Raw genomic sequence first — 70,785 nt, forward strand, 5'->3', positions numbered from 1 at the left:
ACTAAAACCTGTTTTTCATGAATGCCGTGTGTAACATTAAAAATGAACATTAACTAATCTTTTAAATTGACTAAGAGATTCAGCTTCTCTCACATGACAGGGTAGGCTGTTCCAGAGAACTGCTCCGCTATAAGAAAAGCTGTTTTTCATGAAATTAGTTCGCGGAAACGGGACAAATAGTTTGTTAACAGAGTCCCTCAGGGAGTAACGCGTTTCATTTCGTTTAACAAATTTAGATGATAAATATTCAGGAACAAGACCATTTAAAGACTTGTATACCATTATGGATTTCTGTATTTGAAATTGAGTGCTCAAGTCTTTCCAATCGAGTTGTCTAATTAAACGGTTAGCATCAGCATCATAGCTAGAGAAGGTTAAAACGCGAGCGGCACGGTTCTGAAGCTTCTGTAGCCTGTCAAATAATATTTGTACAAGAGGAAATACTGAAATATTTGCACAGATTGAAACTGTCGGATAGTGACTTATCCACAGCATAAAGTTATCCAGCCTTTGAACAACTGGAGCCAGGCTTACAACATAACATTGCATTTCTTTCACAAAATAAAAATAATCAAGGGTAGATTATAATGAAAAAGGATAAATGACTACTCAGATAGTTGAAAAATGTGATATTTTAATCCTTACCTTCTGCTTGCCAAATCCAACGACGCCCAAGGCACATTAGAAAATAAAAATAAAGTCAGCTTAACTAAGTTGTCAGCTAACTTTTTCGTACTTTGAATTAGGGAGGAAAAATTGAAGAAGAAAACATCAGATACGAAACTGATTCGACTTAAGACATAAGAAAATTCTCACCGATTTTATATTTACATCCATCCCTGTACTTGTTAATATTTCCGCAATATCTTTTCTTCCTTTTTTCGCGGCCCAGTGCAGTGCTGTCTAAAAATAGATTGAACAAGTACAATGTAACTTTGAATTAGATTCTGTAGTCTGTTTAAAACTCTTAAAAGAGGAACAGCTTCTTCTCGTAAAGACGTTGCTAAACTTACGGAACTATCGTATCTAAATAATCGTGATTCTTTCACTCATTCATTGTATAATCGGTATCATATTATTATTTATCCCATGCTGTAGAGAATACAGCCAAACAGAAAGCTAGAAACCCGTTGCATATTCTGCGGTATGCAACGGGTAGTATTCCACGACAAAATACTGGCGTTCCTCGCTTGAAAGCCTTTTATGCATTTAATGAGCAGAACCTATTTATAATTTTTTTTTTATCAAAGTTATGTACTTTCAAGAAACGTTGCCAATCCGTTGAATATTTTTTCACTGATTGTATTAGAGTGACGTTTTGTGTTAACTCAATGAGTGGCATGGGATAAATTAGTTATGCAAAGCTTTCTCGTGGTATACCGTGAATATCCCACTCGTGACTTGATTTTTCTTTGTATACATACTCGCCTAAAGGCTCGATCGTGTGTATACTAAGAAAAATCAAGTCACTCGTGGTATACTTCACGGTATGCCACTTGAAAGCATTGCATAACTAGTATATAAGGTAAAGAATTCGTTGGTCACGAAAACATTACTTACAAACTGAATCGTCCAGTGAGTCATTGTAGTGATTTATTTATTCATCCAGATAGGAGGAAGAAAGGAATAATAAGCAGTTATTAAACAATAACAAAAGGTAAGAAAGAAAATGTTCACCAAATTTGGTTTTATGTTTATTTATATATATAATCAAGAGATAACCATCATGCCAGCTTGATATAAATTATTTTGGTTCTTCCAACAGTTAATTATATTTGTCAGAAAAACCATCTACAAAAGGGCAAATTAAAGCACAAACTAATTAAAAAATACTGACCCCCTTTGTTGAAACATCAGCCATGAAATTATGAAAACAAAAACAGTTAGAAAGAACAGCAAACAAGCAAATGCCAATTAAACTAGCAAATCAGACAAACAAAGGAATGAACAAATTGCAAGAGTGGGATATCACAATTTCAGAGGTTCTCAAATGACTTACCATTACAAAATCCTTGAGTACAGCAGGTTCAAGTTCACAAACAATTTGAAAAGAAAGAAAGAAAAGAAGATGAACAAAATAAATGAATTTTGATGCACGTGGTCTTGATTGTCAGTTAAGAGTAGTCAAGAGTTGTCAAGAGTGTATATGTTAATGTTTGGGCGCCGATGTGATTTTGTTCCCCCTACTAACAACAACAAACAACAACAAAAGCGTTTATTTGGACACGACAAAATATGATTACAGCAAATTGCTGATGGGGTCGTGTATTTAAGATAAAACCTATATCCTTAATAATTAAAATAATATACACAAACAAATATGTATAATTCAAGTGAATACCAGTTAATCCCCCCCGCTCCCTCCCTCAACGCGCGGATTTCAGAAACTTCCCAAAAGCCCCACTGTCGCTAACCAACCTCGCCGAAATACTAATCTGTATGGTACCACAACAGCCTAGTAACCAGGCCACCCGAAAGCTTCCCTGGACATAGCACATAAGATCCTGTGGACAAGCGGCATTTTGTAACGTTGAAAAGATAAGTGCCAATACAGCAAAGAGGGAAGCAGAAAGATACGCCAGCACATTAAGCTGGCAACAGATATCATGGGTCAAATAGAGCTTATGTTTATTTAAAGGCAAGGAACATTCTCTTCAACCGTGAAAGGAGCTGGGAATCGAGAGAGTTCATTTACTACGCCATACAATACAATACAATACAATACAATACGATACGATACGATACGATACGATACGATACGATACGATACGATACAATACAATACAATACAATGCCTTTCATTTAAACACGATACACGCACAAACATTTTCTGTGTGATAACATTAATCAACATTATATCGCACCTGCGTTGATACAAGATTAGGATCCTGCTCCAATAACGCCAGGATTCCAGGAAGATTTCCTTGAATCGCCATTTGCTGCCATCTTTTCTCAAGGTATGTAACCTAAACAATAAAAATAGGTCTTAATTTTGTCCAATTTTCCCTGACTGCAACGTCAGTTTTCTCGGGCTGTTATCACAGAACTTCATACGACTGTAAATGAAACTATTTGTCCATAGCTCAAAGATCAAGTGTGTTTTTTTCTGGTTTGAATCTGACCGGGTGAAAATAGACTGAGATTCATTTTTACTATTTGGCAGTCTTCAAGGATCTTTGGCGCCGCTTTGGCGACCGTGGCGCTCTTGCAAGAGCGCTTTCCGTTTGTATGGAAAACCAATGACGGATGTTTCCGCCAAATGGAATAGTACAATTCTCGAGCGCTTTTCATTTGTATGGAAAAAACAGTTGTTCCGTTGTGGAAGTAATATATCAAACACGAGAAGGTGTGTTTCATCAGATATCTAAACACTGAGAAGTAGGTTGAAAAAACGAGGCGCATCCGAGTTTTTTTAAACGACTTCGAGGTGTTTGGATATCTGATGAAACACACTTTCGAGTGTTTGATATGGCTTCTCAAATGATCAATAATTCTTGGAGAAATACAAGGCTAAAGTTGGCAAAATTTTATGGTAATTAGGATCACATATCCAAACCACGGTCACGGCAGTGATTTTCTTTGTTTTCCCTTGATGAATTATTAATGAATTTGAGAATCAAATAGAACGACTCCTTCCACTGGTAATCTTGGGAAATAAACCGCGTATCTCACCAAGAAGCATGGTACGTAGGTGTGATGAGACAAATGGTTCAGTGATACTCCGATCATTTCGGTAAAAACGAGAAAGAGGAATACGTCTGAAGTTATTCCTTTTTTCACCGAACTGAAGTTTCCAGTGGGAAGAAGTGCTCCATTTGTTGTTCCACCAGAATGGCCGGTTTTTACATTCAAAAGGAATTAAAGCGCTCCAAATGTAGAACTCATCAAACGTAAAACCAAGCCAATCCAATCGGGCTCGATTCCCGCCGAGGTCAAAGTTTTTTTCTTTGCCTCGCCACGTCTCCCATTTCCTTACTAGCGGCTAACGCTCAGAGTGGGAAATTCATGAGTTCACTTTAGCACTTCGACATACACTTCAGAGTTAATTCTCTGATCCGTCAGATGAAAAAGCTGTCTGTTTAGGTGAAGAATTAAAAAAACAAATTTTAACTCTTGTTTAACCCAAAAACATACCGTCAATGCTGTGCTGTTTCTCCTTTCTTGAAATTCGACGTTACCTGTTGAAACTTAAAATAAGAAAAAGGAGATTAAAAAATAGACACGCAATTGATTTACTCAAGTGTATATTTTCCGTTATTGCACAGTTACCGTTGAAAACAGCTTTCGATAATTTTCTTTTATTGTGACACAGTTTTCGCTTGTTGTTGCTCATTTTGAGTAAAAACATAACATAATCAAAAGCAATATTCAATGCACCTGTGTATTTTGCACACAATTACACAAACCGAAAAGCCGAAAAGTCTTAATGGCGACGAAAATAAAATTCTTTGCTAGGTTTTATGGCACTTTATTGGCTATTCACTAACCCAAGAAATAAAAAAAAAACATGGAGATTAATTGAAAGTAAATTGTTTTCAAAAATGCTAAGGCTTTTAGGCCCTTTTAAACAATAAATTAACAGGAACAATCTAACAGCTGTTCTTCTTACCTTTTGCATTTATGAAAATTTGTTTGGAGATTAGCGATTCGTCACTGCTTTCTAATATGGGAAACAATTTCAACTCTTCTCTTAATGGTTTTTTTCCTTTAATTTCTGCCACGCTTTTACTGCTGAGATTTAAATTCTGTTATGGATGTATGTGATAGCCGTGTAGATCCTTATCGAGTCTGCCGTGATTTCTGTGTTCTGTAGCTTTTTTTATTGGCGCCAGAAATCCGTGAATCTTTTTTTAGCAACGGGGTGGAAAACAAACTTTGCCGCAGGTTACAATTAATTTGATATAGGTTAGCTACCCTACCAACCGGGCCAAAAAAGTTTTTTTTAACTTCCATGCAGTCAGCACCTTATAGTTGGTTAAAAGGTCAGATTTATGCAGTCTTCTGGTCCAGCGATTCAGGTTTTTTTCACTCGGAGGATACAGGATGCCCTCTAGGTTATTTCTTGCTGTCCGCGCGAGAGCTTGGGCACAAACAAGAGTTGTGACTAAACATAAATATATATATATATATATATATATATATATATATATATATATATATATATATATATATATAATTTGTTTAAACTGCAGGTGAAAGATCAAATAGAAAAGATCCTCGTAGTTATTTACGATGCAATTCAAGGACGCAACTGAAGCAGTTGCGAAAAGAAAGCCTGAAAAAAATTCAGGCTTGAACGGTATTCGAACCCATGACCTCTGCGATGCCGGTGCAGTGCTCTACTAACTGAGCTATAGATAGATAAATCGTTTATTGAAAAGAAGACCTCGCAGTTCGAAGACTGAATTTCGTGTATAATGTACAAGAAACAAAATCTATAATTAAATTAATCACAAAGGTCTATAAATTAATCACTAAGGTCTGGTGAATTCGTAACATATCCGTGAAGGATGAATAAATAAATGTAAATATATGAAACATATATTTTGAACTGCGGATGGAAGATCAAAAAGAAGAAAGATCCTCGCAATCACTACGCAACTTAAGCAGTTGCGAAAAGAAAGCCTGAAAAAAATTCAGGCTTGAACAGGATTTGAACCAATGACCTCTGCGATGCGAGCCGATTGCACCGGCATCGCAAAGGTCATTGGTTCGAATCCCGTTCAAGCCTCAAATTTTTCAGGTTTTCTGTTTCTGCTTAGGTTGCCGGTAAATAACTGCAAGGGTCTTTCTTTTAATTGAAGACTTGTGACGCCAGCATTTATCGCATAATGTTTCTTTCGCGTGATGTGTATGCATGTGTGGCGCCCGGATGTAGTAGTATAAAATAAATCGTTGTATTTACCATTAACAGTTGTCTTTAACCCAAGCGCTTCTAACACCTGCAAACAGCAAGGAAAATTGTTAAAACTGGGTCATTGGATAATACAATTCTAGAGTTTTGATTGGCTTATACGCCATGAGATATCAGTCATTATACCATGGTTCTGAAATAAATAAATAAAATAAATAAATCGTCTTCTGGTCGTTCTTACAAAATGAAATCAGCACTGAAGATCTGGCAATTTTTCGTGGTCGTTTTTATGGAAAATAATCCCACTCGCGCTTGCTGGAGGTGAAATGATTATAGCCAACTCGGCGCTAATCGCTTTGTTGGATATCTATCATCTCACATCAAACGGCCGCGCTCGTGGAACAACTGTTAAACACTGCACTATGCGAGCAGCAGTAACCGAAGAAGACATGACTGAAAAGATAGTTGAATATGACTAGGGGCTGACTGTAAACAACTAAAAAAACAAACAAGTAAAAACAAATCTAAAACTCAAAAAACAAAAGCTTTGACCGGTGTTCATCAGTAGAAATAACGCCGGCAATCATTCCAATAAAATGTTGAAATGCCAGTCGACTTGACCTACGGCTTTCTCTCAGTCTATAAACATTTTATTTACTTTTCATCGAAATCCCCTCTTATTACACCCGCTTCTCTCCGCTCCCCGCTACTAGACCGGGGCGTTACGTTCACGAACGCCCCTAACGGCGAGGACCCTCAAATGAAAATGAATTCAGCAATTAAAGGAAATGTTTTATGGCGTTATTAAACATTTTCAAGTTGTTACGTACATAAATGAGGGTCGTACAGGGGGGGTCTCTTGCACGGTTCACGAACAGAAAAAGTAGCAAATCACGGATCACAGAAATGAAAATTTCGTTTTCAAGCTCTTCACGGGTCACGCAAAACATCAGGTCACGGATTACGAAGAATAATTTCTTACATTCACGTTTCACGGGAAATAAAATCAGCTAATCACGCATCACGAAAATACCCCTGTACGACCCTCATAAATGAGTCTCGGTCACAGTCCATGGTATCTGCTCGACAAGCCTCATGATAAGACAGCAGCTGATGGCCAACTTTCACACCCCACAGTGAGAGCACCTTTGCGGTTTTATTGCGCTAATATGGAGACTGTGGTCACCGTGGACAGCAGACAAACGCGAATATGAACGATGATAACAATGGCGATTACGACGACGATGATGAAGGTGGTGTTGATATCGTAGAAGGATTTGTTAATCTTCTAATGATTTTAACTTAGAATCCTAGGTTTAATTTAGACTTAGACGGTCCCTACCACAGCGGAGAATGCAATTATTATCGACGAATTTTATTGGCTTTTAAAATAGGCGATAATTTGTCAATTATGTTGTTATTTTTGAGTAATTGTATTAAACATAATGACACACCACAACCATTTGCAATGAAGTTAAATTAAAACTTTTAAGGGATTATTGAAAATACTGGCGATATTGGCCAGTCCTTTTATCTTGTTGATTGTCCAATAAAGAGTCTAAAGGACTCCCAAAGATTTTTAATTACCTCTGCAGCTAATTATGTGGAGTCATTTGCTATAAACTTCAGAAATCTTGGTAATCACGAATGTTGGAACACAACAGTGGAACAGTTCTAAACTTGCAAAACGTGATATTATACAGGAAACAAACACACCCTTTTAAATTCTACACGTTACTGTCGAATACAGTGTTTCTCGATGAAAGTTGATTGTACAGGGCCACTATTACCCCTATTGTATTCTCAACAACGTTTGTTACTTACAAGATGACTGTTTTTTTCGAATCAGTCAATAACGAAGGATCTCGTCACTAAGCATTTCAACGTCCAAGACTTACCGCTTTTGATGGTCGAGGCATTGGCGTCACACCAGAACTTTAGCAACGAAGAGTGTATTCTTTCTGTTGCGTACTGCTCTGAAAAATGCGACTTGTTGATATGGGAATCAAGCTTTACATGTTTTAAAGCGTCACCAATTCATGCATTTGATTAAAATTTCCTTTTGTTCAGTTTGATGTGTGTTAACATATTTACTAGTGCTTCAACAAACAATGCGGTACCTTATTGTGCAAATTTTTCTGTGTAAATGGTCTACAAAGAATTTCTGAGGACAGGTTATTATAAAAACAGGAAAGAACAATTGATAAAAGAACTTACTGATAATAACGAAGTAAGGTACAATTTTTCTCGTTTTTTTATTTTATGCTGTCGCGAATGTTCCAAACCGCGATGCTGTCAAGTGGAAATGAAGGAATGTAAATACGAAACAAGACAAGTTGAGAGAAGAAGAAACTTTTAAACAACACAAAAACATGCGAGCAAGAATTTTGAAGCCAGATTGGGTATTAGAGGACGGACGAAAAAGTGATGCAGACTGTTCTTGTTTCTAAGTAAGCACAAGCTTTATCTTTTGCGGGCTCCCTGATAAATTTTCTTATGAAAAATGTGACGTGATGTTTTAATCCTGGTGAATAAATGACAGATGAATTTTTCAATCAGTGACACAAACGAAAATTCGAGTTGTCCCAACAGGAGTCGAACCTTTGACCTTCCGATTAATAGTTTGGATGTTCTACCACAGAGCTACAGCTAACCAACAAGTTCATGCCTACAATATACATGATATGCCACTATCGTCCACATTTCCGCACGACAAACAGGTCCAAACATATGGAATCCCTTCCCTGATAAAGTACCTTATTCCCAAAGCATCAAACTAAACTAGCCCATCTATGATATCCTTTATATCTAGTCCATCTACTGAATTGTATGAGGAAGCCTAATGCTTACAAGCTCTATAGTTTCTGTTTGGTTTCCTCGTCACTTTTAACATTAAACCCAATGCACCTTTCTTGTAGACTTTGTTTAATTTATATTTCAGTGTGGCAAACAGATAAAGAAATAAATAAATAAATAAGTAAGTAAATAAATAAATAAATAAATAACCAAACAAATAAATAAATAAACAAATAAATAAATAAATAAATAAATAAATAAATAAATGATTGACTCCTGAAACGAAACAGTTTCAAAGAAAACTTTATTTTCAGTCTGTAGTGTGCATGATTCCTTTGTGTATAAATTGGAAATGTGCAGTTCCAAAAAATATCCATACTCTCACCACGGAAAGTTTTTTGTTTTGCACCCCCCCCCCCCCCCTTCCGGAAATTGCAGCTCAGCTTCAAACTTTGCTTCCAAATTTTGGCTTTTAAGACTCCCATCTCCTTAGGAATTTTCATTGACCTTCCATGGGGTGGGTATGAATTGTTTCTACACAATCAGAGACCCTGTAATACCAGCAGTCTAGTTAGTGAATGGGACATCCTCAGTAAATCAATCTTAAATTCACTTGTTTAAAAGCAATGAATACAAAAGAAGAGTTACACTCCTGACTAAAAGTATGAACGATGGCCAGGGGGTGGGGTGGTTACAGTTTTCCTCTTTCTGTCACCTTTATTAATGCCCCCTCCCCCCATTTTGTAGACCGGCCCCATCGCATCCCATTACCCTTTCTTACAATTTTTTATTCCAAAGATATATTATTTAAAAATAGACAAGTCAATCTGATGAACTGGATTTTTCTTTTTGAATATATTTATGAAAGTTTCTCAGGATCACATAGCCTCCCTAGCATCCCTCGCAGATGCTCTGGAGGAAACATTGCGTGACGAGCCAAAAGTGCTTCTGCTTGGGAGGCTAAGGATCATACAAATTATAAATATATCACAGTCAGTCTTAGGTTACATGTAAAACTGAACATGATTTCACCCACAAAAGAAGTCATTTTTTGCTGCCAAAACATCCAATTTTCTCGGACAAAAAGGGATGCTAGGCCCCCCACTCCTCCCCTACATATGCCAGCTACTAATAATTATTGCTCTCTTAAGGTTTAGCTCCTATTAGCAACATCACGCCAATCATAAACATAACAGACCTTTATCACAGGTGGCCATGTTGAGCCTCAGAAGAATAAAATGCTTTGGTTTTTGCACCGCAAGCCTTGCACTGAATTTGCGTCTGGCCGAGGCTTGCGGTGCCAAAACAAAACTTTTTATTCCCCCAAGACTCAACATGGCCACCAAGTGATAAGAGTCTATCATGAACAGAAGGTTTTATGAATTAGTGGGAACACATGTATTATGAATGACATGAACGTAATCACAAACATAATCATAAGAAAATGATCAACCATTTTCTTATGATTATGATATGTCAATCATAAACGATGTTTGGCTTATGTTTTGAAGCGTCCCCACTAGGACATAAGCAACGTAAATTTATTGGGCTATGATTATGATTGTTATGTCACTAGTGGGACCCAAGCCTTATTGCACCTTTTCACAGCTGATGACTGTCAATTGCACATGTAAGATGAAAAAACAAACAACCTATCATGAGTTATTGAGCATAATTTACTGCATTTATTCGATTAACTGCTCAGGGTGCTTATTTAATTTTGGGCCCATGAGGGTGGGTGCTTATTCGAGGGGGGGGGGGGGGGGCACTTATTAAGATGTCCCAGCATCTTCAGCAAGTGAGGACATGTTTAGAGAATAACACAACAAGGGATAACAGGAGCGCTTACCATTTGAATGGAATTTTCGGTAATTCCAGGGAGAATTCAAATGGAACGGTTCATCCCGGTGGAATGTTTTCGGAAAAAAGGTAATACCTTTCGAGGTATTCCCTTTTCTCGCTTTTACCGGAATTCCCGGAAATTCCTGTACCATTTGTTCAAATTACCAGTGACAGTCTCTTCACGGTCATACTTCCGAGGAAGAATGCTAAAGATCTGAAAGATGGCGGCAGATTTCCAAAACATTTATCGACGCAATGTGTGTCTAAATGTAATGTTAAATCTATCAGCAACAAGTCGTACGCTCTCCTGATTCGCGATACAACAAAGGTGAATTAAAATTTGTTTCTTTGGTCGATAACATGTCTTCCGAATGGGTTTCCAGCAGGTGTATTTCCCGTAGCCGTGACCTCCCTCACCATAATTTCACATGTTGCCCTCTGCATACGACAATGAGCTTTAAATTCATCCAGAGAATATGTTACTATCGTTTGCTCAAAATATCCAAGGATTCGATTTAAATTTTTCCTTGCAAATATGGATGCTGCAGAAGACAAAACGATGAAATCGTCGTCTTCTTCTCCAAAAGAATTATTTTCCAAGTCGTCCGCTAAAACGTCTAACATGACGGGAAGTTCAGCCGCCCTGTTTCTTGTTGATACATACCCAGACCCCGGCCCACTGGCCGGATCCGAAACTTCCCATCAAATGATACGGTTCAATCCGCTCCGTTTCCTTAGTGCGAAAAAGTGCAGTTCCATTTGTCCAGAAAAAACTACCGAAAATTCCATTCAAATGGTAAGCGCTCCAGGTTAACAGTTTATTTCGTTTCAACAAGACAAAACAAAGTGCAAAAGCTAACATGAACAAGCCATAAACAATATGCCTACCACATCTAAAACCAATTTTGGAATACAACTGACGGTCCTCTTACTTCATGCTGGGCTAGTACAGAAACGTTTTGTGTTGGGAGTGGGGAGGAAACGTTTTTTGTTGGGAGTGGAGTGGAGGGTGGGTGCTTATTAAGTTTTTGGGCTTTCAGGGTGGGTGATTATTTGAGGTGGGCGCTTATTCGAAGGTGGGCGGTTAATCGAATAAATACGGTATACCACATTCTGACCAACATGGCTCACAAGCCAAATCACATGCATGTAGGTAACATCAATAGATAGTCTCCACACCTTCCTTTCTGATGGCAATGACAGATTGTCTGTTTTCTCAGGCCCCTTGATCCACTGTTTACTTAAACAGAATTTTATAGACTGCTAAAGATTTGCAATGTTTTCAAGAGTCTTTGCAAGTTCTTCTTGGCTGACATCAACATCTGATGAAATAAGCTTTTTATCAATGACCTGTAAGAAAAATAACAAAATTATTTAAAATTAGAATAATTTTCAGCATATAATGAGAAATACTATCAAATATTATTTTTGTAAAGAAAACATACAGTATGGTTAATAATTATTGTTTGCATTTCTGTGTTTGACCTGCTGTGGAATAATTGAATATTTTTTATTTTAGAAGCTACAGAAAGGTACATGGGGAAATTGCATTCAAAATTCACCTACCAATAAAATCTTGTAAAACATTTACAAGGAACATGCTCCTTGGACGCCAAATTTTCAATTTCTAGCTAAAAGCTGCGAGAAACAAACTTTCCAAAAAAAATTACCATGAGGCCAACTAAAACCCAAAACTATACCAACAAACAAACAAGAAAAACAAAAACATCATTTAATTAAACTAAAACTAAATTAAAAATTACTGTTAGTCACAAACTTACCACCTAATAACCACTGGGCAAAATTTCAACACCCTGGAAAAGTTTTGTACTCTTGTGCCCCCCCCCTCCCCCAGCCATCCCCTAGGCTGAGATTTCACCTTACATGCACACAGAACATAATCTCACCTTTGTGTGTGCTTCTTTTTCTGTCCTCACACATTTGGATTTCACAAGCTGGTTTTCACCCTTAACCAGTGTGTTATGGATGGTTGCAAAATTCTTGTTGACTTCTTCAATTTGTTTCAAAGTTCTTTCTTTTAACTACATGGAAGAATAAAAGATACAATGATATTCAAAATGGCAAGATTTCATGGCGAATATTTAGAATAAATTTAGTGAGACCGTTAGTAAATGAAGTTGCTGGAGAGTTTGAAGTAAAGCTAAAGATGAAGATGTGACTTGCATCTTGAATGCTTTTTTTATAGCAAAAGCGACCAGTTAGCAAGTTTTTAAAGCTAAACTTCAAGTCATTTTTGCACAGGCACACTGTCTGAAAGTTCTACATTAGATATATACACATATTACAACTCAAACTCTATTCACATTCGCCATTCTTGGAAGAGGGTTAGTATGACAGTGGTGCATGTATAATTAATGCATGGGGTTGTGTGGAAATCTTTCCATACACAGTTCAACATTTGCTGAGTTGACCAAAAAGTTGACCCAACTGATCAACATATGGTAACCAGAGTAACACGATGAAAAAAGGTCATTTCAGCATGTTGAAAGCTAAATTAGCGGTCTCTGGTTAAAATGATTTGTAAAAGATTATAAGCTTTCGGTAGCTTGTCTGCCACCTTGCATGCCAGGGTGCATTCTGTGTACATCGCATGCTGAAGATATGCCAAGAATTTCAAAATGCTGTGCCAAGTGCGCGGCCACTGACCGCCACGCCAACCCCCTTCCCCCTTCCCACTCAGGAGAGAAATCCTGGATATTTTTAGATAACAACAGTTCTTTACAAAGGTGGAAGTTTTCAAAAGCTAATGCCATTTCTCTCCACGCCAACGCTTATGAGGCAATCTACCTCTGTCTCGTGCAGCTTTAGGCCAAAGACCATGATCACGCACCAGTACGCTGAACAATTTGGAAACCCATGCCGAAAATTTTCAGCATATCCTAAATAAAATGCAGCCTGGCTAGCCACGGATAAAAATAATGTGTGAAAAGTGAAACATGTTTAATTTTAAATGTAAATATTTGAATTTATTTTAAATATATTCAAATTTAGTTGTGTTTCACTTTTCACGCATCATTTTTATCTGTCACAGACAGGCTACAGAAAGCTCATAATCTTTTATAAATCATTTTAACCAGAAAACACTACTCTCTACTCATCTTTTTAGGAAAGTTTTTCTATAGAATTAAATACCACATTTAGACATTTTGTACATTAGAAATATTAGCCCTAAATATGTAAATGTAATTTTCTCTTTTTTATTCAGTATTGTATGGTGTAATGAAATTTATTTGCTGTAATTGTAAAGCATGATTGGACATCGCCGGAAATTGCGCTATATAAATAAAGTATTATTATTATTATTATTATTATTATTATTATTATTATTATTATTATTATTATTATTATTATTATTATTATTATTATTATTATTATTATTATGACTACTCTACATTTGTTATTATGAATCCTGTTTACGTTTCTTCTTGAAAGCCGTTGAACGTTGTTGAACAGAACAAAGCCTGGTATAATTTTTCCGTCCCCGCCAACATGCGACATGTTGAATGGCAACAGAAACATCAAGCAACATCATGGCACCAACAAGTCTAGAAATCGTGCGGTAATTGGTGAGCAACACAAGTCGATTGCTGTTGAACTGTATAGAATTGCTGATAATTGGCTAGCAAATTGCGTTAGCTGCGATGTATGGATGTATCTGTTAAATTTGTATCTAGCTACTAGGTATACTAGCTATTTGTCTACCTTCTTTTTAGGAAGACTGTTATTCTTCGCCTTTTTTACGCCATTTGTGTCTTTTTTCGTTGTCTGGGACTTTTTTTTCAATTTCGAACCTCTCACGTGCGTTTTTCCAGGCGCCATGTTTTTTTTTCAGGTAGGTACTTCATGTACCAGACATTCATTATAAGCAACACCGCTGATCATAACTACTGCCTTCTCAGCCGGCTTCTGATCATCCGGGACCTTAGCCCGAGTCCCCTCCCACTGCACTTGCGCATTGGTTCTCCGGACATCTTCGACTGTCTTCGTGGAACGTGTAGACTTTCCCAAACTAATTTCCTTCTTCTGAGGGCAGAATTTAATCGGAGTTCTTTCATCAGGTGAGTTACAATCTGCTAGATGGAAGCTGCTTTTACTGGTATATCTTTTGGTTGGTATTTAGTGGTGCCACTCTCTCGCTGGTAGCCGGAACAAGCGAGCTAGCAATGCGATACTTCTCTGTTTCATTTGCCGGATCTTCACGGCGAATTGTACAATTTTGGAGCCGTAACTCTACTTTACAAACACTTTGTCGTTTTTGTTGTAAACAGTTTTAAGCTAGCGCTACGAAAGCCATGTTTGTGATTTACGAATCATAATATTTGAAAATTAACCTCTGGTGGTGCATGAGCAAATATATTCACTGTGCACTTGGTTAGTACACTCTTATCAGCACACATGTAGCTTTTAATGATACCTGACAGTTAAATCAACTGATCGTTCTAATGGATACTTTATTTTACCATTTTTGAGAACTTATCACATTGATCGCGCCTTTTAATTGTGTTGAAATACATGTTGTCTAAGGTTCTCGCTTAACTTTTTGTCCTTACAATGATGTTCGGTTCAATATTTGCGGTTGGGTTTCAGTTAGCTACTAAACAATGCCGAGCGGAAAATCATGCTAAATTTTGTTAAATCCTGCTTTTTATTCCTCCTGTTTTTATGGGAAATTTATTGCTTTTGTCAAGTTTTTTTTTTTCATGGGTTATTTGCTGGGTGTTTCTTTTCTATGCTGAAGATAAAAATCAAAGTTTTAATGTAAAGCTAATAAATAATCATATACTATCAGTTGACTGATTTCCTCAAATTACATTTCCTGCTTTGTGAAAAAATACATCTACTTTGTCATTGATGCAGAGTAAAAATGCAATGAAGAAGTGTGTTTGTACTGTAAGCAACTGAGTGTAAAAAATGGCCAGTTTTTTATTTTCATTTTTTATCAGTGGCATTTCAGATAAATGTCCAACTGTTATTTCTGGTGAAGAGATTTCTTGCAAGATGTTATAGAAATGAGGACTAAATACAGTAAACTAGGTCAAACTCCTAGACGTCCCTGGAAAGGGTTTTTCAGCATCAATATAAAGTAATTACAAAAGAAGAGGAAACCTTTTTACATTACAATAATTTCAACATCACATGCTAATCAATTCCTTTGCTGTATAACGTCTGTTATTTGCTTCAAGTCTATACTTAGGCTTTTCCATAATTTTACACCATGATATGTACCTTATTATCCTCTTTTGGTTGTTTAGAGCTATTTCAGCTGTGAAGGGACGGAGAGACATGATCTGTTGTATTTTGTAGTCAATATGTAAATAAAACATTTATCACTCTTACTATTAGATACCACATTTGTATTCCACTACCTTGATGCTTTAATGTAAATCTGATTCTCAAGGCTGTTATTAGGAACAGGCATATGGCTATTGTGGCTGGCAACTACTGTTGAGAAAAGAGCAGAGAACAGCTTTTTGAGAGCTGACTTGTTCAAGTGATAATGGTGACAGCTCTGGTTCTTCAATCCACATTTTAAAGTCAAGTGGAGTTACACTGCTGTATAAATATAAGCATTAAGAAGCAATAAGTTCTTCAGAAAAAAATACCAAGAAAATTTCAGTTCTGTATACTTAATAAGGCTTCTGACAAAATTAATACGGTTTTACTTGTCAGAAAGAGAATGGTTATAGCATTAATATACTATAACACCATATATTTTATATATAAATAAATTTGAATTTGAATGTTGCGATAGCAAAAAAACCCTTATTTGTACATGACATAAGAGTATGCTACATGCTCAGTTATTGTCCAGCTGCCTTAGTTTTGAAGTAGTCAAATTGATTGTGAAGTCAGGAAATAAGCTTAAAGACAACCTCTTCAATGTAGTGGGTGACCTAGACTTCCCCAGAAGTCACCAGTGTAGTAACAATTTGACAAAACAGACTGGATTTTGTTGATTTTGTTGTCAAAAACAATCTGAGTAATCATACTCAAGGTTGAACGTAATCCCTCTCAGTATTTCTAGATAATCCTTTCCCCTATTGCTGACCGTGGAAATGAAGAATTGATTTGCTTCAACAGGAGCTCCTGATTTAAGGCCCAATCATGCCAGCCCCTGGGAAGCTGAGGGACCTGATACGAACGATAAGAGCTGCGCGGACAGCAGCTGATGAACGATCAGTGATAGCTAAAGAGTGTGCATACATCAGGGATTCATTCAGAGAGGAAGATAACGACTTCAGATGCCGCAATGTTGCCAAGTTACTGTATATTCACATGTTAGGATATCCGGCACATTTTGGTCAGGTACGTGCACAGTGGTTACATGTACTGTAGTGTTAATAAATGAATACATGTAACTATATAATATATTACTTGCTAATCCATCTAAGCATCAACATGTTGCACAAAAACATAACCTTTGAAGGGTATAAAAGATTATTTGTGTGCAAGGTCGTAATGATGCGAGTCTTTTATTTAGTGGATGTGCGTAGAAAGATTTTCACTCCTGAAACTAATCAACCAGAGTCTTGTTTGCAGTCATGTTTTTCTTTTTAAAATGTAACAAAAGCGTTTTGAAATAATTGTTATTATTACTTTTTTATAGAAAGTTAAATTTTAAATAGGGTTAAATGTTATTTAACTTAGTTAACGACTTGGAGCAAGTTTGCTCCTTGGTGGCGTGGCGTAGCGAGGCGTTAGCGTTTATTGGCGTATAGTTTGAGCACGGGTGGCAGATTAGCGTTTGGGCGTTTTTTACATTACTGTTTGGGTCTGGTTTGGGTCTGCAGGCAGTTGCGTGGCCCGCTGTATTCTTTTGTAGTTTAGGCATGCTCCTTTGCACGTGCTCGGAAGTTTACTCTACTCAGCGTTTTTCGTGGCGTGGCTAGTTTATTGCGTTTTGTTGGGCTTTTCTTTCCCTCCCTTCCCTCCCGGTAGTGTTACCTTGTTATTGTTTGCGATTGGTGTGGGGGGTTGGTTAGGGTTAGGGTTAGTTCGTTGTCTTATATACTTATTATTTTCCACTGAGCTTCTAGTCTCAGTGTGACGGGTGCTAGGGTTGGGGCTGGGTTGCAGGCGGGGCTCGTGGCTGGGTTGTGGATAGGGCAGGCTTATGGGGTGTTCTACGTACCTGGGTTTGGGTTGGCAGTACCAGCCCCTGGCTCCTGGGCACCCAACCTCCATTTGCGACATAGGCGTTAACTCTAGTTTTGTGTGTGAAAGTTTGTCAAAACTTGGTAGCGAATTATGTTGTATTTTGTACCATGTATTTGCACTTAAATGCAACTGACAGTATCAAAGTTTACTGGAAGTTGATTTCATTTTGAGGGTGATGGTAGGCAGTTTGTGCATGCATGATCTTTCTCTTTTGTGAGTGACAGGCTTTGAGCAAGAGGCATTTGAATGCATTACTGCACTTGGAAACCAACTTGCTTCAAATCAGCTGTTATGCATACAAACTGAATATCATGCAGGAAAAAAAGTTCAATACTTGGATTTTGACTTAGAGACTTACATTTATGTTCAAAGAATCATTTTTAGATAAAATTTATTGATCTTTTTTCATATGTTTTGACACTTTATTTTTTGGGCAACAAAAAAAAAAAAAAGAAAAGAAAAGAAACAAAAAGTAGTGGGATGAATTAGTGATGTAGTAGTATGGTGGAAAGACAATTAACTGTTGCAGATGTTTTTGTCCATTTGCTGTAAAATTGGTTTAATATGTTATTCTTAGTGCAAATAAATTTTTTTGTCTGATATTTAATGTTCACTTTTGCTTGTACTATGCTGGGGATAATTTTTTCCTTCTGTAATCCCATAGATGTAATTTTCCAATAATTAATAAATAATTGAGTAAAGAGCATTCTGAAGAGATAAAACCAAACAGCACATCTCATTTAGTCAGAGAAGCAGCTTATTACATGTAGTTTTCCTTTAACCTGTTAAGCAATTTACACAAAAGAGGAGTTGATGCTTGGATGATTTTGTTTTTGTTTACGCCAAAACACAAGAATATAGACTATGCTGTCTTACTTACAATGTAGGTAGCTTCAGGTTTTAGAAAAGAGTAATAATCAAATTCTTCTAAAGTAAGCCTGTAGGTCACACACTAAATACAGGACTGTTTCTTATACATGATATTCAGCCTGTTTGCCAAAATAGAACTGATATGAAACAATTTGAATTTCAAGGCTGAAAACACCCCATTTGCCCCAAGCCATTCAAGAAATGTAAATAACACGAGGCTAGAGCTACATATAGCCTTTACTTGTGCTGTTGGAGTTAAAGCTAAAATCCTCCCAAGGTACCAAAGAAAGAAAGAAACATTGTTTTTCCCGCCCCTAGTACAAAGATTATTTTACAAAGACTCAAACTTATACAATGTAGCTTGGGTTATCGTGGAAATTCACGGCATGAAATAGAATTCAAACACTGATCATTTCTAGACTTATGGCCTCAAGGCACAAGTAATGATGTTTATAAAGTACTGCAACATTAATATACCTACCTTCTTCATTGCATTTTGCAGCTAGAGTGTTTAAAACTAATTGCCTCACCCAAGTTTACAGACAAAAGGATAGGTTATCTGGGAGCAATGCTCCTCTTGGATGAACGGCAAGATGTTCATCTTTTGGTCACAAATTCTCTTAAAAAGTAAGTGTGTTGCTTTTGTTTTGATATTCAAGCAAACAAACAAACATAAACATGCACCCGAACACAAAAGCTGACAAGCATTGGTTTTCATAACATCAAGAAACAGCCAACGTATTGCTGTAAAATCCTGAAAAATAATTACTCTGAAAAATTTATGGTACACACTGTTTTGAAGAAATTTGAAGGACTGGAATAAAACTTATTCTTAAGATTGGTGTATTCCATTTGTGAACTGGCTGGTACGATTTTAGGAAGTACACATGTACATACTAACATTACATCTTTTGATCTTTTTTTTTTTTTCAGTGACTTGAATCATTCAAACCAGTTTGTTATTGGTCTAGCACTTTGCTCATTGGGAAAGTAAGCTAAATATTTTGTGTGTAATGCATGTTATGAGTTGTGTACAACATTGGACTTTATTTCTTGAGCAGAGTTTGTTGCTAATGTGGTCTCCACTCTTTCCTTTCATAGCATATGCTCTCAGGAAATGAGTCGTGATTTAGCAGGTGAAGTGGAAAAGCTTCTCAAGTCATCAAACTCCTACCTAAGGAAAAAAGTAAGTTCTCTCCTGTATGTTACACAGCATTCTCCACCTCAGAAGCCTTTTGTGTCTTTGAGGCTTTTCTTCAGTTTGTTTCAGTTTCTTAATTACATGACAGAAACATGCACATTAAGGTGGCATTTTGTGAAGGAGGTTTTATCGTTGGCATCAGAGTCGAGTGCTGGTCTTGATACCATCTTTAATGTTTTTTCGCCTTTCAGGCTGCCCTTTGTGCTGTAAGAATTGTCCGAAAAGTACCTGAGCTTATGGAAGTCTTTGTTCCTACAACAAGATCACTTCTGAATGAGAGAAATCATGGTTAGTTTGAGAATAAAATATATCAACATGTGAGACTGGGGTTTCTTTTCTAGCCTTAGAAAAAAGGTTTTAACATTCAGTAGTGTCAACTACAGGAATATAGCGGTAAAGCAATATATTCAGATGTTGTGTAGCTAATCTAGGTGACTTCTTCTGTGTCAGGTGTTTTAGTCTCCGGAGTGTCCTTGGTTACTGAGATGTGCCGCGTTAACCCAGAAACACTGTCACACTTCCGAAGGGTAAGTCAATGTTTAGTTCCCTGCTCAGAGGATGTACATGTAGAATACCCTTGCACAACATGGTGACTTATGACATGTAAGTCAAATGATTTACACAGGGCACTCCCTACATGTTCTTTAGGCTACTGGAGAAAATTACTCTTTGTAGATTGTGCAGAACGTTATTGATTGTAGGTTGTTTTTCTGCAGCATGTTCCAATTCTAGTGAAGACGCTGAAGAATCTAGTGATGTCAGGTTACTCTCCAGAACATGATGTGTCAGGAATTAGTGATCCATTCATTCAGGTAAGGTTGTGCTCATGGTTGGCAAATTCTTGTTTGCAGGAGATTTTAATGATGGTTTGTTACCTGTCACAGGTTAAAATACTGCGACTGTTGAGAATGCTTGGTAGAGATGAAGAATCAGTCAGTGACCAGATGAATGATGTTTTGGCTCAGGTCAGTTTCACAATTAAAGTGATCAAATTGTAATTTCATCTTAGCTATCTAAACAATGTGTAGTGTGAAAGGTGACAATAGTAAATAAATGAAAATAGCAAATTCTAGTACATGTACCAACTAATTATCAGGTTTTTGATAATAATAATACTAATACTAATAATAATAACTATAATAATAATAATAATAATTATTATTATTATTATTAATGGTTTATTAGCAAATCCACTTGGTGGCTCTTCTTTGCTAAACCTACATTACAAACATAAAATAAAATGTAACATAAAATTGATTGGCAAACCATGGCAAAATTAAAAGAATCAATATTTTCTGGGAACAAGGCAGTAAGATTGAATAATATTTGATTGATTCAGTTCAGTGGACCTTGTCACAATTTTGGACAGACATCATTTCAATGGATATGGAAACAATTCTGAGCTTAGACACATTTGCCAGACAAGAAATGAATAAAATTTAGGTTAAAACATTATTGCCCCTGCAGGGTTTTGGCCTCTGGGCTAAAACCCTAGGGGGCACTCTAGAATTCCCCACGTGTATGTATGCAAGGAACTTTTTAATTAAAAAAGTAAGAAATGTGTTTGTAGTATAATTTATAATTATAATTTAAAAGCTCACAAGGCGCAAATATCTATATAAATATATTCAAATGCGCCATCCTAATAATAATAACAATAATAAGAAGAAAAAAAGAAACTTATGGCTAAAATTAAGAAATAGTCTAAGCTAAAAATGCCTTTTCAAAAAGGTGAGTCTTCAGCTTTCTCTTAAAAGTATCAATAGAAGTGGATTCCCTGATAAGTCTTGGCAGAGCATTCCATAACTTAGGTGCTGCGAACACAAAGGCCCTTTCACCGAGATTAGCCTTAAGCTTAATATTCGGATAACTAAACAAGGTGCTGTATGGTATATAGTATGGGAAGGTTTCCCGATTTGATGAAACTAGGCGCGCACGGTGGTGTTGGGTAATTTTTCAGCAAGTGCGCAAGGTGGTGTTGGAAAGTTGAAATACAACATTACATGGGATTGATTGAAATAGATTTACATTATCTGGTTTACATGTATATATAAATAGATTGTAATTCATGATATTTTCTAGCGATACATTGTGGCAAGTTTTTTTCATGTTTTGCCCAACTATTACAAACAATGTTGAAATACAATATTGTATGATTGTCATAGATTTTATTGTCAGATTTACAAAGCAATACTGTATGTTGACTATTTCCATGAATATTAACTTCAATAAAAGTTAATAGTTGAAACGTCAAATTTACAACAGTCGTATACACAATTTTTTTATTCAATACAAATTGTCAAAAACAACTATTCAAAACCAGGTGCAGCTCTAGTGAACACTACATGTATTTCCAGTTAAAAGAATAATAAATGTTTTCGATCTCAGGTCATCGGCATCAGAGAGTAAAATTTTATTCAATTCAGAGATCATTTTTTGTTGCAAGTTTAATATACAGCTGTACATGTACATGTCCATGGAATAGGGAAACATTTAACTACCAAATTTGAGTGACATGGCTTTGCATCCAGTTCCTTACACTTAGCTGTAACATATTTTTCTCATAGCTTGTCATTCCCTTCCAGTTGATTGTTGTTCAATTTTGTTTCTTAACAGGTTGCAACAAATACAGAAACAAGCAAAAACGTTGGCAATGCCATCCTGTACGAGACGGTTCTTACCATAATGGATACAAAATCTGAGAGTGGACTCAGAGTAAGGTTTACTTTTTGAAGCTTCAAGGACTGAAATATATATTTTTATTTGTCATGTTTTCAGCAATCAATATTTTAAGAAATACATAAATTAAGATACATTGTTGTAAAAGTTAGTTAATTAACTTAATGTACAATGTAATGTTCTTATTTTCAATTTTGTCTTGCAGGTTTTAGCAATCAATATTTTAGGACGCTTTCTTTTAAACAACGACAAAAATATAAGGTTAGAGAGTTGCAAATTATACAGTGACTATCTTTTCTGTCTATTTTTTAACAGTGTACATGTATCTTAATGAATGTTTGTTTTATGAATAAAGTTGATCAGTAAAGGTAAATTGGCCACTGTAAAGAGATTTGAGTGCTGGCATTTGGAGCATTAGCCTTTTGTCAGAGATTCTCTCACTGTAGTGCAGAAAAATAATATTATAATATTTAGCTTGGGTATTCTGATGGGAGTTAAACACTTAAGCTTGTGCATACTGTGTAGTTCAAATTTAACAGTATGGTTTCAACAATCAAAGCATCATGTAAGAGTGAAGCTACTGATACTGTTGTTGTTTTCATAGATATGTTGCATTAAACACCCTTTTAAAGACAGTACAGGCGGATTACAATGCTGTGCAGAGACATAGGACAACAATCCTAGACTGTCTCAAGGACCCAGATATTTCTATTAGAAGGTAATGTCACAAATACAGATATCTGTTGTGCATGATCTTACCTTGCCCCTGTTCACTGTGGTGACAAAGTGTTAGTACAACTCAGCAAATAAAATGCCAAAATATTGTCCTCTGATTGTTTATAACATGAAAGTAATGAGATGAAGGCAATTTACAATCAGAAATTCTTAGATTTAGTTGTCACTTTAATCACACAAGGACGATTTTCTGTCCCATTCAGCCATCCTGTTGCATAAGATCACTGTTATAATTCTGTGTGCAAGGGTCTCATTAAGTTTTTAGTCACACATTGCTTTGATCTACACATGCAGTCATTCGCAACAGACTGGTTACTGATGGCCCTGTCATGTACTAATAGTTGTTGTGTAAACCTATGTGTACAACCTTTGTTATCCTTGCCTCTTTACAAAAGGTTTGCTTGATTCAGTTTACACTGAGAGTGGTTCATTAATTGATGAAAATTAATATGTTTTACATCTTGTAAACTGCCGCATGTATGCTTAAGATACGCATTTAAAAATGTACTTGTCTTTCACTCTAATTTGCAAGTCACATCATCTGCTTTTTCCCTTTTGATTAGGCGAGCTATGGAGTTGTCTTTTGCTCTGATCAACTCCAGTAACATTCGTGGTATGATGAAGGAACTTCTCACCTTCCTTGTCAAAGCTGATTTGGAGTTCAAATCTTACGTCACCTCAGAAATTTTTTTAGCAGCAGAGAAGTGAGTTTTTCTTGTTGTCCTATGCATGAAATGTTTTTGGCCTGTTGTTGTATCTTGGGTTGTGTTGCATGCTAAGAAGTCCAACCTAAATCAGTAAGAAGGAATCAAGCAACTGTAGATGGGCAAGTTGCTTGCGTCTGATACATTTTGAAGCTATTTATATAGCAAGAGACTGAGAACAAAATCACTACTAGTTATTGAAGCAAACATCTTAATGTAACCAATAAAGACTCAATGGTGTAACCAAACTTACAATGAAGGGATGCAGAATGACAAAAGCTGACCAATAATTGTTTCTTCAAGTCTTCATGTTTAACTCTATAGTCAGGTCTTTGCAACATCATTGACCACCACTTCCAGGCTTTCTTAGGTCTTTTGAATGTACATGTACATGTACTGTGACACAAAAATTGATCTACATTTAGCTATTGACATTTCTGTTTTAAACCCACGCTATTTATTAGTAAGGAAAGTAATACTCTGTATGTAGTTTACATGGGATGAAGGTGTAAGTCTTAAAGTTGTGTCTATCAAGAAGACATTGACTGTTCTGTTTTATGACTTCTGACTCCTGCATTTGTGTTATTTTAGGCATGCTCCAAACAAGAGATGGCACATTGACACAATGATGAAAGTCCTCACAACTGTAAGATCATCCAGTGTTTTCCTTGTCCGTCTACTTGTTCATGTATAGTAGGGGGTTATTTCTAAAGAAACTATGGTGTTACATCAGTGGGAAGTAGAAACAAAAGTTTGGTTTATCAGCAGAGTTGATAACTAAAGATACAATGGGTATCATAAAGAGATTCAACTGCTGACATTTTGATTGTTAGCCCTTTGTCAGGGTGAATCCAAAAGGGCTAATGCTTGAACTTCAGCAATTAAATCTCTTTACTGTAGCCAATGTATCTTTAGTTATCAACTGTGCTGATAAACCAAACATTCACACTTGTTCATGTATTTGGGGAAGAAAGAAGCACAGTCTTTTCATGTCTTTTGAGAAAAATGCTTTTTCAGTGATGTTGTATTATAAGGAAATGACAACAAGGGAGTGTGTGTGTACCCAGTGATTATTCAGTTCATACACATGCACTATAACTGCTACTTTATTGTTCTGAGATGTGAATGATCTTTACATCAGAACTGCAATGTGAGGGTACAAGAATTGAACACAAATTTTTCATACTGTTTTGTGTAAATAGCATTACAGGCATGCACATGTATTGTGGTTCACATACAGATATCTCTGACCTGTATTTTACATGCAAATATGAGTTATGTTGTAATGTTACTATTAATTCACCAAATCTTACTTCACGCACGCAAGTGTTTTTTGGCTTGGACCTTTTATCCCTCTGGAAAATCCAATTGACTCCATAGTTTGGTTTTGATACCCCCGCCCTCCCTCCCCTCCCCGAATCTCCAATGATCTTGTGTAGGAAGGGTGTGGATTTTTTTGGAAACATATAATGCTTAAATTGTAACTTTGTTTGCTATTGTGTTCTAGGCTGGAAGTTATGTTCGTGATGATGCAGTGCCTAGCCTTATCCACTTGGTGTCAACATCAAGTGATCTGCAAGCTTATGCTGTCCAACGTTTGTACAAAGCCATGCTGAATGACATCAGTCAGGTATTTCATTGACTACTGCATATGCAGCGTTTAAGATGAAAATTACGTACTGTAAAGTAGCTGGCTTATACCGCTCAATCTCCAACTTGATGCTACTGAGTCTTGAACATACTGACAACTTAGTTTTTGTTAATTTTTATAAATATTTCAAAGAAATGACAGTAAGAAAGAAACCGTGGACACAATAATGTTTAAAAGAAGTAGCTTGTTTTCTGGTCTTTTAATTGATGGCACACCTGGTCAATCTTAAATGATATAAACTTAGAAAATGAACTTATTTTATTTCTTGATAAGTGTTTAGCTGTAGCTGGAATAATTATGATTTACACATGTAAGATGTTCCGTGTGATAATCACGTTTTGAAGTTAAGAGGATACAGCTATTTCAGTTAACGTTGTCGGTTCAAAGCATAAAGCTAAAGGACAAGACCGAAAGTTTACGTGGGATTTTTATGAATAAATTAATCAAAATCAGTCATGCCTGGAGAAAACAATAGGTTGTAATTAGCAGTACAATGACCTGCACGTGCAGGAATGATTTTGATGAAATTATTCATAAAAAATAATCCTACAAAACATTGCGGTCTTGTCTTTTAGCTTGATTTTAATCCGATAACGTTGATTGAAATAGCTGTATATAGAAAGTACACTTTACACCTAGACTGTATTGAGCACTCAGACTTCTCTTCAAGGTCAAGGACATTCTGATAAGCATAATTCTTGAGCTATGGAATTGTAATTGTAATTACTGTGTTTGAATCTCTTTATAGCAACCTTTGGTGCAAGTAGGATCCTGGTGTTGTGGAGAATATGGCGATCAACTCTTTGTTGAAACTGAAGAGGATGAAGCCCTCAATGTAAGCTCTACAAATGTTCCCTTTGAACAAGTAGTGAAGCCTGTGATAACAGTAGGGTGCTCACAGTACTGATCAAAACTATTGGTCCATTAACATGCGGTAAAACCTTTTCTTTGCCGATCTTGATTCCCATGAATTTGCCATGGTGGGACAAAAACTACACCCACAGCAAAGACAAAAGCAACTGAAAGCTGCAGTAAATTAGATATGGCAATGCCTTTGTAAAAGTATAATAGTGACCAATTACTATTGTTAAATTTTATCTCACCTTTCATCCTTAAGAAGCCCTCACACAAAAGAATGTATTAGGACAAAAAGCTTTTGACTCACTGAATCGGAAGCCAAACGACCGATACTAATTTGTTAAGTAGACTGAGGGGAGTTTCAGTGTCTCCATTTGGAAGCACAAGCTTGAAACATTTAATGACCACCGCAATGCCTTGTTGAGTAAAACTGGTATTATTTTTTGCTGTTAAGTTGGTAATAATGTAGATTTTGTCTTTTTTTTTTTTTTGTAGCTCACAGAGAATGATGTTCTTGATGTGCTGGAGAGCTTACTTTACAGTTCACATTCAACTCCCACAACAAGAGATTATGCATTAACAGCTGTCATGAAACTCAGTACACGCTTCACTTCATCTCTGGAGTAAGTGCACTGAAGTGTTTTTATGCATGTACTCAGTGCTGGCCATTCACAGCCAGCTGGTGCAATGGTTTTTAAAACCACTTTTGAGTGCCTTCTGAGGAAATACATTTCTTTGAAGTGAATTGAAGTTCAAGTTCATTGAGGTTTTCCCTCAGTTCTTGCCTCTGTACACTTCTGTTCTACTGCTGAAATGATAGATACCAATTCTTAGTGATATTCTCTGTTTTTAGACTTTCTATTTCTGGTGACTTGTTATAAAGCTCTTTTCCCCAATAACTGTCAAAATTCTATTAGCTATTGTCTGTAAGAGTGCAGATGATAAAAATGACATCTGATGTAACGCATGCTCTCTCAGTGAAAAGTAAAGACAATTCTGCTCATACTTTTTCCGCTTGGCAATGAAACCACTTAGAACTTGTGGTTCCACTTGAGTTTTGAACATTTTATGACTTCATTTTATGGCCTGTAAGAGTATAGACCATAGAAAATTGCCATTGATTTTGTTGATGATGATGATGATGATGATGATGATGATGATGATTATTATTATTATTATTATTATTATTATTATTGTAAATCATTATTATTATTGTTGTTGTTGTTGAATGTACTTTGCAAACACATGTATTTAGTTTAAATCTTGAAATTTGCGTTCCGTTCTTTTACTTTAGGCGGATTACAAACATTATCAACAAATTTGAAGTTAACATGGATGTGGAATTACAACAGAGGGGTGTTGAATTTGGTTCACTCTTTAGCAAGCATGACAGTATGAGGTAAAGTGCTTTACATTGTTTCTTAAAAACTCTGTGCATGCGTTTGTTGTTTGAAAAGGGCAATGTCATGGGGAGTACCACGTTTTTTTGGGCAAAAATTTGAATCCATCGTACTGAAAAAAATGGCGCTGTGCATTTTACCTCAATACCTTGAAAACCTAACACAGCTAATAGGTGCAAATGAAGCCATATTTTTTTTTTTTTGGGGGGGGGGGAATCCGTCCCAGTACCACAACATTGTGTACGCCAGGTTTGAAGGTTTTAGGACTTTCCTGTGCATTTTTATGAATGTTTTGGGGGTTTTCGTTCATGTGCGATAAGAATTACATGTATGGTAAATGTACCAGTTGCCATCTTATTCGGTACGGTGCATTGCCTCTATATCACTGAGCAGTAAAATCAAGTGGAATTTCAAAGAAGGAACGAGCCATAAAGGTCGGCACACACAAAGGGACAAGTCCCTGCAACTAGTCCCGGGGACCAAATTCGTTTTTTGGGAACTAACCATTTTCATCTAAACATTTAGTTGCAGGGACCAAAATTTGGTCCCTGCGACTTGTCCCACGAATTCAAACATGGTTAGAATTCGTGGGACAACTTCTGAGGACTTGTCCCATCAAATTATGCTGGTCCCTGTGTGTGAACTGTAGGTGGGACAAGTCCCTGCGACCAAATGAAAATAAATCAATCGTTGATCAGTATTTTAGGTCCCATAACCCCTTACGAACTCCGTCAAGATGGCAGCTAACAGTGAGGTTAAGTATTGCTTGTATTAAAGGCCTTGTTTGAAAAGCTGCTGTTTTTCTGTTCTGAATCAGTAGTATACCGTACTCTAAGGAAAAAAAAACCTTTTCGAAATTGTAAATTACTGACTAATTTTATAGATCGACAATGTGCTGTTTTATTGACGGGGACGTGTATTTCAATGTTTAGCGGTTTTAAAATTTACTAACTTCGGTTTCACTGTTCAGGACCGCTCCTTTTTCGTCTCTACGCTTCCCTGAATTTCAGTGAAAGCGCCCTAAATTTGCTATTTCGGGGTGTAACAGGTCCCCGCGTGTAAGCCCTTGAAGGGACTTGTCCCCGCTACTCGTCCCATCGTGTAAACCCTACAGCGGAGTAGTCCCTGAAACAAGTCCCTGCGACTAGTCCCCTCGTGTGTGCCAACCTTAATAGGTTAAGGTCATTTTTATCCGAGAGCCATTTATGAACGGTTTCATACGCGAAGAGTAGCCGTTTTAAAGAAAATCTGACCATTAATTATTTTTTTTGATGCTGTTACCAAAGGATTTTCAAAGTGTTACCAAAAATAGACAGACACTCGTTAAACAGTTGTTTGATATACTTATGAGTAGCAAGGTTTGCACATTGTAATTTCTTTTGATTTGCAGATCTGCCTTGTTAGAGAGGATGCCTGTGTTTGAACCTAAAACCTCTGAACCAATTACAAATGGAGAAGTGCCATCACAACCAGAACCTGAACCTGTAACTAAAGAAGGTGAAACTTATGGCCACTACTTTGAAATACAGGAAAGGGCTGTCATTGAGTCCTTTTAGCCACATATTACATTACTTTGGTTCGACTCCCAAGAGGAGCGCTCGCATTTTGTTTTTCCGAGTATGTCTGTGTCACGTTGAGTTTCAGACGCGTAACAATCTTGTTGCTTTCTGAGTAAAATGACCCTACAACCGTCAAGATTGCCTCTAACATCAAGGTGGCACGGGTCATGGCAAACCCTGTAAATACGAAACTTTTTTGATGTTCCTGCTGCGAGTGTTGCGGTCATGTTAGTCCTGTGTCTTTAGAGCGGTTTTCAATTGCGTGTCGTAAAACCAAAACCAAAGTAATTTCTCCGATCAATCACAACAGATGTAAACAGCACAATCAGCCAATCAGAACTAGATTTAAATACATGAAACCGGCGCCAAGCGCGGGAAAACGCGTGCGGCCAAGCATGATTGGGTTTGGTTTGGCTTCCCATTGGTTGAGAAAATGGCGTAAATTTTGTCAACCAGTCATAGAGTCTAGTAAAGCAAAACTCAAAGCAAACGCGAAACTACTTTCGACAGTCAATTGAAAACCGCTCTAGTATGAATATCATTGCTAATCCGGCAATAGGAGGTCACTAGTTGGAAAGAAATGAAGAAAACTGATGGACACACGCATACTCGGAAAAACAAAATCCGGGTTCTCACAACAGGAGTCGAACCTAAGACCCTCCGGTTACTAGTTCGCATGTTCTACCGCTTTCTTGTTGCCAGATTAACTTACTGGGCAAAGCAGAACTTTACAGACAGGAATACACCTTGAAGAACAAACAAACAAACAGACAAAACAAAACACGAAAACGTGTGTACACTGATACCAGATAGGAGCATTTCAATCTGGCAGTCATAGGAAGCGTTAGGTCTAGTTTGCTATCCAAAAATGCATTAACACCAGGAATTTTCAGTGAACATCACAACTCAATAAAGGGGTCATTTGTGTGTTGAATCCAAACAGAGTATTTGGCTTAATGATGTTGACTAGATGTCAAGGCACCTCCGTTAGTTTTAGCGTTTTTTTGAGACCAATCGAGGCATTTAAGCTTTCCACACTGATAATTTTATTACGCATGGGAATGTGATGATGTTACGCTGACTTGCCCCTTTTTTTATTGCAGCAGTTGTGATTGAGCAAAAACCTCCAAAACAAGCGGTAAGATTTGTGGTTTCCATTAACCTCTGCATGTGACATCTGTGTACCTTGTTAAATGTACGTATTGAATTGTTTTTCTGTTTTATTTTTGTCCTGCAGTCAGAAACACTTTTGGATTTACTTGGTGGAAGTGCTGAGCCTGAACCAACACCTGCCCCAGTCCAGCCACCAGCTCCCGCGGCCTCATCAGGCGGGGAGCTCTTAGATTTATTGGGGGATCTGGATCTGGGTTCAACAAATGCAGGTTTGTGCTTTTGTCAGCCTCATGAAACTAAGATTTTATGATATATTTTCTATGGTCCAGGTCAGTAAACAAGAACAGCCATAAACCAAAAGGTGCAAATAAAATGCGCGGTGTTTGAAGAGAGTCACGCGGCTGTCGCGCGAGAATCCATGCTTTTACGTGCCTCACGAATTCGCGCATTCTATGACGTGTCTCCATCTGTGAATATGAAGAGAGAAAAATGACTGTTTTACAGTATAACAAAATAATTGCAGTAAATTACAGTTCCACAAAGTGGTTTTCAATTGACTGTTAGTGTAGTAAATGAAAACCAAAGTAATCACTCTGACCAATCACAGCAGAGGTAAACAACAATGGACCAATCAGAACTCGAAGCAAAAACATGTAAATCGTGCCAGGCGCGGGAAAACCCGTGTGAACAAGTCACGATTTGTTTCAGTTTTCCTTCTTATTGGTTGAAAAAGTGGCGCGAGTTTTGTCAGCCAATCACCAAGCTTAATAAAGCAAAACCAAAGCAAACACGAAATGACTTTCGACACTTGATTGAAAATCACCGCAATAGCAATGATCCTTTTCATTCATTCTTGATGCCCAGGCCCTCCTCCTATGAACATGATGGCGCCATCACCGGCGGCAGTTCCAAACTTGTTAGATGGTGGAGGACTACTGAATCCAACTCCTACAGGACAGCCAGCTCTACTTCAGATGAATCATGAACCGCCCGCCCCTCTGAACCAGAACTTTTCTGCTGGTTTGTATCTCTCTTATTGCTGTGATTCACAGTTTTATTATCAGTGAATTACGCATAGTTACGAGCAACGATGATTAAAAATAATAAACTGGAACAATGTCGAGTAGAAAATTAGGAACTTATACTGTAAAACAAGTAGAGTGGAGAGCGATACGTTTATTTGTTTTATTTTATTTTATTAGCTTTGCAACAGATAATACGTTACAATAATGATCAACAACTTACAGAATACAATAAGAACATAATATGGCAGGAACCCGCCACAGCGCAAGCCGATTACTGCGGACCCAGTCTCAAGCCAACTATCATTTAAATAGTAACTCTGGGGTTATTCTAGAAATTGGCCAATGAGAGTGTCTAGTGGGCCCCTTCTGTAATTTTAGGTGGCCTTTTCAAGAAAGCGGCCCCCCAAAACATATTTGAACTTCTCCGAAGCAACTCAGGAAAGTGCAGAATGCGAACACAGAATCAAACGAAGAAGAGAAAGGCAATTGAGACAGTAAGAGGCTGTAGATTTCGACGTATAGAGCGGCGGTCATATCAATCTTATCGTCAGTGATGTTTTCGAAACTAAGGCAGGGTACATTACCACTTTAGTTTAAAATTAGATCCGTTGCAAGTGCAAATGTAAGCTAACCCAACAGAATGGAAAAGGACCACAAAATGTCGTTGTGCGAAATCGCTTATCATTTCTTCATTTTGACAGTCTTCTGTTTCATCGCCAACTATGGTTGTTTAAACACGAACTCAAAGAGGTAACGGCAATTTATAAACTAGAGATTGCTTCAAAATATGTTAGGAATTAGCTGTCACTCTTGTTCCTCCAAGACATTTCCCTTCCTCTATTCCTTGTTGTCCTGTTGTGTGAACTTACCTGAAATGGCCCAAATCTCGACTGCAGCGTTTCTCTTTTTGTTGTTGTTGTTACATATAAAATATTCGTCTTGCCACTGATAAACTGTTCTGACCCAACGCTTCATTCTGGTAGGTTTCCCGTCCATAACAGCCTTTGAGAACAATGGTTTAAAAATCGACTTTGCGTTTGAAAAGGTTCCAGGCAATCCGTCTAATGTGGTGTCGATAATGGTGACTGCCACAAACTCGCTTTCAATACCCATGACTGACTTCGTCTTTCAAGCTGCTGTACCCAAGGTATGCGCGAGGTTTACTGCTCATTTACGTAGGAAACCCTTACCCATCCTTCTATTTCGCACTTTCCCGCCGTCCTACAAATGCCATTGGAGACCTTAAAGTCTATTTTTTGTTCTGTTGTAACAGCGAGGAAACGAGAGATAGATACACCCTTTAGGTTCTAGTCCCAGTTCGACTACAAAAACGAGATTTGACTTCAAGTTTTTAGCGAAGTACTGGGAAGAGGCTTCAATTTATTCTTTGTGAGCGATGAACTGACGCAGTTGTTTTGAATAATTATAGCTAAGCTCTTTCGTGATTCCAAACAGACAAAAAAACCTACTTTTCGAATACTTGTTTTCGCTATTGCGCCGTTCTCATAAAAATTCCTAGTAAAATGGCAATGGCTTTCTCGTTTTCCCGCCAAAATGACACTGGTTGGATCGCGCGTGCTGTTTGTCTACTGGAAAAATTCGCAGTCTTTCTTGTACTAGAATCTAAAGGTATCTAAAAATCAACTTCTTTCATAGTAAAAAAACCAATAGCTTTAATGTCCTCTGATGAATTTATTCATTTGGTCGATCGTACTTCATACCTGATTTGGTTTGGGTTTAGTTTCTAGCCAGAGGCACTCGCTTTGGTTGACACGACAAATACAAACAAGGAAAACCGCGTAAGAAAGTGGTGCCAATATTTTAAACCAATCACAGCCCAGTAAGGCAAAACCAAAGTAAAAGCGAAAGAACTTGGGGCAGCGCTTTAATAACAGCCACGCTGTTTTGTTTCATGGGTTAATTTGTTATTTCTACATTGTACCTGAGGCCAGGTTTTTTTTTTTCGTCCGCAGACGTTTCAGCTGCAGCTTCAAAGCCCGTCCGGTAACATCATACCGCCAAACAACTCAGGAGCTGTGAATCAAGGAGTCAAAGTCGCTAATCCGCAACAGGTAGGTACATGCTTTCATGAAATGTAAGAAAAAAATGAATACCTCGGATTGGGATGTGGCCTGTTCCTTGAATATGAAGCTGTTCATGCAAGCGATATATTAAACGGCTCGGCGGAAGTGTAGCAATGGTCTACCAGATAGATTTTCTACAATACCCGACCCTGGAGCCAAACGCCATTCGAAAACATACGCGCGTTAAGGAAAATCTGTCTTCGGGTACGTTGGGGGTCATTCGAAGCGTGATGATTGAAAAGATGGGCACGGAACCACCAATTTTGTCCATTCCGGAGTCACAGAAGATCGGCCCTGAACGGTGGGGATAAAACTAGGGGTACAAGGAAAATGTATCACAACTGTTTCAATATTTATCGGGAAAATAGTAAAAATATATTTATCGGAACTGTGCTGCTTATTCCTGTCGTGCAAACAGTCCTTTTATAAATAAATAAATAAATAAATAAATAAATAAATAAATAAATAAATAAATAAGTAAATAAGTAAATAAATAAATAAATTTATCAGATAAAAATACATCAGATGTTACGATCATATGTCAAAAAAGGAAAGAATGTGCGCACAGAAGAAAATAACACAAGAATGTAGTATAAAAAGTGTAATATACGATAATATCTAAATTTTTTATATAGCTAAGTTATGTGCCCAAAATGCCCTTGTATTGTCGAACTTAGCCAGGTCGATGCTTTCGTTTTTAGCATTCGCAACTTTAGCAGTTTGTCGGTCTGCGACAATTATCTTAGACCAAATTCTTGCGGACAGTACATCACAACAATGCATTTAGATCTGGAAGCAAGATCACGTGAATGGCTTCGAAGTCAGGTTAAGTTTCACAGCTTGTTGGTGGAGAAGGCAGTGTCTTCATTTTGATTGGATACAGCACCCTCGCAAGCTGTGTCAGGCTTTCAGCCAATCGTGAACCTCACTTGTAGTTGTTTCGTAATTGAAAATATGAGAGTAAGTGAGTTCCTGTTGAGCCCAAAGGTAGTGTCCGTGAAATACTAAATCTCGACGTTTGGACTATCTCAGCCATTAAATTATGCGACGTATGTTTACAATTTTTCATGCGAGACTTGATAATTCAATGTCTTTGTGACCCTCGGAATTTGTTCCGTTTAGACTTGATTCAATCTCTGCAAAGGCAAGTACCATGTTTCCTTTACAGGGTGTAGTGCCATTAGCCTGCTCTTGACTTCTAATAAAACCTCTGTCTTTGTATTTTGCAATGGAATTTGACTGAGTTTAATAGGCATTATACTGCCGATCTGGCAACAGACTAACGAAAGTTAGTTCTTAAGAAAGTTCTTAATTGCTTTTATCCCTTATTCAGTGTCACCTATTTTTAGTGGCACATTGAATGGCCAAAAAACATTTGTATGGAATGAAACTTCAAAATAATCGTTCGGTTTTGTTAACAATAACCCTACTAGTGCACAGAAACTGGTATTATTCATCTTTGGCTGTAGATGGCTAGGATGGGAGTGGATTGCAACTTGAAAAAATTCGTATGTATCTTTGAAAAATGGCTGAAAACTGATTCTAGTTTATACTTGCTCGGAGAAGTCCCTTCATGTTTTCCTCCCGGTGCGCTGAGAGCTCTAAGAGCTGAATTCTTTGGTAGAGAAAAGGTACCTTGTAAAATATTTGAGCGGGTTTTAGCAACACACAGAGATCTCCGTGGCAGTATGAAGTGTTGCTCAAGACAGCTTCAATGTGCAGTCTAGAACAGAGAAGGCTTGAACAATCGCTAGTCGTACTCTTTAAAAGCCTAAAGCTCAATGGCCCCAAGTACATATCCGACTTTTTTAATCATCGGGTCACCCCTTACAGCTTAAGGGGATCTGGAAACAAATTTCGGCAGTCTACATACAATACATTGTACAAACATAACTCATTGGCCTACATTACATCACATCTATGGAATACTCTACCAGTCCAGTCCTCAGAAACCCTAAAATCCTTTAAACACCAAATATCTAAACTGAACCTGGTCGACAAAATTCGATCAGGATGTCGATACAATCGCTGCATTTCTTGATCACATTGTCTTGGCTATATTTTTCTCCCTTGAAACTTCACGAATCATCTGAGTCATTTTGTACTATTTTGCCATTTTTACCATTTATGTGTTTTTGATATCTATAAATAATCACATTGTGATTGTAATTTTTATATTGTATTTTTTTTTTCAGTCGAGCATTTTTATCACGAGCCCCTGGCTCGGGAGATTGGCGGACCACTCCCTATGCCCCGACTTTAAATAAATATTGTATTGTATTGTAGTGCCCCTTTAATGAGGCAAGCGTCGAGCGCAGCGATTTAGTGCTTTTTTTCCCCAAAGATAGAATATTTAAATGAAACTTTCCTGTGCTACTGATTATTGCGCAGTACAAGGTGGTTGTAACTATTGAGTTTGATGATGAAATCTTACTTGTGATAGACTATGAACACTCCCTTATTTTTGTAAGCGATAGCAAAGCGAGCGAAACAGGTGATCGCGTGTCGCTTCTCCTCGCAGGATACAGTTTCGCGTGCTCTTGCGTGTCAGCCGTTCGCTTCACTATCCCCAAGAAAAATAAGGTACAACTCATAGTCTATAATGAAAACAAGATCTTTTAGATATTATAGCAACATCTGAAAAAAAAAAAGAAAAAAAAAACCGAACCCCGGGAATCTTTTGTGCGCAGTACTTTCCTATGGCGCTGTTGATTATGTTGCACAAGGTGGTTTGAACCGATCCGAACCTGCATGTGGACAAATCTTAACTGTCGCCTTTCGTAGAGCTTTTTGCCAGTTCTTTGCTGCTTGTGGTAGTTTGGTTTTTTAATTATCTCCAAGTAAGATACTTGAGTGCTTCTTTTATGCTTCTGTCATAGCACATGTTTGAAAGCCATAATTCTGCTCACTACATGTATCTGTAGTGCCGGTTGTTTTTCTGTAGCTGTCATTTGAATCAACACGGAATTCATTAGTTTGTGATGAGCCTAATTAAACCCGCTCTTGGCAGTTTTAAATAAACTATTTGGCTGTTACACATGTGAGACTTAAACCGGCGGTGGAACACATGTTTATTTGGCAGCCTTCCCGATGAACGAAATTGATAACTTTGTTTAGAAAGTGTATTTCCAACTCTGAGTAGAAACAGGATGTTGTTTTCTGTTTTACACGTGTTTCCGTGCACTTTGCCAACGTGCCTAAAAAGCTCTCTTGTATTGTTTTTCTTCACACGTGTAGTGGTGTACATGTATTGGTCTTTTGCCAGACACGTTCTTGCTGTTTAAACTCTCACATCTCCCGTGTGTTGTAGCGAGCAGAGCTTTGTCCTTTGAGGAATCCTCGCGTCTTGTGGTTCTATTGATGTGAACACATCACTGCTTGAATCTATTATTTAATGTTTGTTTGCGGTTTGTCGTGAACGTTTTGTTTGTCGTCTGGTATAAACAGCTTCCCTGTTGACTATGTAATCTTCTGCTTTGTCTGCGGAATATGTAAAGTACTTTCCCAGTTTTATCCTGACGCCACGTTTGGCATACGCCGGCGTCACTTGGGCTTCAGTGAAAACTCAATTTTGTCTTTGTTAAACAAAACACTTCCTGTCCTTGTTATCGTACTTGTGTTATTTGTGGTTTTTAGCTATTCTTGTGAGCAGAATTCCTGCCTATTTTAGGCCACACATCTATTCTGGTGGGAGGAAAAGTAATTCGGACAGACATCTTGCAAAAATAACTATTTCCTCTTACGTTAACAATTATTTAATTGTTTGATGTTAAACTCTCATCAATTGCACACATGTGCAGTATTTGCCTCTCTGAGCAGTTTGTATTCTTCTTTCTCGCTTTGAGAACCGAACTTTGCTTTCCCTTCCTCTTATGGGAGTGAGTGAAAAATCCTAAATTATTTTTTTTTGCAAAATGTCGAGAAACAAGCAGCACCGCTTGAAAGCGCTACTCAAAGCTCACACGTAATGATTCCTTCCACGGACTAGCAGTTAACTGTCGTACGAATAATGTCGATAGTTGACGTGACGGAGGTAAACGAGAAAGCGTCGGAGTCGAAGTAGCCGGCCTGAGTTATGTCCGACCTTGAAAAATGTGACACGGAGGAGGGAAGGGGAGGGGAGGGGAGGGGAGGGAGGGGGTAGAGGGGAGCTCTCAAATACTTCATCTCAGGTCAAAGTCAAATAACTTTATTTATCCACCGTATTCTCATCAGTCACACTAGGTACTACTTATAAAAATACTAGTTACAAAATTCGTAATATAAACTATCTAAACCTACAATAAATTAAGTAAACTGCTTTACATGAGAGCCGTGTTTGGTTGGGGGAGCAGTGATGGAACAGTGGTGAGAGCACTCGCCTCCCATCAATGTGGCCCGGGTTCGCTTGTGTGGGTTGAATTTGTTGTTTGTTCTAGTCCCTGCTCTGAGGGTTTTTTCTCCGGGTACTCCGGTTTGTTTTCCTCTCTAGATCCCTCCACAAAAACCAACATTTTCAAATTCCAATTCGACCTGGAAACAGTGGATAGAAGAGCCACTCTGTGGAATCCACTGAAATGCCTATATTTTATTTATTATTTATTATTATTTATGCTAGACATCAGTTAAAACCAGTAAGGACCACCGCCACAAAATAAAAGTACTGGATCCTGTAGTTAAGGAGCTAATTTGCAACAAATTGTTGAACAAGTGGTACAAAAGAAGAGCGAGACTGATTTCCACGGTTAAAGAAATAGATTGATTCCAATATTTCGAAAGGCACAGCCTTTGTTCTTCAATGGCAACGTTATTTGCCTTAGGGCCAGTTTCTGAAATACCCCGAAGAAAAAAGGCCGTGCTTTTCTAAATATTGCCGTTAATATATTTACCTAACCGTGAAACCAGCCTTGCTCTTTTTCTGTATTATTTGTTACCTGATGTATGGAACTTAACTAACCCACTTTGCTTTGTTTTCATAGCAACCATTACGGATGAGATTAAAAGTGACTTACAAAGTCAATGGTGCGCCAGTGAATGAACAAGGCGAGGTGAACAGCTTCCCTCCTGGACTCTGACCAGACATGATTATATGTAGAGAATTATATTTTGTACGGTAAAATACCAATCGACATGTATTTGACAATCAGATGGCTGTAATACTGTTAGGCGTAGATTAAGATGTGGAGTGATCTGGAAGGCTTAGGAACGTCAAACAATTTAATGCATCTCAGCTTCTAAGATGATCAACTTTAATTTCCCCTTATAATATGATGACAAAGTTAGGTGCGAAGGTCGTGAAAATACAGATGGGCAAATCAAATTCTCTGGAAAAATACTATAAGAAATAACTGCAGACTCAAAAGGAGAGTTTATGTTTTCGTCAGTGTTAGGTACACAAGAGAAACAAAAGCGTGAAAATACAGAACTTGTTTTCATAGCTCAACTGAATTTTGCAGTAGTGTATATGGACGCATTCCGCTGTTCTGCACCCCACACCTTCCCTATAGTAGATACCCCAGGGACATGAGAAGTCCCCATAGTAGTTACCCCAGGGACATGAAAAGAGAAGTCCCCATAGTAGTTACCCCAGGGATATGAGAAGAGAATTCCCCATAGTAGTTACCCCAGGGATGTGAGGAGGGAAGTCCCCATAGTAGTTACCCCAGGGATATGAGAGGAGAAGTCCCCATAGTACGGTTGTTCCAGAGACATGAGAAGTCCCCATAGTAGTTAGCCCAGGGATCTGAGATAAAAAAAGTCCCCATAATAGTTACTCCAGGAGTATGTGAGAAGATCGTGACTCTTCACCTCGCCACCTTTGAAAGTATCTTCGCTTAGAGAAAACATCAATTTCCCTCCCGCCCTAGGGATTTAACTGCCAGAGGATGTTGATTGGGGGGGGGGGGGGGGGGTAGTGTTGAAGGAGGAGGAGACGAGGCTCATGAAATCGTTAGTTTACAGTCAGTTTGCACTGGTTATTGCTTAGAGCTCAGTTAGGTCATCTGTTAGGTAGGAAAAAAAATCATACGAAACAGAAACTATACTTAATTGTGATATGTAAAAATAGGCATACCATGAGACCCCTATGAAGCACCGGTCTGGGAGGACTATAGCTAATCACTAAGAGAAAGAGGAACTGTTCTATGGAACGGGTGTGCTCTTTACCTTGGGCTTACTGATTTAATTCAAGGCAAAACGAAATACAAATCATCCCGAGGAAATATAAATAGGGCATCCCATGCGTTGTATTTTATGTCGTCAGTGCAACTTGTGTTTGTGCTTGGCAGCACAACGCGCCACGGCAACCTCGCTGCAGCTAACAATGTCGGACACGTCGTTTGATCACTAATTTTGTCCTTTGTTCTTTAACCATGAAATTGGTCGTATTTTCAGGTCTTATCTTAGGTGAATTTTCTTTTTAAACGAACACCGAATTGATCGCCCAGTCAGTCATGGCAAACGTCAGTCCTCCGTGTAAGTAAGCCAACTCATGTGTGATTTCAAGGCACGCGGTTGTGCAAAGAGGAGTCAACTTCATAAAAACGATAAATTGTATCAATTTCTTCCCAGGAACAACCAGAGCTAGAAATAAGTTGAGATCCTGATGCATTCCAAGCTTATTCTGCTAAAGAAATTACAACAAATCAGTTCGCTTTCTTGAAGTAAAACCTGTTACTACAATGTTTCACTTTTAGGAACTCTGTGAGATACTTTGCATGCAGCGTGTATCATGGCAACTGGTCGCGCAATGCTGCCGTGGCCGTTGCGTCAGTGGAAGTCGTAGGAAAAATTGTTGCGTGTGTGTGACGGTACAACTAGACATATGCACTATTGTGCTCAATTTTTTTAAAAGCTGGTGGTATTTTTTGTTTTCGAAGTGTCGTTCAATCTTGAGATTGTCATATTCAGGGCCCGTTGTTTCGAAAGCCGATTAACGCTAATCCCCGATTAAAAGTTAACCGAGGTTTCCAGCCCGCTCGTTAAAAAATGATTTTAAAATCTAATTTTAAGTTAATAGTGAAGAAAATTAAACGTCAAAACTGAGGGACAAAAATCTTTTTGAAAAATCTTTATCGTTCGAATCAAAGTTCTCGTTAATCTAGGATTAGCTTGGTCGGGCTTTGAACAACTGGGCCCAGAATTCTGACATGGCTGCCGTTATAGGTTATACGTTTCTGATGAATCGAACAGGGCCACTCACGATGGGGTCGTTTTACTACCAGCCAACATAATCCGCTTTTTTACATATTGCAAATTACTTATATTGCTATCAAAGACGTGCATCGCAAATGAGAGGATGTTGGTAGCTGTAGTAAAATGACGTCATTGTAAAAAGTCGCGCATTATTACATACATAAACGACACGAATTTATTTGAGCGCAGCTAATGAAACAGTCCAGGTGACACGTTCATTTGAGATCGCTTGTCATGTGTTGCATGCATACATGTACATACATGTACATTGGTGATTCCTTTTTGCTCTGAAAAATCGTAAAGACCTGGACATAAAAACAGTAACTAGTATAGGCTCGATATGTTTGGAGATCGGGTTTGTTGCGTAGGTCAAATGAAATTTGTCTATCTGTAGTAAGCGTAAAATCATTGTAGAGCAGGCATCTTTTTAAAAAACATGTAAAATCTGGAAAAACTGATGTGAAAATAAAAGTCACTACGAGTTGAAAAGAAAAAGGTGACTCGTGAATTTTTGTGTAAACGCCAGCTGGCATAAGCCACGCTAAAACTGTTGGAGGCGGTGAGTTATCTTGAAAAGTGGTTGCATCGTCTCGTGGAGAAACTGCGTCATGATTGGCCAAGTTTTGCGCATGACACGTGTATGGCCATTTGTTTTATTGCTGCAAACATAACCGATGAAGTCGGGGAAGGGGGGGGAGTGGGGTGGTGGAGGGAAGGGAGCGAGGGGGGGGGGAGAAAAACAAAAACAATGTGAATTTAATAAAATGCAGCGGCAAAAATCAATAATCAACGGAGGAATAATATAGTATAAGTACCATACAGATCAGGAAAGCTACAATCTTGGGTTAGCCAGAGCCTCGTGCATGCGTTGGACAGACACATTACCTACACAACACAGCTCTAAAATCCACATGTGGTAGCTGTGGTCCTCGATAATGCGTGCGCAGATGAGGATGGCTGCAGCGATACATCCCATATGTGTAGTGCGGAGCTGAGATTTAAAGCATGCCATCCCCCAATTCTGGCCAAACAGAGGAGAAGTGTTGTGGCTGTTTGTTCTCATTGTAAAGGCCCGTCCACATGGCATGAATGTGAAGAAGCCACAATACATTAGCATGGTCTGCGTCTCCTACTCTTTTCGAATACTGGTGTGGGTTCGTTAACATCTTTAAGTGAAAGCGACGTTTTGGTCACATCCAGAAACACCTCCACAAACTTTTGGATCGATTTTTTGTGTGGACTTTTAAGAATTTGTTGGAAACTGTTGACGAGAACAAAGTGGAGGAATTTGGTAGGCGTTTAGTATAAAATGAGAAATTTGATTTCATTAATGAATGTTTAAAACAGCACTATCAATCCCATGTGCTCTCGCCTATTGATTCACTTCCTGGTAGTGTGTGCAAAAGTTTTATCCCCCTCTTATTTCTTTCCTAAATCACATTCCATTTCATTATTAATATTTCCGTGGAATGTTAAGTGTAAGAAAGTGTAGGAGACAATCCCACACGCGATCATTGATTTGGGCCGTTTGTAGTGGGCTCCTGATCCAGTTGGTGGTCTGAGCGGAATCCAACGTACACCCCCCCCCCCCCCTTCCAAGCAAAGCATCATAAAAAACAAACAACCATAACAAAGAGCAATAGACTAGACCTGCACCTTTCAAAATTTCGAAACATACCCTGAAGAAGAAAGGCCGCGCCTTTCGAAATATTGGATAATATACTTCCCTGACCGTGAAATCAGCCTTGCTCTTTTGTTTTAGATTACTTGGTTTACAATTTTTTTGCTGATTAGATCCTTCACTACAGGATCCGGTACTTTTATTTTGTCGCGGTGGCCCTTGTAAACACAGGTTTATTACTGGTTTTTGCTGAACCTTTTAAAAGCTCTTTTTTCACTGCATCCTTATAACCTGCAGCTGCATTGTTTTTAAGGCTAGGAGCATTGTTCTGTTGTCCTCTCGACCAAACAACCATGTAAGGCGTCGCAAACGGTGCAGGTACCTGTAATGTAATGACATTCAAAGAATCGCTACTCCATCAGGGCGAGAAAAGCTCATTATAATCACCATTGCGCCGCCGATTTTTTTTTTTTTTTTTTAATCCTATTTCAGACCAAAATATGTAATTTTCCAATACCCCTTCATATATACATGTCCCCCCCCCCCCCCCCCCTCCAATTTTCTGACCTGGTCGCTAAAATCCACTCACATTTTCAGACTTTCAGACCAACATGGTTAAAATCAGATTATCCAATAATTATTCGAAGATTAACCTCGTAGTAAACTAACGCCAGCCTGGGTTAATCGGGATGTAAATTTTAATCATTTTTTAAGTTCACATCTATTTTAATTACGTCTTTTACCTGCTGTTTTGAAATACGGTGAATGTTTTTGCCGATTTGGCCTGCAGGTAATGGAAATATTTGGGGGGCTGGATTTAAAATCATGAGTAAGTAAAAGCATTTAGTCCCCGAAAACTACAGTTTGTGTAAACTGAATGCTGCTCAATTGAGATTCAATGATTTTGAAAGCTAAATTTTGATATTGGGCAAACTGGAAAAAATACAGATTTTGAAGAAACGGGTTCCTTGACTCCGGGGGAGAGTGGGGGAGGGAGCTTCCCTACAGAATGATGGGGGGTAATTGTCTTTTTCTGGTGGGACGGATTTGTGGATTGGCGCTGCTTCAGGTGCTAAAATTTAAGATGACTAGTAGAATTATTGTGGTATCGATTTTAGGGCATTGATCCAAAAATATGAGAGTCAGTCAGTCAGCTGATCAGGTTGTCATTCACATGACTCATCATTAAAAGAGTATACATTGTCAGCGCTGGTCGTATCTCTCACTGCTCAGTGGTGAAAATGAATTTGAGGCAAGCCCACCAAGCGAGATTCTGGCTTCTTTTAGGAGCTTGTTCAAAACGTTCCGACTATCACCCCTGTTATTTTCATCTGGGAGGTCCTCCCTGCCCTGGACTCAAGTTCAGTTTGGATTCCGATTGATCCGCTGTCAAGTTACAAGGACAGCGAAAAGGTCCTATTAAAAGTGTCTTAAGACAACTGCTATGTTTATTTTGGTTCTTGGACCTTGTACCCCGTGAAAGAACAATAGCAAAATGGAGAATAACGCGTACTTGAACTTCCCACCCCCCAAAATTGCAAGCAATATCACAAGCCCAAGCGGATATCTTTAAAATGTTTTTTTCTTTCTTTTTTTTTTCGAGAAACCTCCAAGCAACCCACATCAACGCACGAGAACTGATTAGAGATGATATGTTACCCTGGGTCAAGTTCTCAAAGTGTTCCGATTTATTGTTCTACGGATGTAATAACATCTTAACTGACACAACGACAATTTGTTGGCCGTTAATGTGATGACATTAACATTGAAACATTGTCTAATTTTGGAAACTGAGACATTCGTCGAGGACCTCTCACAGATCTCAGTGGGAATTTTTTTGTTTTTTGGTATTTCAACTCGGACAATCTGGCTTCCTTTTTCCGTATGAATGTAGAACATTAGTTGGTTAGATTACTTCAAACCGACCGAACGTTTAGTTTGATGGCAACATGAGTACAATAGATGGGCTGACTAATATTCTTGCAAACTGTCCAAGCGCGGAAGGCATATCACGGAAACAGACCGCGAATAAAAAAAACCACCCGAGAATCAAATCTCAGCTCCAAAAACTCATAATTCATTCTGATCACGTATTAGAAAAAAAAACCGAGACTTTATTTCCTGTCCTTGCCTTGCTGTACCCTTGTGCGTCGTTGTTCGCGCTCACTGACTCGACGCTGACCTTGAATACATGCTTCAAATGTTGCGTGCCTACGCCTGAATGGAGACACTTCCAGACAGTTAGCATGACGTCCTTGTCAGCTGTCATGTTTACAAAGCAAAGAACAAGATTTCAATTAAGTGAGTGTTAAAATTAGCGATAGGTATTGTCTGAACTATTTTGCATGCCCACGGGGTGAATTCTTCAAGCATCATATGAATGATATGAGTCGGCATAAACTGATGACAGTTTTTCTCTTTTGGGTCACTGCCAGTTTTGTGTGGAGTCGTTGTGGTATTTGATCTTAAAGTTAAATGCTCTCAGCCTTACTTGCTGAAAAATACATTTTTTTTTATTGATAAGGTTAGACTGTTCTTGGACATTGTATATGTAACCGACCAAAATGTTCGGTGGAACTTGCTTCGAAACAATTTGTTAGAACACAGCGGATTTGTTTGATGCGTGTTATAATCAATGCTGAAAAGAAAAAGGTTCGCCGCAATGAGAAATTTCACATTACATTGTACTGATTTCCGAATGGCCAAGCATGATGATATCAGTGTTCACACCGAAATACAACTTGTTTCCAACTTAGTTTTTGGTCATTTATTTTTTGTTGTCTAAATATTTTGACATGATGAACATACTCGGAGTATTTTTCATTCTCTACGTAAAACACTACTCGAATAGCTTTGATTCGAAAGGACAAAATACGTTTGACGGCAACATAACACGAAAAATGCAACATCATGGTCGAATTATAACCAACTGACACTGCGACAGGCTTTCCTCACGATATTCAGCTACATGTTCCAAATTGCCATAGCGCTGTAAGCTGAGTTTAAAGCTTAGCATCGCGATAACACTCTCCGATTTATAACTATCAGTTTTAATGTTTTTTCGCTTAATTGGCTCTCGACTTGTCGATTTGTTGGTATAAGTAGCTTAGAAACTAACTGTACTGTTTTTCTCATAGTGTAACAAGATGTTATAAATTAAACTGTTAAAGAATGTATGAAAAAAATTAGATTTAGCTGATTTAAAGGTACAGAGGAAGAAAGCCAATTAGGGCAATTGTATGAACTAAATATACTCAATTAAAATTGTTCAGTATTACCTTCTTACATCTTTTGATAATCAGCTAATCCTGGACTTTATAATCCGTGAATTTGAAAAGGTCAAGCTCTTATAAAACTCCTTTGTATTCAAGTTTCTTAATCTCGTTAGCTGTCAGATAGTTTCTTCGATACACGTACGGATTACATTTTTAAAGTGACATATCAATGATACTGCTCTCTGCTATGGTTAAACTTCAATAAGTCAGGCAGATTTGTCTGCCACAAAGTGGCTTAAAACCACCGAGAGCCACTGTCACAGAAGCAACACACAATGCAAAAATTGCGATTCATTTCGCTGCTGAAACGATTGCAACAGGCGGAACTGTTACAGCAATTTTGAACTCATTTTTTGAATAGTTGGTGGTATATCTTGTGCGCCTAGATTACTCACACATAAAAGGGCAAGTGGGTTAAGAGTCCAACCAACGCACAAGCAGCATTTTTTTCTTAATTTTACTTTTGAATCACTGATTTCAAATTTGGGAAATGTACTCAGTAAGCCGACGACAGTGCACTGAACTTCGGGAACTGACGATAGAATTTTAGGACAGTATCATGGTTGACTCGCGTTTGATCTTGGGTTTAGAAAAAATTGTGCTGCTTACCGGTAGCTGCCCTCAAACGTACGTTACCGCACACAGTTGCCGCACACAGTTTCCCTCTGAGGATAGAATAACAATGAAAAAAATCTGAATTGTTTTCCGGACAATCAAAACGGCCTTAGTTTGATCTGAATACCACAAACCATGATATGGTGATTAAAATTACTCTAGAGAAATCGAGACCATTATTGAAGCCCACGCAAAACAAAACATCCTGAGATTTATCAATTATATTTCCTTTATTTTTGTCTACGTTAAGCTATGTAATCAGTTGCTACTAGAGAAAATTAGTTCACAAATGTAAAGGTCAGCAAAGGACAAGAGAAAGAGGGTGAGACCGGAAAATCTTCTGAAAGGCGTAACGGCCATAATATTTCATTTATTCAGTTGATTGTATGACGTGGGTCGATGAGAGCAGTACACATTAGCTTTGTAATTTTTGTTTTATTTTTTCCGGTCCTCTTATGCTAAGCACTCGTGCAAATTTCCTATCGCCCCCACGAAAAGTTGTCGTTCAGTCTCGACTAAATGAACAAAGGGTTTTCTTGTATTTCTCCTGCCTGCCTTTTTTATTACAATTCTTGACTTCTACATGTACCAAATGCAAGATACCAAACTACAAATTTGTTAAACTTTTTGTATTCTGAATTGAGAAAATAGAGGAAGGAACGATTTTTGTCATGGCGAATCAGGGTGATGGGCTGTTAGGATTTCCCGCCTACACCAACTCAATCGACCTTCTGTGTTCAGAATGGACACAAGAAATAATTTAAGTTGTCACAGTTTAGCCACTGAAATGATTTTACAATTCATCTCCTGGCATAACAAATAGCACAGCAAGACGCCCTGCGAGAAGTTTTCTATTTGTCATTCACACTCTTCGTGTGTCAGTTAACAAACTTTGTAAAGATGGGAAGAACTGAGCACTGAGTACAGCTTATACAGTTTAAATTCAGCCTTCAGTGTTTTCAGACTCACAAGCGAGAGCCATACAGTTACATGTTAGATAGGACTTTTTTGTGGTTTATAGCGTGGAAGATACGATTTCAAAATAGACATCTGAATATGCGAAATGAGATTGCAAAAATGTGTCTGGCGTGATAGTTGCGGAAACTAATTTTTAGCGGAGATCGAGAAAAATTTAGCCTTGCCTCAGTGGCCATGATAGCTGAACACTCTATTTTAGTGTCCGATCTGAGATGGCCCGTACATATCAGTCCAACTGTTGGCTGAGCCGGAGTCTTCGGCCAAAGGCTGAGAAATGCCACGGTCTTTACAATTCAGGGAGAGCTGAGAATAGCAGCCCATAATAACTCGGATAACTAACAAATCACTACAAACGCTAATGAGTGAGATTCTAGCACCTTCATCACTGGACAACTCCTAATATGATGTCGGGTGAATATTTCGGAGCCATATCAGGAGCTCCTGACCATACAAAGCGTGAACTATTAGCTGGTGTGTCTCAAAGCGAAAGTGATCATGTCTTTTTGTTTACCTTAATTTATAAATTGAGTCATGGTTAAATTTAACCCCTTCAGGTAAACTATAACGCAAAACAGAAAAGACTTGCTGCTAAGCTAAAAACTGAAACTTACTCCGAGACAATTCTTTTAATTGTTCAGTTTCTTTACCTGCTTAAATAAACGTTTTAACCGCAGGTTTTGTCAGCCCCGGGTCATATATATTGCACGCGGCGTTGTATTGTACCAGTTGTATTTCAAGGTAACTTCTCATTCATGGATGTTGAAATAGTCTCAGACAAACTCCAACCTTTCTTTAAATGAAATTGAAGATTTTTTTTTGTGCCTGGGGAACGCAGCTGACTCAATATAGAGGGGGACGCACGCTACTGTGAAATTTGGCCGACGTCAGTGGTCCACGGGCGGTGGACCGGATAAAGACTAACTGCTACTTGAAAAAGTTGGCCCAACGTTCTTGAGTTTTACTGTTGTGTTGCCCCTACTCCGAGCAAATTATGGTTTCTTCTGTCTTAAAGAACTCACTTGAAATCTTTCTTTTGGTGTTATGGGAGTATTCTGGGTATGAAGAGTGGTAAGAAGTAAAGACGTTAGAACATAACAAACGCTTACACTTTGAAGAAAAAGGAGCTTCAGTATTATCGTGCGTTTTGATCACCACCTTGTACACTAAAAAACTCAAAATATGAATTTTCTTCCTGATTGAAATCCATTTCATGCCATTTTAGTCGTAAGAATTTGCTCGCACTTGTATCATGAGTTCAATAGTTTTTTTTTATTATTACTTGATTATCGTTTAATTTGTGCTTCGCTGTTGTTTCGATATTTAGGTCAGATTACATGTCGATGATAATAGATATAAAGGCAGCCCTAACAATCGCATATGTGTGTTCTTAATGTGTCACCCGAACATAAAATATAAATTTTGTTGTTTGGTTCAAATGCACAGCTGAATTTGGACGATAAAATTTGTTATTATTTATAGAGAAATGTTGGCCTCTTGTAAGAAATAACACATTTATCTAAAACAACTTTTTATGGACGTGATTTTCTTTTGTGAGTTAAAATGATTGTTGTTTGTAGCTCCTATTGGTGATACAGTATTTAAATTAGCCCCGACCTTGGCTGTCTTCACGAACAATTCGGCACCCTGAAACTAAAAACTTTACAATGATTGTCATCTCTCTTGAGTATCTTTTTGTGTGTCAGCTGAACTTGTTAAACTTAAATGTCAATGAAACTAGTATTCAAGGGCCTTGACTCATAAAAGAGTAGAGCTTTTATAACAAAAGATTTGCATATTCGATTTTATCAGTCACTTTTCGCAAGATAAATGCACAAAGAACACGATGATCGTATTAATCCATTCCTAGCGTCTTTGGCAAACGTTTTATCACAACCTTTTGGTCGTTCTTGTTATCATGAATTCTCAATGTTATTATCTTGTAAGACACTCACCGGAAATTCTCTTTTTGGCTGTCGCGTGTTCACTATTGGTCGATTTTTTCTTCAAAGCCAAGTTAATTTAAAAGTTAAGTCGCTTTGTTCAAGATTATGTAACTGCTTATCCATGGATTACCAGACGCGGTTTTGTGAGTTCAGCTTGATATGTCCGATCTTCTTTACTCCTGATAACCTTTGCATTTTTCCCGTAGTTTTCGATTCCCTTCGATTTTGTTTGTTTTCTGGTAGAGGCGGTTTGATTTGGAAAAGCTTCAATAATTCAAGTGTTCGGCTCTTTATACCGTAAACTTGCCCAAGAACCAAACAAGCTAACCTCGAAAAACATGTCCAAAGTCCTTATGGCGTGTCTGTGACTTCCGGGGAAGAGACCTAACAAAATGCATTTGATAATGTTATGTTTATCTTAAAGATAAGACTCATCTTCAAAGCATACCGCATGGCAAAGAGTTTCATGCTACAGCTAATCCACCACACCAAGACGAGAAAACAAACAATCAGAGGTTGAAAAGCACTTCTGGGAATTAATATAAAACGGACGCCAGAGAAACAATGATTTCTCGGGCACTGCAAATAGGAAAGAGGCTGTTAGATCTCCGTGGGAGAAAACTAATAATATCAGGGGGTGAGTTCTTTTTTATCGCCACTGGAAAAATATTATTTAAAAGGAGCATTGTTTTCATAACAAACAAAACAAAAATTGCTTCGATCGAAGAGAAAAATGAACATTTCTTACGGCGCGTGCTAATCGCGTGCCGTTCCGCTTGAAGCCATTTTAAATCAATTACGTCACTATAGTTCGCGGGAATTTTTAATTAAATTCAAAGATGTTGAATGTACAAGCGAATGCTGGTTCGGTTGATGAGCGCGACAATGCGGCTTTACTTAGCAAACATATTCCACATCCACACATTGACAGGAGTGTCGGTTTCGCTAAAATTGCCGGAAAATAAAACAATTTATTCTTTTTAACGCCAAGAGGGATGTCCACAGCGTACCTTCTCCAGAAACGTTTGATTACGAGGTACGGAATTGTACATTTCAGGACGGATATCGTTGCGATACAAACTCCGAGTGTTTTTCATTTCATGAATAAATCTGTTTCTATCGAAGGATCTAGGCAGATCAAGGGAGCACAAAATGGCAAAGATTTCCGTGCGATGGCGCTCAAAATGCAAACACGAACTTATTACGCTTGCGAAAACGCACCTATTAACATAAAAAGTAGACATCTTGTAGACATCTTTCACACTTAAGAGATAAACACACAAAAGGCTTTTGAAATCAGTCAGCGCCAAGTTCATTGCGTTTCAGCGACATTTCGTTTAATTTTCTACATCAAATTATGGCGTTTTGAAGTATTTTGGATGACATGAAAAACGGTGTTGTTTCAATGGTGTGAAAACCACGTGGTGAGCTTGTCAAACGACATTATTATCTTGTAGCTTATTGTTTAGAGAAATATAAACAACATGAATACAAGAGGACTGAACACTGCGGGTGTAGCCTTAATTGTTTAAATCCGAGTGCTAAGGTCACTGTCAAAATTCAAGTTTATTTTTTGTCTTATGGAGCTCAAGCAGAGGAGCTTCCGCTCGCTCAGTGCTGTCAGGTAGACGTCTCGAGTGCTGTGTTGCGCGATCGAAATAATTTGGTTGCCTGAAATAATCTGCATGGGCAAATTAAATGTAGTACAAGCTTCTCGAACAATTGCTGGTTAATTGTATGACCTGGACTTGTTAATTGTCATATAATCGATTGAATTACATCTAAATACATGTATATGCATGTTTAACAAACCGACATCAATCATTCGCCTAACCGCACGACTACAATTCAATGAATTTGTCCTTGGCACCGCTGTCTGCTCAGCTGTAGGTGTTTCCCGTGCTAACGTTATCGGAAGAAAGTCTACTTTGCTGCCAGAAAAATGGAAGCGATAAAATAATAGTCGAGCACAGCTGTATTCGGAGATATTTTTAGGCCTCTACTTGGCACGAATTACCATTCGAGCTAATTGTTTATATTATTTGCGCGATTCGAGCTCACACCGCCTCATTTCGCTCGAACAATAGAAACACAAACGTATATCTACGTCGGCTATGAAATAACCGATGTTAATTTCGAGCGAAATGACGAAATAAAATCGGCAAAAAGCTCTGGTGTTGCTAGCTAAGCGAGCGAACGACATGAATGAACGTGACTCTGACTTGAGAACCGAAAACAATCGAGCCACATGTTGGAGAGCTCGCAGACGATTTGCGCTGTTGAAAATGTAAACGGACAGAATAAACATGGCTTCAGAAGCAATAAGCACGTTCGCTGGCAAAGGTTCCGCAGCAGCGCTGTCCTTTGAGATGTCATGTCGCGGTATTGAATAGCTACAATCGCATTCATAATGCCGATAATAACCAGAACAATCTTACATCCTACGCTGGTGCAATCATTAGCTTGAAGGGGTGATCAGCAATCACTGTTTAGAGACATAACAGCTCGCTAGTGCACCCACTGGGGCGGGGCAATGCCCCACAAAAACACCCACTTGGGCGGGTTTTCCCTGTCACCCGTGTCGATTTCCATGTTGGCAACAGACAATAATAAATGTTAGCCTAGTTAACAAGTCAGCTTCTGCCAATCATCTTCACGCGTTTACAATACAAAGCTTGTTCCCTTTTTAATTCGATTGGTTCAACCAGCAAATGCTGTGTCACAAAGTGTCAAAGCTGACGGTAGCCCTTGTAGAAACTACAAGATGAAACGATTGAAGATATTGTTTTGTGCATACAGGCCGTGATCGGTGGCCACTGACTCCTTCATATGTACAGTACAACAATACTAGGAAAGCCGATCGACAAAGCTACACTTCAGTAGCTATTACTTTACTCGGCCTGTCTCGGGCTAAGAAATAACACAACAATTTTTTTCTCTTGTTAATTTATTTGTTTCGAGTGGTTCAATTTGAATCTCTGTTTGCTGATCGACTCAGGAGTCACTTGATGTTCGTCTTGTAAACCGATGGCAAACTCCACTACAACAAAGATTGCCTGTCCACAGTTTGGTTGCACGTATTCTTCACAGGTAAGAGTTGCGTGTTTGTAAGTTATTCTAGAATTCGACCGCATTCGATGCGATGAACAATGTAGATTTCATCTCCATGAAAACCAGACATAATTGTATCACTCGTCTCATCCCACAGTTGATGCTCCCGGGCTCTCATACTACTGCTTGTTGTGATTCTGTGCGATCGCCTTTACACGACAGTTTAGGCCCGCATTCTCTGTGTCCCTGCCAGCTTGATAGAGTGCTACAACACAGAGTTTCAACGATGCCGGTGAATTTGCTTCCAAGACCATCTTTTAACGAAGCTGGCTTCACAATAGGAGCCACAGACCTGTCAGCTTTCTATTCTCCGTTGGTAAGTTGTCTGAAATTCACTGTCCGATTTTTAATTTGAACTTCGTCTGCTTTGATCGTTTTCTCTTCTCGTCGCTTTCGATGTTTCTATCGCTGCCTGTTTCTTCAGTGGATCTACAGCTTTTTCGCTTCATTAACTTAATTGAACCTAATAATCATCGACTGTCATGTTTTCTCTTCGCCTTACTTGCGTGGTTTGTCTACGATCAGGCCCGTCCGTGTGATATCAAGGAATGGCGAGATTCGTGGTATTTGCAAGCTTCAGCTGCTCGGCATCCTTTGGATGTGCACGGATTTGATCCTCATTCCCATACAGCTTGTACAAGGCTTGGCGAAAGGTAAATAAATTAACGGTATGCGCTGTTACCTCAGCTGACCACTTAAGTAAGCCATTAAAGTGTTTCATACTTCTGCTAGTAATCCCATCCAATACATTCGGTTACATTTAAATGGCTTCCAGAGTTTGCATTCCCACGGAGCGTTCAGGAAGGTAAAACCGGTTTGATTTTGTACTTAGCTTTAACGGAAGGGATTTTATATAGATACGTTCTCTTTAACCAATCATTTTATGATATGGTTGAATATAATCGATTTTGTAAGCAAACAACAATGATCTAGCTTACCAAAGAAATACACTCCACTAACGATTTCCTGCACTGCATTGATTGTAATGTGTACTTCAAGTACTTTGTCTGACAAAAGCGGGTTTTCTTTTTTTAGGTTTTCGCCAATTGATTTGGCTGCTGCGGGTGCAAGGCGAAAAAATGCCACACGAGAAACGACAAGTACACTTAAAGCTTGGCTCTATGAACACAGAAAGAATCCTTATCCAACGAAAGGCGAAAAGATAATGCTAGCTATTATAACAAAGATGACTTTAACGCAAGTTTCAACTTGGTTCGCTAACGCGAGGCGAAGGCTTAAGAAGGAAAATAAAATGACTTGGTCGCCGAGGAATCGATGTGGCGAGAAAAAAGATGGTGTTGATGACGACGATGCTGTGAGTGATTCAGACTGCGAAGAGCAGAGCTGTGAAGAAGACAAACCTTGCGACAGTAAAGACGAGAAACTTGCTGTCATTAAAGGTACGATTGCTTAGTAAACATGCTCTTAAACTGATTTATTCTCGATTTCACAAATCACAAGGATTAGCCCGGGCAAAGCCCTTCTCTTTAAGTCGTGCACGTATTAAACTGTGAATGTCTTCACGTTACTCACCTGTGTGGGAAAAACTTTTAGTTTGAAACTTCAGGAATCGATAAATCGGAAATAGAATAAACATTTTAAGTAGATTCGAAGACAGTCATGCTGTGGATGGGAACACGTTTGTATCAAAACTGCATGTTTTCATAGCGTGTTATCTTGTAAACGTTAGCAGTTCTTATTATTTTTAAACAAGAAAAATAATTCAAGAATATTTCAACATTGCCTAATGATTTTAACCCTGAATTGTGGTATAACACGAAAGGCGATTTAGAATAGGATACTTTCCTTAGCGCCGAATAAGCAAAAAAAAAAAAACAACTCGTGGCGTCTGTTTGTTTGCTTAACAGAAGCGAGGGAAAAGGAAGAAAGGAAGGAAAACATTCAGTCAAACACGGAAACCCAAGAGCAGACCAAGAACAGCTTAAATTTAAACAGTGTTGAGAGTTTGCAAAGCAAACCAACCAATCCAGTCATACGATTTCAAGCCCTGCGAGCCGTCCACTGTGTTACAAGCCCCGAGCCAAGTGTGGAAGACTCTCCTGTGAAAAGTCTTCGAAAATGGGTGGATGGATGTTTCCACAACGCGCCTGCAAACCTTATGAACATCAGCCCTGTTCCATGCGAGACTCCTCCTTCAACACCTCCCCAGAGATCCTCAACTGAGGCCTCCGTTATTATGTCAGGTAAAAGCTAGACACCCATCTTTTCTGAGCCAAACCAATGGACATTTTATGATGCTCTGACTTTTAAGTCTGTGGACAAAACCTAGCTTACAGTGTGACTATTCAAAAGTAGTACACAGAGGAGTTGTTTCTTGGGGTCGTCCTTGGATATTTTTTTCTACTTAACCGGAAATCTTACAAAATTTAATTTTGTAGCCCACCACTTGGGCGGTTTCGCCAACTGTTGGCCTTCATTTGTTCAAGGATTTTGGTACCAATAATGGTCTCCGCCTGACCTCGTTTGACTTTTAAATTAGCATTTTTTTCCACTGGAGATTAGTGTTGTGAAATTGCGAAATAATAAGTCTTGTATTGAAGTTCAAGTCTGAAGATTTTACTGGGATTAACAAAATGAATTTGGCTCTGATCCCTTTAGTTTTCATACTGGTGGATAGGGCATTGTATGTGGCTTTTGGGGTTCGGGGATTTCGTTACAGACATCAATCATAAGTTCGATGCGGTGAACTTTGGTTGGAAGACTTAAAATGGCAAAATTCCACCTTTGTTTTTAAATTTAGAATGTCAGGTCACTCTCCTCCATGATCCAACCGTGAACGAGATGCTTCCAGAAAGTTTCAAATCACTGCCAATGGTGTGCAACTTGATAAAGATTTTCGTTCAGTTATTTTTTTTTAAAGTGATATTGTTTGTCATGGTTTTCCCCTGAACGCAGTACGTATACACATTTTAATACGTTTTCCGAAATACTAAGGGCTAATTGCAAAATCGAATAGCGCCTTTGCAAACAACGGCTTGATAACTTTATTTTAATAACCACAATGAAGTATTTCATGAATAAAATTGAAAATTACATCACTTCAGACGGACAAAGGCTTGTTTAACGTTACCAGAAGACGAAGGGTTAAAGCAAAATAATTATTATTTTTTGGGATCAAGGCGTAATCTTGTCACTGTCTGTGCGCCTAGATTGAACTTTGAAAGGAAATATTGCTTGCTTAAGTGTCCCCTTTGAAATAGAAAACTTAGTACCAGCATACAATATTTCTATTCAAAAGCACTTGCTCTTTGTCTTTAAAGAACCACTCGTGTCTGTGCTGGTTATTTAAGAAATGCAATTCAAGGCTGCGGACTTAACTAGAAGACATAGAGGAACAGTTTGACTATTTTTCCCCATGGTAGACTGAAAAACTCGTGCTTAAGCTTTATTGTTACTCGGAAAACGAAAAATCTTTAATATGTCTGTTATTCACAAACTTGGCGTGAATTGACACGTTTATCGTCTGGAAACAACCTTCGAACACACTTGGAAAAGCTGGTTGCATGTCGCCAACTCAATTATACATGAATCACTAATTGAATAACATAATAACTCGGTTTAAACTCGCCACAAACAATTTTCCATAAGTTTTAAAATTTCTTCGTCTGGTCAAAGGAAGAAATCGTTTCTAATTTATCCTGCTCAGTATGCAGTAAGAACAATAATTGTTCTTACTATTTTAATATAATATTTTTCGACTCAAACTGTTTTCCGCCAGACATACGGGTATAATAATAATACACTAGACACCTTTTTTTTAAATAACAAGAAAATATTCCAGCGGGTATTGATTTCATTTTTCACCGCAAACACAAACTTAAAAATGCATAAAGCCAACGTATTCAAAATTTTGTTCTCTCGAAACTTAATGAAAAATTTTCATCTTGCCTTAGTTACCAAGTGTGTGTTTGCAGACATCCCTGGAGCTATTGGATTTTAATGGGTTTCTTTGGCGGTATTAAAATGGCTTCCATTGGTGCTTTAAAAATTCACTTTCTTGTGTGCTTCTTTCTTTAGTTCGAAATTCAACGCCTTCTCTTGTGAAAACAGAGAAGAAAGAAAACGAGACACCTCCACAGAAATGTTCTCCGTCATCACCGATGGATGATGCTAAGATGGAGATACCAAAGCTGGAAGAAACAGCGAGGGCGTACAATACTATAACAACGAGGTATAGTAAGCGACATCCTCTTCTTTTAATATTTAGTATACAAGACAAACGTTTAGCCAGGTAAAATAATTTGCTGAAAGGCGATCGCTAGTAAAACCAGTTTCTTTCTGAAGAGTAGTTTTGTTCCGTGCCTGAAAATTGGATTGCATATTACTGGACGGCCCGCCTCAATGTTGGAAAAATGAACTTTAGAACGAAATGTAATTTGCGGCTAGAAGAAAGCGCTTTGTTTTGTCTGTTAAGCGGAACGTTGCCTCTTACGCTCGAGTGTCCCGAAGTTATAATCAAAAGAATCTAATATTTGTCTTTTATTTGTTTCTTCCTCCGCAGCAGAAGTGTTGAGACGACAAACTATCGAGAAATTGATGCTGCCTTAGCCTTGACGACGCTATCAGCTCGATAGAAAAGACACACGGATACTTTAGAAATACTTTAAATAATAAACTTGTATATAGACAGAGTGCACGACGTTTTTTAAACCGAAACAACTAAGGATTGCTCTTTCAAAAAAACAAATCTAGTGTCAAAAGACGAGAGATTTTATGTGGTTTTCGCGTGTAGTGTGGAGTGGACAAGACACGGGTCGGTATAAAATACTGTCCTTTTAAACTGTTCTAGTGATTTTGTGATATTTTGAGTCGCTGATTTCTGTGCGACGACACTGGGATGCTAAAAGCATTGTCCAATGCAAAAATAGGACTCAAAATTTGGAATTGTTTGACCTTAGCTTAACACCAAGTGTTTATGAAAGGCTCTTTACTATTTGTAGAATTTTTTAACAAACGGGTTGTAAATTAATTGTGTTCCAACGAAAAAGAAATGCTATACTAAGAAGCTAAAAAACACAGTCCCCGGCTCACGAAGTGTAATATAGATGATTTAATTTCAAATTGTGTAGATAAGAGAGAATATTTGTAGCTGAAAAAAGTAATTTTGAAATAAAACCCGCTTTAATGAAACAACCCTTGTCTGGGTCGATTCTTTGTTTTTAATTATGTGTCGCATAGAGGATTATTCGTCGGCAATTTCATTAGAACTATAACGGAAAATGGATTAAACAGAAAATGTTGACTTAACCAAACTTAATATGTCCCCAAACCAGATCGAAAAATTGTATTTGAAGAATGAGCTACGAGAGGCCTGTTTCTCGAGGTTTCTTTATTGTGCCCCAAGCGTAGATTTACAAACAATAGCGTCTGAAATCTAGCAGGGTATGACGAAATGGCGCATGTCCGACAGACTTGCATCTTTCAATATTCAAGCTCTTGTATCTATTAAACAGTCTTGATATCTTGGAATACTGATATTTATGCAAGATGATACTTTTAGATATTGTTGGATTTCCTGACTAGTAAAGTTCAATGTCAGCGAGAACTTTCTGTGGTCCGAAGAGTTTGACTTGACTGTGAGAATACCGCCGGCTTCAGTTTATATTCAAACAGTGTCTTATCTGTCTCCCAGCTGTTTATTATTCCCTTAAATACAAAAAGATTTTGTGTCAAGATCCATCATTTCTAGACAGGTTGCAAATAATTAATCCTCCATCGCTAGTTAGCCTGTGGACATCCTTGACTGGTTGTTTCTTGGCGCGTACACAGACCGGATATCATCTTATCCCTGGCAACCGTTGCAAACTTCCCGCAAAATAATGTTATGTTTACCGCAAGATCCAAACCCTATCGCCTTTTTTTCCGCAAAGTGAAGACGGTCGCTTTGTTAAAAAACAGTTTACACCTAGACATGTACAGTGCAGATAACTTTCTTTTTAATTAATTAAGCATTTTCAATTAAAAGGACTACAAAGTGACACCCTCGTAACATCACTGTTGACCAAACGAGAATATAGAATATTCCATTGATTTGGTAGTTGCAAAAAAAAAATTACAGTGAAAATGTTCAACTGGACCAGTGTTTTTAAAACTTCAAATTTGTTAAAGCTGAGAGGAAGGGACAGCTCGTTGTTGAGTTTTACCCCACGGCGTTGAATGGAAACAATGTATACTATTGCTGAAAACATTTTAATAGAGTAAAAAGACATACGTTGAGTATGTGTTTCCGCCATTAGCTGCCAAGTCTTTGTGTTAAAGTTGTCGGCGCATTCTGAAGGAAGGGTTACAACCTTATAACATTTAATCAAATGAAAAAACAACATCGAATATTAAGGTTATAGGGTGCATAACTTGACCGAGACTGAAAACGGAATAGCATAGAAAACTATTTCAATTGTATTCTTTTCTAGCCTGCGATCAGGCGAACTGGCACCTAGGATAGAATATCCATTTATTCGCAATCACCACGAACGAGATGTTTATTGCAAACTTATAAAGTTAAGTTATAATTTATTCATAACTTTACAAGGTAAAAGGCGCCAAAGCAGTCATTCAAAGACTTACTTACGAGATGTTACGAATCACTTGTAAACGAAGCAGAAAGGCGTAAAGTTTGATCTGTACAACTTAGGCAAGCCATCTTATTCATAAACGAGATTCCGTGCAGTTAATGAGATACAAATATAAAACTATTTTTTTATTACTTTGTTGCATACATGCTCAACGATAGACTGATGATCTCATTTGGCAAAGCTAGTTTGCGTTTGTTTTTGGCTTCCGTTGCCGCCAAAACAAGATGATCATTCGATCTCATTAATGTCTTACGGTCACTTTCGGCGAAAGCAAAACACTCTTATCTGTGAGAAAAAACCAGAGATAACAAAATAATTCCTTGTTTGGTTAGAGCTTTTGGCAGTTTCAGACGCCAATTTTTTTCTACCCTCTTCAATAAGGTTGTCTCCCTACAATCTTAGATTCAGATTGTTTTGGCGAATGTCAAATAACAAAAATCCAACTTCAATTCATACGTTTCTTTCAAGTCTCGAACTAAGCAAAAGTTTCGTTATTATAAAAGATATTTTATTTCCCAGCTATATCAAAAGTGAAAAAAATTAGCATGACGAGCGTTAATCTATATATCTGAAATTGCCGAAAGTTATTTTTTGCTTAACGACCGTCAGTAATTTTTTATTTTTCTAGACAATTCAATTCGCTGCACTGATAGATGAAAGAAATTCAATAAAATATATTAAATTATAAAAATTGGACCGGATTTTCATCAAAATCAGTCATTGGTTCAGAAACGGATTCATTTCTAAACATGTCTCCAAACTTGATTCTTTAACAGATCGAAGATCTAGGAAAGAGGGGTGTTTAAGCTGAATAATACTGTATTTCAGGACTTGATCTCTTCAAAAAGAGTTAGTTGTGCGTATGTGGTCCACAAATTACAATCTCTTGAATTAATTCTTTATTCGAATTTGTGACAATGCACAACTATTCAATTACAAAACAATTAGTTTCTTGAAATTTAAACTGATACGAAATCAGATTCTGGGTGTAAGACAACTCACCGACGGAAAAAATTTTGCTAATTCGATTGAGGTCAGACTGTGCTATCAATCTCTGTCAGTTTTTACTCGCCACATCTGAGTTGAGCTGATAACCAGTGACGGAATTGGAAATGAGTGATAGGAAAGATATATACGATATATTTCGTTTGATAACCGGAATCTGGAAGCTTAGCCGCATTTAGGATAAAAATATCGAGGAAGCTCTTCCATGGCTGTCTTATATTGTCTTTTTATCAATATATTCATGAGCACATGCCCTTTAATCAACGGAAAACTAAAATTAAAGTTGACGGAAAATGCCAGAATATAGAGTGAGTCTCGGCTTCATCAGGCTTGTTTCGAGGTGCTTGGAACCTGAAACAGGAAGCTCGACGTTTTTGACATGATTTCTCAAAAGAAAATTGTAAATAGAAAATGAATCTAGCGGTGCTTCGTAGCGACTGTTCTTCGTTTCTTCACTATTTTTTTTCAAACGTTTTTTGACATCCTAGCTATATATATTTTATCTAGTAGGACTTCATAGAAGCTTGGTGATAGTACTTTGTCTATAGTGTCCCAATTCGTACATGTAGCTAAATAACCCTGACACTTATAAAGACATTTTTCATTTCGTTCAATAGAGAACACAGAATTTTGAGCTAGCGAATCGAATCGAGTTAAAATCTAGCAGCAACTTGACTAAACTGTATCAATCCAAAGGAGATAAAATTATTTTACAAGTTAGGACCTAGGACTTGAGAAAAAAAATCTCCATGTTTTCCTTGCATGCAATACCAATTCCGCGTTTGTGTGAGTTGAAAGGAAAAATGACACACGACTTTAATGGACTGAGGTCGAAAAGGTCCGTTTTTAGGAAGTTAATTTAATTAGCCCTGTTTCAAACATCGTGCCAAGATGGCTGCCGACGAATGTAGTACGACTTCTGCGACGTCGAATTTATATCGATCGAATTCAAGAGAAAACACTTGTCAGCGGTTATAGGAATAAATCAACAACAAACTATATTAAGAAGTATCATTAATAGCTTTTCAATGAAGTTTGGTACCATCGACTCATATGTACTTTGACCAAGTCGAGATATTGCTGTAGAACACAACAGAGGTTTCCAGCAATGTTTTTTATGCTAAGCTGAGATCGTTCCAAAGTCGAATTTTATGTAATCGGCATGTGAGGACACTAGCACGAAGTTTAAACGGGCAAAATCTACTGTTTTTTGCTGAACAATCAGACAAAAGCTTCAAGAACCAAAGGTTCATGCTGATTAGGGTGTACACGTGTGCACTCACGGAAAGTTTGTGTTTTATAACATGTGTAATGTCGATATGTGAATTGGATTAAGGGCCGTACAGCTGTTAGCCTTCAAACAGGAAACTGTTTTATATACTTCAAGTTGTTGTGAGCTAGAGTGACAATAGTTTTTGGTGTTTTCTATTTTCAACGAGGAAAAATAAACCGTTTGAAAGGCGGAAAACAGATGTTTAAAATTGTTTCCGAGCACTGAATACCAAAGTGCGAAATATAGAAAAGAAAACATTTTTGTCTAATATGACAATATTCTGCGTGCCCTTTCTGCTATGAAGGAACGGAACGACAGTTGAAAGAAAACTCACGGATGTGTCGGAGTTAATTTTGATTGAAATTCCATTGTGTGAAAATACAGCAGGCAAGCAAATTTCATTTTGCCCGGTTGTAGATAATAAAAGCTTGTCTTAAAAAAGGATGCGTGTAACGTTTTAAAGAACTATTGTCCTAGTTTTGATTAAGTCTACCAAAAACACAGTGCTAAAATTAAAATTAGAACGAGATTAGTTCGTACTATTTTAAGCAATTTAGTTTTGTTTGGACTGACTGTACAACAGACTAATTACTTGTATGTTCAACAGATAAAAAGCCTCAACTGACAATACTTCATTGCAAACTGCCAGCTTACAATAGCAGCGGCTTATTAGCGTATATTGAACTGTCTAGACACGACTTGCCGCTGTCAAAAATAATATATAGGAAAAGAAACGCCCAAAATACTATTTCGAAGCAAGAGATTACAAGGATTTAAAACAGGAGTATAATAAGATTGAAGAGGATGCTTGTCAGACATGTTTTGGATAAAGAAACCAAATGAGAAAAGAAAATGCAATGTTCAACACTGAGATTCCGGCTTTTTGAGTTTTATGGACTAACAAATCTGCAAACTGACACAACTGTGTTTTTCACTAATTACATTGTACACTTATAATATTAACAGCAAATTAGACACATGCATGAATGGAATAGATCAGATCATTACGAGTCATGTTCATAGTCCCCATAACACACAAAAGAAACATGTTTGGGTCGCAGCGTTTTGTCATACAAAGTAGAAAGTTCATCCTGATCAAATTTTCATAAACAGCGTAAACAAACACCGAGTCCGACTCCGCTAGATTAACAACTTGAAATCAGGAGACTGTGGCGCACGAAGCGAATACATTTTAGCAATACAGTACTTAGGAAGACAAGGAAAAGTTCAAAAGTTTTTTCAGCGCTGACGAGTGAGCGCAGATAAACGCTAACACACTACGAACCCGGCTCAGTGCGTGGAGTTGATTAAGCCTGGGGCACTCAACAAGAACATTGAAGCAAAACGCTTAATGTTGTCTCCTGTATCCAGTCCCAGATCGTTTGATGGCTTTTGAAAATCATATTTGCGTCATTTAATACAGTATGATCTGTTCGGACGCTGTAGTTGAAAATTTAGGTCTTAGAAAAGTTTAGGAAATGGAATCTTATTTCCCGAATTGTTGAACTGTCGTTGGCTTTACGAAAATGCCACGCTGACCTCCCCACCCCCCTCTCCCCGAAATCGAAAGGAATATGATCACAGTGTTAAGAAATTTTAACTGATATTTTGCCGATGAAAACTGCAGATTTCCTTTGAAACTGAATCCGTATTTCCAAGGAGTTGAAGGTCTTCCGAACGGATATCCACCAAAATGAACTGTTGGGCGAGGAACGAGCGAATTTTATTTTGCAATTGGTTGTTCGTGTGTATACCGGTGTTGCAAGGAGCGTGTTCAGCTTACTACCATAACTGAGTGAAATTTGTTCTTCCCAAGTACTTAGAAGAGCGCTGATTATACCAGGAAATTTGGACCAGATAAGTCGGTTTAGTCAAACGATTGCTCTAACAAGTTTTCAAAGAAGAACCAATTAAATGTCGAAATGCAAGTAACAGGATAGCACGAGATGTTTTATGCAGACTCACAAAGTCACATAGTTTTCCTCCGTGCAATTCTTCGTCAAATTTTTTTCCCGCCTGTTTCGACTTTGCTCTCGTCCTCTCTATCTGCGAGGATGAGAAGAGTACAAACCGACAAAATTAAGTTGCAAAAGCTCGCGTAGACTCGATGCTTCCAGCGATCCATGACAGAGGTATCTATTTAGGAAGACTCTGCTTGACGACCAGAAGCTGCAACTTGAAATTCATGTTTTTGTGCTGTTGTTTGTTGTGTTACGATTTCCTTAGAAAATAAATTGTTTGTTTTTCTAATTTTGGAGGTCGTTTTCAGGTAAGAATTACCAAAACAAAGTTAGGCAGCGCGGACAGGTAATCACCTACAGCTGAACAGTACAGTTTATCCGCAGTGTGAATAAATGCCGGAGTGTATACTGACCAGTGTAAATAAACCGACTGCGCTTTCGTTAATATACTTAAGTCAATTTAGTAACAATCATAAAAACCTTTCTTTGGAATTTTCTGAAACAAGTATAACTACATCATAAAAGAGACAAACATGAACCATCATCATTCATGAACCATGGCAACAAATGAGCAATCCCCGGAGACCTAGGGGCTGAGAGTGAAGACGAAAAAAAAGTCGAAAAGGGCGGGGTAAAAAGTAACTTTTCGAAAGGAGGAGTCCTTTTTTCCCGCCCGTACGGTTCGACTTTTTCATAGCGATGGGAGAAAGCTATTGAAAAACTCAACTGATTTTCATTTAATTTCTCACAATTTGGTAACAAGAAAAATAAGCAGACTGATACTAATTGCCGGCGCCTTTACTCACACGGTTACAGGGAGAACTGATATCTATTGCAAACTTTGGAGGTTGTAAACCAAGGTAAAATACATAGCTTTCAACACACTTCCCTGATGAAAAGAAAACCTAGTCAATCCGAGGGAAAATCGACGCAACCCACGCCAGCAATTTCACCATTTTTAAGCAGTGAGTCATTCTCCAGCAAAGTCACCTGGGAGGTGTAGCGGTTAGCACGCCCGTCTAGTTTCCAAGGAGATGTGATTTCGATTCAATTCATAGTCGGAAAAAACATAATTTCATCTCTGACTTGTGTTGAAAGCCATGTATAAACTTGGGCAAGAGCCGTAAGCTTTCTTGACTTCGAAATAGTTTTTGGAAATTTGAGTTTCAAAAATTGTTTTGAAATGAGGTTTCAAATATCTCAATACGAGTTTTTTTCTTTTAAGGAACGAGCTTTGGACGTAACAACCAAACTACAGTACATGCACACTCGTCAAGTCGAGAGCCTAAAAAAATACAGTTTCCTTGTCGTCATGCATGTTTCACACAAAAGTCCTTTTGTCTCCATAGCGTGACTAAGGACATATTTGAGGTTTGGGTGGTCTTTCCATCAGGAAATTCTCAAAGGTGAAAAATACGTTTATTGATGATAGGAAGACTCAAAAACGAACCACATATTTATAAAAGAAGTGAAATTCACGTTCCTTTGAGGTTAAGCGGCGGAAATACACTGTGAATCCGGGAAAACAAATGGCTTCCTTCAAAAAATAAAACTGAGTGGGGTACAAAAAAAAAAAAAAACGATCTAGAGGAAGTTATAAACAGCTGAAAGTCTGTCCCCTAAAGCTTGTCACTTAACTTAAAAATAAAAATTCCTTGTTTTCCTGGCCGTCAGAAGAATTCTGCCTGCATCTTGACGCACTCGAAAGGTACCAGCTGACTGTAGCATGATAACAATTGCAATAATCTGAAACTGCTTGAAAATAGCAATAGTATTATATAAACACTGCATATTGTCAGTAGCACGAGTTATCTCGTTTTCGTACTTGGAAATATTAAATACCACACCACGACTGACCATGTTTTTGCCACTGACTAGCCGTTTTCCGAAAATACGTGATAAGGCTTAGCGAAGAACAAAAGACGACGGTTTTTCAAATCAGTTGTAGAAAACATTCCCTTCCCTCCGTTTCTCACTCTATCTGTGTGGGTGAAAGGGAAGGAAGCCCTTTAAATTAACAACTTCAAGTGTAGGTGAGTGTGGGCAAACAAACTTCCCCCTTTACTCGAGCCGTCCTGTCTGTTCAAACAGGTTTCACCTCACTTCAAGTTACTGGGTTAGTATGCGTATAGTGACGTTGATGATTCATAAATCAATCGCAGCTCTCCGCGGCGTTGTTCAAGGTCGCGATGGTGAGGAAGTAGCGGCTTTTTAGACTCGCTTATCACTTGTGTAACAGAAAATAAAGTCAAAAGGTCAACAATGGTGGGATACAGCTAAAACAAAGCGATAAACAGACATTGACGGCCTCAAGACTGAACGGGGGTGGGGGAAGCGGGCGATAAAATATTTCGCTCAAAAGACAAACTAAAACAAAACAAAAGAAAAAACCGAGACATCAAGAGCTCGCTGTTTTGCGCGCAGCGTTCCTTTAATTGTCCATAGCATCAGCATCCAGGAAAATATAAACAGAGGTACAGACCGAAACGACGTACTGAGAGTTTATGTAGACTTCAGTCGATCTTTCTGGGAGCCAGTGAATCGGTGCATAATAAAAGGTGTCCTTATTAAACTAGGTTTCGTATGAAGTTCAAAATAGGAGTTAGAAAGCAGTTTATTCGCTCAACTAGCGGTAGCCAACTTTAGATGACATTCCAACCGTTAGATTCACTGTTTTACTGCTAGTAAGAAGAGAGAGTTAAAGAGACAAAAACAATACTTCATTTCTCCGTTTTCGTTCTGCACAGAAGCCCGCACAATTTGATCATTTCTTGTTGTCGTTAGGCAAGTTATGTTCCGAGGTCTTCTGAGAACTTTGCAAGCTATCATCATGGCACTGCATGCTTGCTAATAACATTATCACGGTCATGCACTGCAAGGCTTGCGCAACAGATCTAAACCGTACCGGTACAGTAAGGAGGAAAAATCCTTCAGGGTATTGTTCCACGTCGTACGGTTTTAATATAGGAACACATCTAGAACTAAGCATGCCTTTGGTGGACTACAAACCTAATACAAGAAGTGTTCAGTTAGGCGCGTAAAAGTTTGTCGCAGAACTAAACCGATAACGAGTGGGCAGTATAAACATACCCGAAATCGTTTCAGCTTCTGTTAGATTTGTTATAAACCCTTTCAGGAACTGCCAAAACTCCAACCGTGCCTTACTACACGTCACATTTTGGTCGTGTCGATTTGAATTCAAACCCAGCCAAAAAAAAAAAAATGAAAAAACCGCAGTAAACGAAACCAATAACCAGACAAACGACAAGTAATTCACCTCACTTTGAGTGGACGAACTAGCTAATGTAGATTCGATTCTTACTGTAACTTGAATCGTATTCATTTAACCCTTACTCTATTAATTAAAAATAGTTACGCCCGTCCAGCGGTATGCTAATTGCTGCGGAAAAGAACTCCTTGTCTGTCACCTTGGCTGGACAACAGACACGAACTGTGAAGGTCCATTTAAGCTTAAAATAGTTTTGTAAACCACAGCTTGTTTTCCTAATCAAAACATCCAACGGGAGGGTAATTTGTCAATGGCGTCTTGCTCTTCATGTGTCTTGCGGTGTAACCAACAAATAAACTTTACAAATAAATGCTAATTTACTGCTCTTCAAAATAAACAGCAAAATAATTTAGAGGAAAGCATCGTTTGCGGTTTCAAACAGAAGTGGCTGGTTGCTGAACACGACGTCAGAAAAAAAAAGGTTTGAATTTAAAACCAACCTGGTATCCAAGCATAACATGCAGCTGGTGGCACAAGCGCGGGAAAAGCGCGCGAACCAAATTAAATCTGATTGGTCGAAAAGTTGCAAGCTTTCCTCTGATTGGTTAGATTACCTTCCACAAGTTTTATTGGCCAATTACAGCTCAACAGTACAAAACAACTTACGCAAGTCATTCAGTGAAGCGTAGACAGATCGGGTTCGGTAGCCTAACCATAGCACAGTTTCCAACAGGTATTTTTATATCAGAAACACATGTATGTCATGTAATTCCTAAATAATTCAGCAAGTACAAAGTCGAAGTGTTAGCACACACGTTTTCAGGCAACACTTCTGCGTAACTGTAGTTCTAAATCACTTGGCAAACGTGATAAAAAAGTCTTTTCTCTCTTAAGCCAAAATAGGCCATTCAAAGAGTTGAGCGTTGTCGTACATTCTGCCTTCGCGTTCAATTACGTATCGAGACCAACGAAACAAAACGGATTAAGCGAGACGAAAGACAGAGAGAGGGTTTTAAAAAGTTGAAAAAGTTAAAGAATACCAGTCTGCAATATAACACTTGTTCACTTGAAAGAAGACTAGTCATACAACTTTTGAATTATTTATTTGGCAGCAATAAGGTGTTTACAAACACATTTTCAAACATTATTGCCAAGCTTTACACAACATGGGTCACACCTTTCTTTACAAGAACCAGTAACAACAACCAGCTTAGCTTGAAGAAAAATGGTTAACGGATTTTTTTTGCCACAGCTTGAATAAAACTCCTCAGTCACGTACGTAAAGCTTTTCATTTAATGAATTCGTGAGTTTTTCAATTCTTATAGAAACTCTCATAGTGTTATAAAATTACTATAAAAATATTCAGTTAAACATTTAACACAGGAATTGTTGATCGGAATAAAGGAATAAGGCAATTCTGTCATAACATCAAATTCGTCTTTATAAGGCTATCTGTTGAATGTACACAGAGGCGAGTTCAGCCAGGCAGCCGACAATTGCTCCTAACACACTCCCCCAGAAAACGATCCAGCTGAGATGTCTGTACATCGCGTCTTTGACAAGCTGCAGAGACAAGGAAAGTGAGATAGAGGAATAAGGCGAGTCACGTGATATGATGAGATATAGAATAGAATAAGACAAGGAATTTGACGAATCTCATTCCCAGGGTCTCTCCTCTTCCCGTGGAGAGAGAACCCTGGGAACGAGGTTGAGAACGAGGAAAGCAAATAAGGCAGATGGTAAGGGTAATATATTTATAAATACCGCACATATCACACAGTCTCACTGGCGATTTACAATTCTTCTGTGAGGTGAGATCGGACGTCGGCATGTAAAGGCGCCACTGGCAGCCGCTATCAGTCCATATTTAGATCTCAATCACCCACCCACCCAACTCACGCATGAATGTGAAAGACAGATGAAATCAGAGATAGCGATAGACCACCACACCTGAGGCCACTTCAGCAACACAAGGCTGGTTACTTACCTGTTTGACCTGCTGTGCGGACAGTTCATGTGTTCTTGTTGATATCAAATCCACTATCTGAAAAATCAGCAAACGCAAACAAGAAAGAAATATCCCCATTACTTAAATGTAGAAATCGGAAGGGAGATATAACACAGACGCACTGAGAATGAACCCAAAACGACATTAATAATCATGCACCTGCCTACTTAATTGACAACGATTACCATCCTCGGAGAACCAGGCTTCATTACAAAAATCACCGAGCGAGTTTTCTGCAGTCGTTCCTTGCCTTTGGAACGATTTTCTCTTGCTTTTTGTGTCTCCTGTTCTCGGTAAACCGCCTTCAGCCGAGCTATCCAGTACAGCGCCGGAGAAAATCCCTCGGAACGCAGAGAATGGTATGCAACCGGGCCTGGGAGTTCGCAAGATCCACGAAGATGATCTGATCAATTCTGATGGCCTAAGATTGCCGAGACTTCCGAAGACATATCTGAATACAGCCTGACTTAAAATCCGGGCTCATAACAAGGTCGGTCCATTCACAGAAAGAGTGATTGCATGAACGTTCTTCACTAAAATTTCGGATTGATCGTCAGGACTGATCTATTGGTTATTTAAAATCTTTGAGGTCCATGGTTTAGGTAACATAATTCGTGCATGTGTAATAACAAAAATGATTGCAATATTTGATAAGATTAGCGATGGTCTTCCCTTAGCAAATATCCGCTAGTATAAAATAACAGGCGTTGATGTAAGCTTGAAGGACTGACGCAAACTTGGGGGTACAAGGAACACTATACCCATAATTACCGTTTATCGTTGTTTTAAATCCGGTGTTGGCTTATTTGCGGAAGGAAATGACGCCATGGATATGATCCAGAAGTCGGTGTCTGAAACTCCGGACGAGTATCCGAGCACGGGAAGTGTTTTCAAAGCCTTTTTCTGTGGATTGATGGCAGTTTTTTCAGCAAACTAGCCCGACGTGTATCTCATTATTGTAACGTTTTCCACGTCTTAGCTTTCAAAATTGTTCAAAATCGAATCCAGGTAAACAGCATTCCGCACGAAAATAGATTTCGAGCCTGGATTTTTTTTGGGGGGAGTTTTGAGGAACAGTTCCACTACAGGGTAGAGTTCCTGAAGCTAAAAGACAAACAAACAAACCTGTAAACTTTAAAGTAATCCTTCCTCCTTGCGCCGGAGAGCATTTGCGTGGTTAAGCTTATTGATTCCGCATGATGCTGTATTTTAAATTCAATACCCAAGTGCCCTAGTTATCTGCTTATAGAGGCTCTAATGGCTAGGACCGTGACTAAGCGCTCCCTATGCGCAGGCTTTTGTTCATAGGATCTCACATTACCGAACAAGGAGAACAAAAAGTCAGTCAGTCAGTGTCGGTCGGTCGGTAGGTCGGTTGACATTGGCGGAATACAATTACATGTAGATTATAAAGTTAACCTATTTTTAGAAAATAAGACTACAAACTTGTTCTCTAAGATGGTCAGCATTCAATAATTCCACAGACTCTGTACAGGAGAGCAGCTGAAAAAAACAAAAAACAAAAAATAGCCTTCAGTGAAATAGCCTGGGCCCAGTTGTTCAAAGCCCAATTAAACTTATCCTGGATTAATGCGAACTTTGATTCAAGTTTAATTACTAATCGGTAAAGATTCTTCTAAAAGATTTTTGGCCCTCAGTTCTGACTTAGACTTTTCTTTACCTTTAGCTTGAAAAGTTTCTTATTGTTATCTACAGTCAGAATTTAAGGTGAATAAAGTACTCCGCAAAATTTGCACGGAGTCTAACTAGGATAATGTGTTTTTTTTATTAAAAAGATTTCCAGAAGTGGGTTTTTTTTAAATTTACAAAGAGAAATGGAAAACAGCACACTAACATACCAGTACATTACCTGCCCAAGCAAGAGAGTTCTAAAGTTTGTGCTAAAAAGTTAACTTCTACATGTTTTGTAAATTCGTCAAGTCTTTGCATCGGGTATTGTAATCAGCAGTCATTTTTTATAAAAGGACACCAAAAAGATGAACGTTATGTAACGTCAAACCAGTTTTCCAACTAAAATGGGTAAGTCATCAATCAAAGTGTGTGTACATGTATACATTAAAAGTTTCGAATGCCAGCTTTTAAGAGTAGCATAATTACAAACTTTCACCTTACCAAGGGTACAATGGAAGTCTTTAAACTCATCAGGTGTGGTTTCACAAGTGGCTTTAGTCTGCCTTTGGTGATGCCAAGCATGCGCAATCTGAGACCTACAAAAAATTGGACAATATTGCTCATCCCTTCCGGGTAAAAACTCAAACTGTATAACTGTATAACTGTATTTTAAACCCATCCCCGATTATTAAGTAATAAACATGTTTGCCTTGTCACACCATCGATCACACTTGGTAATAACTAAGCCAGCATAGAAAGCTGAATTATTTTTCAAAAACTCATTAATAATTCATAAGCCCGTTGACCTATCAAATGG

At 38.1% G+C, this 70,785-nt stretch overlaps 4 protein-coding genes and 2 long non-coding RNA genes across 12 annotated transcripts in view; 2 read left to right on the top strand and 4 right to left on the bottom strand.

The window, feature by feature from the left end:
* Positions 1–432: 432 nt before the first annotated feature.
* LOC146476196 (uncharacterized) lies at positions 433–7,888 on the bottom strand. Of its 3 annotated transcripts, XR_014865634.1 has the most exons (7): positions 7,753–7,888; positions 5,906–5,942; positions 4,135–4,187; positions 2,865–2,966; positions 1,561–2,011; positions 817–903; positions 433–648 (listed from the first exon to the last, which is right to left on the bottom strand). It is a non-coding gene; the product is annotated as an uncharacterized LOC146476196 (long non-coding RNA). The 3 variants fall into 3 exon arrangements; XR_014865633.1 differs by having other exon boundaries at positions 433–903; XR_014865635.1 differs by lacking the exon at positions 1,561–2,011 and having other exon boundaries at positions 433–899; positions 2,843–2,966.
* Positions 7,889–11,605: 3,717 nt separating this feature from the next.
* Positions 11,606–14,369, bottom strand: LOC146476197 (uncharacterized). Its single transcript, XM_085114735.1, has 3 exons — positions 14,216–14,369; positions 12,400–12,534; positions 11,606–11,842 (listed from the first exon to the last, which is right to left on the bottom strand). The coding sequence occupies exons 1-3, from the start codon at positions 14,330–14,332 to the stop codon at positions 11,756–11,758; spliced, it is 339 nt and encodes a 112-aa protein (XP_084970861.1). The 5' UTR covers positions 14,333–14,369; the 3' UTR covers positions 11,606–11,755.
* Positions 14,370–14,440: 71 nt separating this feature from the next.
* Positions 14,441–38,966, top strand: LOC146476198 (AP-1 complex subunit gamma-1-like). Of its 2 annotated transcripts, none has more exons than XM_085114733.1 (25): positions 14,441–14,571; positions 16,595–16,819; positions 19,044–19,168; positions 19,475–19,531; positions 19,643–19,727; positions 19,934–20,030; positions 20,193–20,269; positions 20,459–20,554; positions 20,627–20,707; positions 22,359–22,457; positions 22,627–22,682; positions 23,026–23,139; positions 23,720–23,860; positions 24,452–24,506; positions 25,368–25,490; positions 26,260–26,346; positions 26,865–26,992; positions 27,664–27,768; positions 29,160–29,266; positions 30,432–30,466; positions 30,566–30,710; positions 31,306–31,461; positions 32,450–32,613; positions 33,440–33,538; positions 38,509–38,966. In XM_085114733.1, exons 2-25 carry the CDS (start codon positions 16,619–16,621, stop codon positions 38,602–38,604), a joined length of 2,529 nt encoding a protein of 842 aa, XP_084970859.1. In that variant the 5' UTR covers positions 14,441–14,571; positions 16,595–16,618; the 3' UTR covers positions 38,605–38,966. The 2 variants fall into 2 exon arrangements, with proteins under 2 accessions (XP_084970859.1, XP_084970860.1); XM_085114734.1 differs by having other exon boundaries at positions 30,435–30,466; positions 38,509–38,755.
* A 5,043-nt stretch (positions 38,967–44,009) lies between these two features.
* Positions 44,010–51,722, bottom strand: LOC146476199 (uncharacterized). Its single transcript, XR_014865658.1, has 2 exons — positions 46,229–51,722; positions 44,010–44,606 (listed from the first exon to the last, which is right to left on the bottom strand). It is a non-coding gene; the product is annotated as an uncharacterized LOC146476199 (long non-coding RNA).
* Positions 51,723–51,876: 154 nt separating this feature from the next.
* LOC146476200 (uncharacterized) lies at positions 51,877–57,420 on the top strand. 2 transcript variants are annotated; one of them, XM_085114736.1, is made up of 7 exons: positions 51,877–52,245; positions 52,364–52,582; positions 52,792–52,919; positions 53,302–53,666; positions 54,135–54,470; positions 56,305–56,458; positions 56,789–57,420. In XM_085114736.1, exons 1-7 carry the CDS (start codon positions 52,183–52,185, stop codon positions 56,859–56,861), a joined length of 1,338 nt encoding a protein of 445 aa, XP_084970862.1. In that variant the 5' UTR covers positions 51,877–52,182; the 3' UTR covers positions 56,862–57,420. The 2 variants fall into 2 exon arrangements, with proteins under 2 accessions (XP_084970862.1, XP_084970863.1); XM_085114737.1 differs by having other exon boundaries at positions 56,792–57,420.
* Positions 57,421–67,413: 9,993 nt separating this feature from the next.
* The window catches only part of LOC146476201 (uncharacterized), a 14,291-nt gene continuing 10,919 nt past the window's right edge, over positions 67,414–70,785 (bottom strand). For 2 of the 3 annotated variants that reach the window (XM_085114740.1, XM_085114738.1), the window contains exons 8-11: positions 70,470–70,564; positions 69,783–69,839; positions 68,316–68,372; positions 67,414–67,891 (exon numbers count right to left, since the gene is read on the bottom strand). In XM_085114740.1, coding sequence (XP_084970866.1) covers positions 67,769–67,891; positions 68,316–68,372; positions 69,783–69,839; positions 70,470–70,564 — 332 coding nt within the window. In that variant the 3' untranslated portion in view covers positions 67,414–67,768. Of the gene's footprint in view, positions 67,892–68,315; positions 68,373–69,107; positions 69,240–69,782; positions 69,840–70,469; positions 70,565–70,785 lie in introns of those variants that run through there. The other variant, XM_085114741.1, reaches the window with a different exon arrangement.

This window comes from Pavona decussata, unplaced genomic scaffold, assembly GCF_977016875.1.
Source record: "Pavona decussata unplaced genomic scaffold, jaPavDecu1.1 SCAFFOLD_78, whole genome shotgun sequence".
NCBI classification, from domain to species: domain Eukaryota; kingdom Metazoa; phylum Cnidaria; class Anthozoa; order Scleractinia; family Agariciidae; genus Pavona; species Pavona decussata.

Excerpts from the sequence above, each read along its gene's own strand:
- LOC146476198 (XM_085114733.1), top strand. The coding sequence starts at position 16,619 with ATGCCAGCCCCTGGGAAGCTGAGGGACCTGATACGAACGATAAGAGCT. Across the intron at positions 30,467-30,565 it reads AAAAACCTCCAAAACAAGCG|TCAGAAACACTTTTGGATTT; the intron begins GTAAGATTTGTG and ends TTTGTCCTGCAG. Across the intron at positions 31,462-32,449 it reads GAACCAGAACTTTTCTGCTG|GTTTCCCGTCCATAACAGCC; the intron begins GTTTGTATCTCT and ends TCATTCTGGTAG.
- LOC146476200 (XM_085114736.1), top strand. The coding sequence starts at position 52,183 with ATGGCAAACTCCACTACAACAAAGATTGCCTGTCCACAGTTTGGTTGC. Across the intron at positions 52,246-52,363 it reads GTTGCACGTATTCTTCACAG|TTGATGCTCCCGGGCTCTCA; the intron begins GTAAGAGTTGCG and ends CTCATCCCACAG. Across the intron at positions 53,667-54,134 it reads GAAACTTGCTGTCATTAAAG|AAGCGAGGGAAAAGGAAGAA; the intron begins GTACGATTGCTT and ends TTTGCTTAACAG.
- LOC146476197 (XM_085114735.1), bottom strand. The coding sequence starts at position 14,332 with ATGGCGCCTGGAAAAACGCACGTGAGAGGTTCGAAATTGAAAAAAAAG. Across the intron at positions 12,535-14,215 it reads ACAGTCTTCCTAAAAAGAAG|TTAAAAGAAAGAACTTTGAA; the intron begins GTAGACAAATAG and ends TCTTCCATGTAG. Across the intron at positions 11,843-12,399 it reads AAAAAGAAGCACACACAAAG|GTCATTGATAAAAAGCTTAT; the intron begins GTGAGATTATGT and ends TTTTTCTTACAG.